The sequence below is a fragment of the Podarcis pityusensis genome (genome assembly GCF_964106645.2).
Source record: "Podarcis pityusensis genome assembly, chromosome: 14".
Classification (NCBI taxonomy): domain Eukaryota; kingdom Metazoa; phylum Chordata; class Lepidosauria; order Squamata; family Lacertidae; genus Podarcis; species Podarcis pityusensis.
Window position 1 is genome coordinate 46827246 of NC_138039.1, and position 71478 is coordinate 46898723.

The 71478-nt window shown below is 45.8% G+C and overlaps 1 protein-coding gene across 2 annotated transcripts; it reads left to right on the forward strand.

Annotated features, from left to right (window-relative positions):
• Positions 1-311: 311 nt before the first annotated feature.
• On the forward strand, positions 312-52959 carry LOC308462532 (dual oxidase 2-like). Of its 2 annotated transcripts, XM_080980254.1 has the most exons (33): positions 312-406; positions 3211-3294; positions 4695-4859; positions 8180-8367; positions 9710-9908; positions 10906-11072; positions 14975-15038; positions 16322-16418; positions 17757-17847; positions 18491-18593; positions 20536-20693; positions 21626-21792; positions 23844-23962; positions 24956-25093; positions 26295-26411; positions 27232-27434; positions 28367-28552; positions 30640-30865; positions 31714-31807; positions 32429-32604; positions 33407-33476; positions 35142-35237; positions 38716-38894; positions 39519-39749; positions 41593-41692; positions 43227-43276; positions 43873-44000; positions 44456-44609; positions 45385-45617; positions 46364-46522; positions 47307-47462; positions 49490-49618; positions 52439-52959. In XM_080980254.1, exons 1-33 carry the CDS (start codon positions 328-330, stop codon positions 52559-52561), a joined length of 4629 nt encoding a protein of 1542 aa, XP_080836380.1. In that variant the 5' UTR covers positions 312-327; the 3' UTR covers positions 52562-52959. The 2 variants fall into 2 exon arrangements, with proteins under 2 accessions (XP_080836380.1, XP_080836381.1); XM_080980255.1 differs by lacking the exons at positions 312-406; positions 3211-3294; positions 4695-4859 and adding an exon at positions 5497-6065.
• Positions 52960-71478: the final 18519 nt, after the last annotated feature.

Here is a 71478-nt window from a genome sequence, read left to right on the forward strand (position 1 = left end):
TGATGAGGTTCCACCTGAGTCATTTTATATGTTTATATGTTGCATTTATATCCCACTTTTTTCTATAAGGAACTAAAGGTTTTCCCTCTCCTTGTTTAGTCCCCACAACAGCCCTGTGAGGTAGGTTAGCCTAGAGGCAGGGCTCCCAATGAGCTTCAGGGCTAAGTGGGAATTTGATCCCTGGTCTCCAAGGTCCTAGTCCAACGCTTTAACCGCTGCACCACAAAATGGAAATATGTGTTTCCAGGCTTCCCAGGACTGTAAGATGCAACTACTTTTTTTTTTTTTTTTTTTTTTTGTCTTTCAGGGAAAAAGTCCCGCAAAGAAATGTGGACTGATCTCATGACGGGAACTAAAACTTTTATTTTGCTTTGGTTTGTCCTGGCAAGTTTATGGCACTCGACTGGTAAGTCTGTCCAACTTTTCCCTGTCCAGTTAACAATTGGTTTTCCTAAAATGGATTTCCTCTTAGAGCTGTTACTTGACTGATAAAAACTTTTTTTGTTTGAGGCAAGCCTACCCAGACGTGCAATTTTATTATGTCTATTTTGTTTCAGAAATTTGTCTCTATTGTGAGGCATTTCATGTCTACTTGTTTTTAATGTTTGATTTTATCTATATTTTCTTAAGTGTATTTCACATTGTTTTATGGAAACTGCTTAGGGTTTTTTGTTGATTTCACAGGGTATAACTCTTGTTAGAGTAACGCGGGTGGCGCTGTGGTCTAAACCACTGAGCCTAGGGCTTGCCGATCGGAAGGTCGGCGGTTCGAATCCCCATGACGGGGTGAGCTCCTGTTGCTGGGTCCCTGCTCCTGCCCACCTAGCAGTTTGAAAGCACATTAAAGTGCAAGTAGATAAATAGGAAAGGTAAACAGTGTTTCCATGTGTTGCTCTGGTTTCGCCAGTAGTGGCTTAGTCACGCTGGCCACATGACCCAGAAAAACTGACTGTGGACAAACGCCGGCTCCCTCGGCCAGTAAAGCGAGATGAGCGCCAGAACCCCAGAGTCGTTCACGACAACTTAACTGTCAGGGGTCTTTTAGCTTTACCTTTTTACTAACTCTTGTTAGGATGGTATTGTGAGTCTTGTGGTTCCATGTAGACTTTGCTGCAGACTAGATCCAAACAGTGATCTTGTTTTTGGTGCTTTCACAAACAGACAATGTGACCAAGTCTTCCATTTTCTTGGTCATTAACAGGTGCCCATAGCTATCAAATGATTTCCATTCCACTGGAATATAAGATGTGCACTTAAGAGTTATGGCTTCCCCCAAAGAATCCTGGGAAATGGAGCATGTCAGGAATGTCTAAAGTTGTAAGGAGATCATTAACAAAGTACAGTTCACAGAATTCTTGGGAAGTCAAGTCATGATTCTAACCCCGTGAGAAAAGGTTACAACATTTTGGGCTTTTCAGTTTAGAGAGGAATGGCAAGTTAGAAGTGACATGATAGAAGTCTATAAAATTATGCATGGTGAAGAGAGAGCCAATAGATAAGTTTTACTCCCTCTTTCATCATATGAGAATCCATGTGATATCCAGTGAAGCAGAATGCTGGAAGGCTCAGGAGAGGCAAAACAAAGGACTTCTTCATATGGCATAATATAGTTAAGCTATGGAATTGATTCCCACAATTGGCAATGATGGTCACCAACAGCCTAGGCCAGTTCATGGAGGAGAAGGCTATGTTCTAGAATGCTTCTGAAAACCAGCTGCTGGAAACCACAGGAGGAGATGGTGCTATGTCCCATGGACATCTGGTCAGTCACTGTGAGAACAGGATGCTGAACCACATGGATCACCAAACTAATCCAGCAGCCCTATGGGATGCGGGTGGCACTGTGGGTTAAACTACAGAGCCTAGGACTTGCCGATCAGAAGGTCGGCGGTTCTAATCCCCGCGACGGGATGAGCTCCCGTTCGGTCCCTGCTCCTGCCAACCTAGCAGTTCGAAAGCTCGTCAAAGTGCAAGTAGATAAATAGGTACCGCTCCGGCGGGAAGGTAAACGGCGTTTCTGTGCGCTGCTCTGGTTTGCCAGAAGCGGCTTACTCATGCTGCCCACATGACCTAGAAGCTGTACACCGGCTCCCTCGGCTAGTAAAGTGAGATGAGCGCCGCAACCCCAGAGTCGGCCATGACTGGACCTAATGGTCAGGGGTCCTTTTACCTTTACTATAGTAGCATAAAAGTAGTTTAAATGTATGGTGAGCTTAGTTAAGCCATTCATATATTTTCTCTTCTTTTTTAAAAAAAATATTTAGTTTTTCAGATTTTAAAAATGTACAGTTATCACACAACCAACATAAAAAGAGAATTCCAAAGAATCTCCTGGACTTCCCCCTTTGTGGGTCCTTATATTAACCTTTTCCTCCTGCATCTTGTCTATTAATCCAAATCTTTTAAATCTCTATCATACCCAAAATTCAACATTAGACTACAAGTGTCATTCCAATCCTACTAATAATTTTAATTGTTTACAAAGTTTTCTAAGGTAAATTATATATTCTCCCCATTCCTTATTAAAATTTTGGTCTTCCTGATTTCTTATTCTATTTTTGCCAATTCGGCATAGTTCATCAACTTAATCTGCCATTCTTCTGTGGTAGGGACAATGTCTTCTTTCCATCTGTGGGCTAGTAACATCCGAGCAGCAGTGGTATAACATAAATAGCAGCAGTGGTGTACATAAATAGTATTTTCTGATCCGTTGGAATTTTGGCACCTAGAATTCCTTCGGGTTTTTAAGAAAAGGTTATTTTGAACATATTTTTCAGTTCATTATATGTCATCTCCCAGAATTCTTGTACTACCTTACATGTCCACCACATATGATAAAAGTTGCCTTCATTTTCCTTACATTTCCAGCATGTATTTGACCTGGTTTTGTACATTTTAGCTAGTTTACTAGGACTTAAATACCAACGATACATCATTTTCATATAATTTTCTTTCAATGTATAACATGCTGTAAACTTCAAATCCCAGTTCCATAGCGTCTCCCATGGTTATCATACATATATTTGAACCAGAGGGGGCTGTTACAGAGTCCTGCCAGGTATGGCCACCATGAAGACACATTGCCAGTTCACCACATACGAAAATTTGAGCATCTTTCAAATGCCAACACCCTAATCGGCCCTGATTTTTCATGAAAAACTGGCTCTGCTTCCAATAACTTCATTTCCTTCATGTGTGGTTTACTCTCAGGCGCCCAAAAGAATATCCACTGGGAAATTCAGCGTTATGACGGCTGGTACAACAACCTCATGTACCACAGGCACAACTCAGCAGGTGAGAGCATCCCTGAGGTTTTCAGGCCTCCAATGCTTTTGCAAATGCCATTTCTGATGCCAAGCATTGGGTCCATGTGTACGGGGAATATTGGCAAATTCTGCAAAATGGTATTATGCCAGTTCACACGTCTTTCTGCAAACGAATGGAAAATCAGGCAGGCGATCGGCATTCTCTTTTTCATTCCTCCTCATAGTCCTAAATTCACACTTTCCCCCCTCCACCGGCACCACGCTTATTGATGACGTTTCCACCACACTCCTGTTTAAATAAATGGTGTGGAATAGCCACACGTCAATAAGAGAATTAATCATATAATTAAATTTGGCTACAGCAAACAGCGAGTCAAACAGTGTTGTTTTGGGTGGACTGGACTGGAAACAGCCCTGCATGCAATGGGTTGAGGTGGGATATATAAGAGCCCAGGCAATCCCTGAGTTAGGGTTCACAATGCTGCCTTAAAGAGCAGGGAAGTTGTGTTCCTCCACCTTGTGCATTTCACAACTTTTTCCTCCCAGCTGTTTACAGCAGCACATATGTGCATCAGAGTTTGGGGAGCCTGCTTCCACAGCAGGCTCACCACTGCATCCAAGCATGTCTTAAAGGAGCAGAATCCCAGTCTCAGTTGTGGCTTCACTTTCACAAAGGGTCCAGCCGTCCATCTCCTTCCTTGTTTCTCAGGACATACTTTGCACAGCACCTAAGACACACCCTAGGGACGTGGGTGGCTTGCCGATCAGAAGGTTGGTGGTTCAAATCCCCACGACGGGGTGAGCTCCCATTGCTCGGTCCCTGCTCCTGCCAACCTAGCAATTCGAAAGCGCGTCAAAGTGCAAGTAGATAAATAGGTACTGCTCCAGCGGGAAGGTAAATGGCGTTTCCGTGCGCTGCTCTGGTTTGCCAGAAGAGGCTTAGTCATTCTGGCCACATGACCTCAATAGGGTGTGTTGAATTTTTCAGCTTTCAGTTTCCAAAAATGACAGGTGCTAAAAGGGTCTAACATCACTTGGGGAATTCAAAATATATTTTGGTCAAATTAATATAATTTAGTTATACTTGGTAAGTAAAATGTCTGGAAATTCCATAGAAATACTTAGAAATGCTTTGCCCCAAGTACTTGCAGTTATATTATAATTATTTATTATTATTAATATTATTTAGCATTACTGACGTTTTCAGAAGGTAAAATTTAAATTCTTCAGTTTTCCGAAAGCAGTGTATGAGCTTCTTCATCTAACGTAGACTTACCAAGCTAAATGTTCTCCAGTCACAAAGATAACTGCAGATTCCTCACCCTCAGAGACATATTTTTAAGACCCCTTCACTGAAGAAATTTGCAAAAATTAAGTCTTGCCCGTGGCTGGCTACCTCAAGCTGACATGCTGATTTATCACCACTAGGATCGTGGTTGTCGCGGCTCCTTCCTGCGAGCTATGCGGACGGCGTGTACCAGGCCCCCCAGGAACCAAATGTCCCCAGTGCACGGAGACTCAGCCATGTGGTGGCACGAGGGGACTCTGGATCACCCTCTCAGAAGAACAGAACTGTGCTGGGCGTCGTCTTTGGTAAGCTGAGAACTCTTGAGTGATGGCCTCCATCAGCATCCATGCCACTGGGCTGCGTCTGAGGGAGGGGTGAGGCAGGAAGTCTCCCTCCATGTGTCCAATGAACCTTTGGCTCCTCCCTGATATCGTAGAATCCTAGAATTGTACAGTTGGAAGGGACTCTTCCAATTGAGTGCAACTCGCCCTACAATGGCCTTGGTCCTGTATACCTGAAGGAGCATCTCCACCCCCATCGTTCAGAGGTCCAGCTCTGAGGGCCTTCTGGTGGTTCCCTCCCTGCGAGAAGTGAGGTTACAGGGAACCAGGCAGAGGGCCTTTTCGCTAGTGGCACCCGACCTGTGAAACGCCCTCCCATCAGATGTCAAGGAAATAAACAACTATCCTACTTTTTAAAGACATCTGAAGGCAGCCCTGTTTAGGGAAGTTTTTAACGTTTAATGCTGTATTGTGTTTTTAATATTTGATTGGGAGCAGCCCAGAGTGGCTGGGGAAATGCAACTAGTTGGGCGGGGTATAAATAGTAAATTATTATTATATAATGCAGGAATACACAGCTGTCCGACACGGGGATCAAACCTGCAAAGCTAACCCTAACCCCACCCAGTTTTGCTGCTTGCATGACCATTGATGTAGAGGCTTCCAAGAGTGGGTTCCTGAGTTTGTGCGTGTCTTCTTTCTTCCTCCTCCTTTTGTGCCATGTTTCTTAAGATTCTAAACAGCAATCATAAAGCTCAAACTGCCGGGATGGTATAAGATGCAGTAAATAAACGTTTTGGCCCCTTCAGCAAATCTCCAGCAAAAGTCTTAAGAAGGAATTGGCATCATTATAGGGAACAGGACTGATTTATCTGGTTTGGCCCCTCTCCAACATAGAGCACCTTTCAATCATGGAAAAAACAAAATGGGTTCCTGATTTCACAACTGCCCCTAAATTCGCCTCCACTCTGGCAGTGTCTGCTCCAGACATTTACCAACCTTATGCCCTCCAGATGTTTTGGACTATAACTCCCATCAGCCCCATGCAGCATAGTGGCTGGAGCTGATGGGATATGTAGTTCAAGGCACCTGGAAGGCATCTAGTTGGGAAAGGCTGGCCTACCCTGCTTTTCACGACACTGACATTTTGGAGAAACGAGGCGCTTGATATAGTCAAGGCCCACTTTCTGCCACAAATCAGGCCTCAAATCGATGCCTGTAACTAATGGAGTAATGTGCCTAATTCCTTCAATTACGGGATTTGGGGAGGTTCTGGTCACAGAATTATAGTATTGGGGTAAGGGATTTGCCAAGGTTTCCAGGCCTTGTGACAGCAACGCAGAGACTGTAATTCAAACCACAGTGTGCCCCTTTTTCTCTTCCTCTGGCTCAAACCCTTAGATCATAGGATTACCTCCAAGAGGATTACTAGGCTCTTGCATGACTGGTTTTATGTCTTATTTTAGCAATGGTCACGTTTGCCCCTCCTTGCGGATTTCTGCTCCAAACCTCAGAATTATTTGGTCACTTAAACCTACTTCCCCCTGGGTTAGCTTTTGCCAGTGTGATCCGGGCATGTTTGGGAGCCTGGATGTTGCTAGGCATTTCTGCTGAAGGCTGAGTAATGCTTGGAGCTTAATCCCTTGGAATATGTTCAAACAAGACTGTGGATTTCTCAGAAGCCATGATGAGAGAGTAGGACGAAGAGGAAATGGGTTCTTTGGCACTTCTGAGCCCTTTAGCGGTTATGGGGGGTGGGAACCCAGGAGAAAGCATTCTTTCCGGCAAACCCCTAAATTGTAGAATTCCATCTCCTCAGAGTGGTGTTGTTACCTTCCTTTATGTAGTTCCTGTCATGCGCTGAAGAGAAACACCTATTTATCTGGGCTTTTGACATTTCTGACATATATATCCTAGGACCCACCCTATTCTTTTGACTAATTTGTTTTAAACCAATTTTAATATTGTATTTTTAAATTGCTGTCACTTCACTTATTGTGAAAGGTGGATAAGAAACCTAGTTTGTAATAACAACATTAGTCATAATTAATAATAATTTCACATGTTCTTACCACATTTGAACACATTTCTTATAAGCATCTCTTTTGTGTGGACACCTCTTTGGACAGTTGGATAGGTTATATTGATATTAAACATCCCTAGGTTGTTGTTTTCTTTTACTTTCTTCCATTTTCCTTTGTCAAATTTGTTATATTATTATTATTATTATTATTGTAGTGGTAGTAGTCGTTGTTGCTGCCGCCACCAGTTATTTCCTTCATAATTGGCACTGGCTGAAAGCTCTTTCCAGGTTTGTAATACTTTCTGCCTGCTCCCGTTTGGGGGAAATTGCCAAGCCTTAAAAACTGGGCTTAAAAGAGACTCAAAAAGTTTATGCACACATTATTGATCCACAGAATAGTATCCCTTGTTACTTATTGGATAGTCTATGGAATCATTGTCTGAGGAGATGAGATTTCTCAGGAGGCAATGAGATATGATGGCATGTGGCTGGATTACACTCTGTGAGCAGGGCTGGCTCAAGACTTTTTGCTGCCTGAGGCAAGAAGGACAGGATGATGATGATGATTTTATTATTATTTATACCTCACACATCTGGCTGGATTTCCCCAGCCACTCTGGGTGGTTTACAGCACATAAAAAATTGTAAAACATTAGACATTAAAATTTTCCCAATACAGGGTTGACTCCAGGTGACTTCTAGAAGTCAGATAGTTGTTTATTTCCTTGACATCTGATGGGAGGGCGTTCCACAAGGCGGGCGCCACTACCGAGAAGGCCCTCTGCCTGGTTCCCTTTAACCTCACTTCTTGCAGGGAGGGAACCACCAGAAGGCCCTCAGAACTGGACCTCACTGTCCAGGCTGAATGATGGGGGTGGAGATGCTCCTTCAGATATACAGGACCAAGGCAGTTTAGGGCTTTAAAGGTCAGTACCAACACTTTGAATTGTGCTCAGAAACGTACTGGGAACCAATGTAGGTCTTTCAGGAACATACTTTCTATCCAAATATGCATTCTAAAATATATTTTGATACTTTTTTGAGGTTAGTAGGGGAGAACTACATTGGCACATTTGGGGAACAGCACACTCCGGTGCAGCTTAGTCTGAGAGGTGCAGATCAGGTCAGCAAGTGTTGAAACTGGCAAATATTGACGCTTCTCTAGATGCAACACTCTTAAGAGAAGTTGCAGCAGGCTTTTCGTGGAGTGTGGTTTCAGGCCCTGTGAGTTCACGGAATTGAATTTCGTAGGTGTCATGGTTCACTAGATGTCATGTTTCATCCACCCTCTGCTAGTTCTGTCCCTTTTGGTGTCTGCCAGGTTTCCATGTGCTCTCGGAGATTCTGGAAGCCGACAAGCCCGGCTGCCCTGCCGAGTTCCTAAACATACAGATCCCTGAAGGAGATCCTGTGTTTGACCCTGCTGGCTCAGGTGATGTTGTCCTGCCATTCCAGCGAATGCAGTGGGCTCCAGGTACAGGAAAAAGCCCCAACAGGCCCCGGGATCAGGTAAAACCCAGCTGGCTGCAAATCAGCGTATATCCCTTTGCACGTGTTTGCACAGTACATTTCGCAGGGGAAAAGGGCAAATACAGGGCGTGTATCAGAGGATTCATGCAGTGGCAGCATTGCTGGGAGAGCAGTCAGATTCAGTCGCTAAGGGTGGTGTCTAGATGCAGAATGGAATGCTCTGCAATGGTTTGCTCAGTTTTCTGCCCGGGACGTTTTAAAAATAAAACAGTATGCCTTTGAAAAGGGAAATGTACTAAAATGAATAAACAGAATGGGCAAATTAGGGGATGGGTTTAATATGTCCTTTTTTTGCAGAGAGCAGTCCTCTGTTTGAAAGGCTATCAGCAGTGCTAGTGAGGAAGGATGGGGGAGAAATTAAGTTTAGTCCACATTCAAAGGTGAACCTGCCTTCCTTTCCTAAACTACGTGAGAACCGAAATTCCAGCCATCCTTCAAAATTTGCCCTCATCCAAATTTTGCAGCTCCCCAGCTAAATAATGTGTTCAGAAATGCTTGTATGGGGGCGATGGTTGGTTGGCAACCATCTGTCTTGAGAGACATTGAAGTGCACCTCTGGGGATTGAAGTCAAACTGCTGTGTTAGCAGCACCTCCCCGGGGCATAAGCCTGAGCAGTGTGTATGGAGATTCTGCGCTGCCCAGACGCAACCCCACCCCCTCTTGGCCTCACTGATGTAGTTCAAAGGAAAGCAAAGAGACACATGGGGGGGGGGTAAAGTGTGAATAAAAACCCATAGACTAGTGATAACACCATGCACAAATGCATTATATCAGGGTAAATTGCTCTCCAAAAATGTGTATGTCAGGCAAAATTGCATGCAAACAGTTGTATTAGGAGAAATTCACTCTAAATTGCTGGTGTGTGTTCACAAGGACCGACGCAAATTGATATGGAAATTTGGAGTACTGAACGTAAGAATGGATAAATGCCGGGATGGAACCAGGGATCTTATGCATGCAAAGCGGATGTTCACCACTGAGCTGTGACCTTTTCCCCGTTTGCTTGAATTAGCTTATTTAAAATTTTATTAAGCAGTCCATCCAAAATTTTTTTTTTTTAAAAAAGGTTGCATTTGAGGATCTTTCATCCCCTTTTGACTCCATTGACTCATTGCCTATGGAATAACCTGGCAGTATATCTATAGTACAGTCATTCTGGCAAGGGTATGATAAGCTAACTGTTCTGTCTGTTCACCACCCTGCACAAAGCTGCTTTCTTCAATGCCTCTGCGGTAGAGAATACTTGATGGCCCCCTGGCCAAAGATTTAGAAGGAACTAACCCACCTGCTCCCCCCCCTCTCCCTCCCCTCTTTCACCAGCTAAATGGGGTGACAGGATGGCTCGATGGGAGTGCCATCTATGGCTCATCCCATTCCTGGAGTGATTCTCTGAGAAGTTTCTCACGAGGGAAGCTGCTCTCTGGAGAAGATGGTTTCCCAAGGCAGACAAAGGCAAACAGCTTAATGTGGAAGGCTCTGGATCCGTCCACAGGACAAAGTGGACCACAGGGACTCTATGGTAAGGAAGGTTGCCCCTTTGGGACTGGTAGGGTGAAAGGCCAGGAGGACAACAGTAGGGGGCGCCAGAGGCAATGAGAGCAGATGGAGGTTGGTGGTCCAGAGCCCCGTTTGCTCTAATGAGTAATTTTGGATACAGTCTGAAATTGAGAGCCTGTGAGAAAACAGAAATAGGGAGGGGAGAGGGTTCATCTCTTCAGGCCCTCAGCCACAGTTTTCTGCACAGAATAAAAGAAAGTTCTGGCACCTCTCAGGTGGGAGCAATTGCCATTATAAGAGAAGAAGGAAGGCGTTCATGGAGAGTTCTGGCACCTCTTTTCTAGAACAATAGCACTTATTATATTATTATTTGTACCCTGCCCATCTGACTAGTTTGCCTCAGCCACTCTGGGCGGCTTCCAGCATATATAAAAACATAATAAAACATTAAACATTAAACACCTCCCTATAAGGGTTCCAGAATGTCAGTAGCAAAGAGCCCCAGTGCACAGACAGGTAGAAAATGTTGCACAGCTCTTAGGGTCCTATATCTTTTAAATGGGCATTGGCGAAACACTAGTTTGAAAGTGCCAGCATGGCAAATTCTGAAGGTCAAAACGGCACATCATCTGCAAAGGCAAATGTATATACCGTAAGTGATGTCTGATAGCACATTTGCTTGTTTTTTTAGAAACCAGTTTGAGAAGGGTCAATTAATAGCATACTAGTGGCAAGAGAGGGGCTTGTTCTTTCCTCCTCCAAGTCCTCCCCTTCCCCCATTTGAAATATACGTCTGTGACAACAAATGATATATGATATATGATATAAATCATTTGAAAGAAGGCTGGGTCATAAAATGTCCGTGTCTGATGTTTGTTTGACATCATTTCTATATTTACTATGAGATGGTACGCTCCTCTCATGAGGTCATACCAGCAAATCTGTACCTGTTCTTAGGATCTGGAAGTTTAGAATTGGCTCTTTTCTCTCTCTACCCCCCACCCAATCCCTTCTTCTAGACTTTGGAAATGCCAAAGGTAATGCAGACCTGTTCCTGCAAGCAATGGGCATTGTCTGGTTCCGCTACCACAACGTCCTGGCAGCAAAGCTTGCCCAACAGCACCCTGATTGGTCTGATGAAGATGTGTTTCAGCACGTGCGCAAGCGGGTTATTGCCACTTACCAGGTGAGCGAGGCATGGAAGAAAGACTGTGTGTGGCCGGGGAGCGGGGGGAGGCATCCAGCAAACCTCTCTGGGCACATAAACCCCTAGACTGTGTTTTGTTTCCTCGTTTCTCTAAGCAAGGGACCATAGCTCAGTGGCAGAGCATGTGTTTAATAATAATAATAATAATAATAAATTTTTATTTATACTCTGCCCTTCCCGGTTCAAAAACCGGGCTCAGGGTGGCTAACAACAAATTTAAAATTGTAAAAGCAGCATAAAATACAGTATAAAAACATGAATAACAATAAAATTCAAAAATAAAAAATCAATTAGATAATCCCCAGGGCTAGCTGGCTGAATTGGTCCTACTTGGGCCAGCGAGGATTCCAGGGGAGAATTAGCTGTGGGGTCTCAGAGTGGGTAATCTTCATAAAAGGGGAGGGGGAGGGAAGGGAAGGGAAGGGAAGGGAAGGGAAATAAAAGGTCAGACTGAATTCAAATGGAAGGCCAGGCGGAATAGCTCTGTCTTACAGGCCCGGCAAAAGGAGGTTAAATCCTGAAGGGCCCTAGTCTTATGGGACAAAGCATTCCACCAGGTCGGAGCCAACACTGAAAAGGCCCTGGCCCTGGTGGAGGATAGTCTGACTTCCTTAGGGCCCGGTACCTCTTGTCAGGGAACTGACATCGGAGCTAGAGGCGGAGGGAAGGCTCTCAAATGATGCTGGAGAAAGGCCCAGCAGGGAGAGAGGCAGCTCCGCAGATGGGGAAGCAAATCAGCGCAACACCAGGGATAAAGGGGGGCTGATGGGGGAATCGGCGAGAGGGCTCCAGGACTCTTCACTGGACACCAGCGGGGAGAGCACGGGTCCTCCTCTACCCACGCCCTCCCTGCGCAGAAGACTTCCACGCAGAGAGAGTAGGAGGAGACTGGGTGTCAAACAACTTTTATGTTGGAAGAGATTTAAGAAACGCCCACTGACGGATTCTGCTAGCGACTGAGGCAGCCACGAAGTGAAGGGCTGCCCAGACTGAAAGGTTTAGCAAGGCAACAAAGCCAGGAGAGGCGGCAACTTACGCACGAGCAACCCATACTCATTACACCTCTCAACTATGGTTATTCATGGACCTTAAGGCCCTCTGCAGGGCAGACCAGGAGAGGCGGTCCCATAAATACGAGGGCCCTAAGCCACATGTTTGACATGCTGGAGATCCCAGGTTTGATTCCTGGCATCTCCAGATAACACAATCAGGTTCCAGGTGATGGACAATACTTTCTCTTCCTAAGACCCTAGAGAAGAGGTGGATAGTCTTTTTTTCAGCCTGGGGGCTGCATTTCTTTCAGGGGCTACATGGCAGTTGTGGGTAAAGGCTGGAGCCAAAAGCAGGTAGAGCAATGCATGCAGATTTTACCTGTATACAGTAAGCAAATTTCTACACACCTTGAGCCAGACAAGCAAAGGCATTCTCAGAGTTTAAAGACACATTCCAGCCAGGCAAAAACACTCAAGTAGGGTGTGAAGCAAGGGCAGTGAGGGGTATGGTCTGTGGGTAAGAGGGTGTGGCTTGTGAGGTAGGTGTGGCCTGGGGAGAGTCCCAAGGGCCAGGTAGAGGCCTGGAGGGTTGCATTTTGTCCTGAGCTTTTCCAACCCTGCCCTAGAGAGAGAAGCCAATTACGGTAGACAAAACTAGGCTCAGCAGAGAACTAGAAAAAATTGGCGTATGGCAGCTTCCTAAGTAGAGAGATGTTGCGTGGCTAGACCCCTCCCCCATGAAAAGTAACGACACAGGACACATTATTTAAGGTTAATGGGCTTAAACAGGCCACAACTTTATTGAATACAGAATTGGAAGGTATTGGCCTTAGGCATTGGCTCCTATCGACTACCCGGCATGGAGACCGGGAAGGGTTAACCACAAACCGTGGGGGTCCTGTTGAAGTACGCCAACTAGGATCCCACGGGTGTCACCGCTCGGGGGCGTGCCGGGGGCCCTCACCTCCCTAGGTTTTGGACAAGGCAACGCCCCCTGGAGTCCTTTACCAGACTACCCTTTTCCTGGGGGAAGGTGATGGCTTTTCCTTCCCCCCCAACTCATTTGCATAACAATAAACCCCTGCCAATGCCTAACCGCCAAATACTGATGAAGTTGTGACGATTGCTACGAGGTAGGCGAAAAAACCAAAAGGCCACCAGAGAGCCAAATTGGAAAAATTCCTACCAAGCCCCTTACGGCGACCAACCGAGGTCCATAGCAAGGTCATAGCTAGCTAAAACCTAAGGGTGGGTGGGATGGGAAAACCTGCTCCAGCTGGCGAGGGGAAAGAGGGCGGTCCCCGAGCGTGCCTGGCCTTAAGTAGGCTAGGCCACGCCTCCCCAGCCCGCCGATTGGCGGGTCGGGTTGCAGGCACGCCCGGGGATTCCCCCTGATCTCGCGGTGGCAGAGACCAGCCCCGCGTGTGTGGGAGGGGGTCGCCCGCAACCCCCTCTCCTCGCTAGGTCGGAAATGGCTTTGTGGGAAATGGTATAATATAAGAGCTTAACATGGCAGCCTCCCAATCTCTAAGGAAAATACAAAAATGCAGGTAGTTGTATTGGTCCATTTTATAATATATGGACCATCAGCTGCTAGTCATAGAATTGGAAGCTCGTCTCAGTCTCTGACATAATTCATGCTCATATGTCAAAAGCAATAGCAAAACTTGAAAGCCTTGTTTTCACCTCATTCATTTGGCCAGAGCAAAGAGGGCCTCTCCATTACTTTGATGCTCTGGCAGATGAAAAAATGACTCCAGGTTTGGGGGGGGCGGGGAGAAACAAAACTCTTAGAGCTGAGATCCCATACATTTTCCTCACTCAACACCTCTGCCTATTAAGCTTTATGGAAGAGTCCACACCTCAGTGGTAGCTCATGCAGAAGGTCTTTCTAGTCCATGACATCTCCAAGTTCCTGTTTTTTCTAAAGAAAGAATGATGCCAGACTATTGGTACAGCTAACTCAGTTTTGTTCACCCTGAACCCTACCTGGAGGTGCCTGGAATTGAACCCGATACCTTCTGCATGCAAAGCCTGACCCTTCCCGAAGATCTAGGACCCATATACCAGGAAAGATCTCTGCCTGTTATTGGAAGCCTATTTTAGCATCAAGTGATCTAAATAAATAAGGCTTGCACAGAGGCTTCCGTGTATAAGATGTATAAGACGACCCCCTAATTTTTTTAACCCAAAATTAAGAAATTAAGTTGTTTAGCTTTTTTGGAGGGTGGAGGAGGTCACTTCCGCCAATCACTCACCCAACTGCCCTCCACTGCCAATCGCTTGCCACTGCCGATTGCACACCACGCCGCAGCCGCCAATTGTCTGCCCACTCGCCGCCAACAACAGCCCACCCGCCCACTTGCTGCAGTCGCCAATTACCTGCCTGCCTCGCCACAGCCGCCAATCGCCTGCCCCATTGCCACAGCCACAGCCACAGCCAATCACCAGCAGGCCTTGCCGCAGCCACCAATCACCCGCCCAATTGCCACTGTCCATCTCCTGCTTGCTGCTGCCATTAATCGCATGTCCCCCCTCTGCATCCACTATCCATGTATAAGACGACACCCAATTTTTGCCTATTTTTTAAAATCAAAAAGCATCATCTTATACACGGGAAAATAAAGGAACCAATCAGTGGATTGTGGTCCATTAGGGCAAAAGGGGTACTGTCCCATCAATCTCACCCAATCCCCATCTGAGTGCCCTTTGATTTACAACCAACCAGGGGGTGGCTCTTCCTGCCATTGCCTCTGGCTCCACCTGTTAGTCTTCCTGTCTTCTGCCCTACTTCTCACAGTGGGAACCAGCTACCGCAGCAGATAGTCTGACTGGGCGTTGAGCAACTTCCTGTGTGTCACAGCTGCCTCTTCCTCCTTGTTTCCCTAGAACATTGTGCTCTACGAATGGCTGCCAGCCTTCGTTGGGAATGACACCGCTGAACCTTACACAGGTGAGGAGAAGGAATCATGGCATGTGCAAGTGGGTACCGTTCAATGGGGGCCAGTGGACTGAGCTGATTTTGTTCTGCTGTTAGTGTGCAGGGTTTGGGGCATGCATATGCGTTTAAATAAATATAAATGCACTAGAGGTTTACCCGAGCCTCTCCCGTTACTTAAAACCACAATTCCTTTCAGTTTTCACCTTTACTCAAACTTTGGCTGTTGTTTTGAACCATCACTTTCCCCTTGGAGACCTTGGTAGCAAGGAGTTAACAAGTCAAACCAAATCCAATCCAATCCAATCCAATCAATAAGCAAGCATGTTAATAAACACCTTTTCTTCATTTTTCACATTACACATTTCCATTTTAAAATTAATGATACATCCCCTTTTGTGTGGGGTGCAGTTTAGAATAATAGGGTATGTAGATTAATGAATAAATATCGAGGAAAGGAATTGTAATATCAGGAATAATAAAAGATATAAGAAGGGCTTGCTTGCATGTACAAAACAGGTAAAGGACCCCTTAATGGTTAAGTCCAGTCAAAGGCGACTATGGGGTTGTGGTGCTCATCATGCTTTCAGGCTAAGGGATACGCCATTTGTCCACAGACAGCTTTCCGGTCATGTGGCCAGCATGACTAAACTGTTTCTGGCGCAATGGAACACTGTGACGGAAACCAGAGCACATGGAAATGCTGCTTATCTTCCCGCTACAGCGGTACCTATTTATCTACTTGCACTAGTGTGCTTTCGAACTGCTAGGTTGGCGGGAGCTGGGACAGAGCAACAGGAGCTCACCCTGTCACAGGGATTTGAACCGCTGATCGGCAAGCCCAAGAGGCTCAGTGGTTTAGGCCACAATAATCCAGTGACAAATAATATCTTTGTAATTAGCGAGAGAATCTGAAGCTACAATCCTATGCATTCTAACCTAGGACTTGGGAGTGCATCTCACTGAACTTAGTGGGGCTTTACTTCTGAGAAGACTGAGAATGGTTAGAAGACCACCTCACAGAGCTACAGTTCTTACAGGGGAAGTCATGAGTATTTAAAGTGGTAGAACAGCGTCTTAAATCTATAGTGCAGGCGGGGCCTGAATTGTATTTGGGGATTCTGCGTACCTTTGCACTATAAACTATAGATTTCATTAACCAAACATGCACACTTTGTCCAAAAAGTGTGTCTGCACTTGACTGATCATCCATGCAGCAATGGGGCCTCATCCTGCTGTAGTTGCCATCCCTGCCCTTCATTGAGTATTGTTATTCAGAGCTGTCACCTCTGTTTCAGGTTACAAGCAACATGTGGATGCTAGGATCTCACCTGAATTTGTTGTGACTACAGCGCTCTTTCTGGGCACCATGGTCCCTCCTGGCGTGTACATGAGGTAGGAATCTGCCTTACTTCTAGCCTTCTTATGGATTGGCTGATACATCAGTTGGATGAGCAAACCTCTGAGGCTTGGACCATGCATGTCAATTGGAGAATGGTAGCCTTGCCGGAAGACACATTTCACATGCGCAAGGTCCTAAGTTCAGTTCCTGACCACCTCCATCTCAAAGGATCTAGCAGCAGGTGGTGGGAGAGATTCTGTAGAGTCACCACTAATTTGAGTAGACTCCGGAGAACCACTGCCAATCATAACAGACGGCTCTGATCCAAATAGACTCGGTATAAGGCAGCTTTATATCTGCAAGGCCCTCTTATGTCCTAACCACCTGCCTTATCTCTGGCAGTGGAGGGACATTGTAAGCCCTGATATTGATGTCAGTGCATGTATAGGTTTGCATGAGAGGAGGAGGTCCTTGAGATATTCTGCTACCAGGTCATGTGGGGCCTTCAAAGGTAAATAAATAAATAAAAATAATAGTACTGTACCTTTTAATACCAAAAATGAGGTACCAGAGCTCATATATTTATAAAAATGTCATGGGTGCCAGCAAAAGTATTGGCATGGGCAGCTGGAAAATAGGAGACAACTGCCACTGAAAAAAGCCCTGAATTCTATATACAAATGGGTAGTCAATGCAGATGGAATGATGCTGGAGTTATGTGCTCCAAGTAGTATTTACTGGATGGCAATCTGCCTTGCTACGTTTGGAAGAGACTGCAATTGCTGAACGCTCTTTGAAAGGAGCATGAGTGACCCTGGACAGCCCTAGTTCAAACCTCTCACTACTGTTCTCTCTTGACCTACTCACACCGTGGTAATAAGGAGAGGATTTGCTGTCCTGCCTCACAGGGTTGTTATAAGCAATACTTAGCACGAAACCCTTTTAGCTCTTAAGAAGCAATGCAATGCAATGAGCATATGCTTATTAAAAAGTTCCCCCATCCGTCTGCTTTTGCTGGTGCAGCAAGGTAATCTTAGACTCAACTTAATGGTCTTACAGAGGGCTCACTTTAGATGTTGACATGATAAGGCTGCTGTGTTCTCTTCCTCACTCTGTTCAGTGGAGCCCTGTTTGGTTATCCCTCTTCCCCTTCTGGCTTCCCTAGGGCCCCTCCAAACATCTTTTGTTGTGCATTCACGATGTTTTGAGCTCATCATGCTATTGGGGGAGTTGTATGTGACACTACTTTCAATACGGTTTGCACCGATGCACTATAGCTGTGTCAATAACATGTTGTAGAATACACCTGGAGGGGCTCTTATTTTCATGGGTTTGGATATCATTCCTTTCCTGCTTAGAGCATCGTTTCACTTCTTTTGCTTTTCTTTCAGGAACTCAAGTTGTCACTTCCGAGAAGTGATTAACAGAGATGGCACCCGCTCCCCGGTACTCCGGTTGTGCAACAGTTATTGGAGCAGAGAGGTAGGGGGCTTGCAACGAAGCATAAATTTCTAACCAAAGGCACGTGTTACACCACTCAATGGTGTAAATTGGTTTCTGTCGTTGGTACAGATACGCCATTGGTCACTGGTAGAACACATGCTCTGCATGCAGAAAGTTCCAGGTTTAATTCCTGGCACCTCCAAGTTGAGGTGAGACTCCTGTCTAAAACCTTGGAGTGTCACTGCCAACCGGTAATGACCAGGGATGGAGAACCTGTGGCCCTCCTGCGGTTAATAGACACAACTCCCATCATTCCTGACAACTGTCCATGTTGGCTAGGGTTGATGGGAGTCCAACAGCATTCGCAGGACCACAATTCCCTCATCTTTGGTGCAGACAATACTGAACTAGGTGGACCAACAGTCTGCCTTGGTGCCTGGCAGCTTCCTATATCACGGGTTAAGCAGGTAACCTCAGCAAGGCATGTAGCAACTCTGGACCCAAATAATGTTTTCAGTAAGGTTGTGTTGGTCTCTATTAGCTGTGGGCCAGGCTACTGATCTAAAGATCTGAACTGGCGGCTTCCCTGCTGTGCTGCTAATCCTAGCTCAGAACTGGCAATGGGTGTAGCTTTGTGGTGTGCTAATGCTGTACCCTGAGTCTTTTTATCTATCCTGTTCAGAATCCCAATATCAAAACGGATAAGGATGTTTCTGATCTGCTGCTGGGGATGGCTTCTCAAATTGCTGAGAAGGAAGACAACATAGTGGTTGAAGATCTCCAAGGTGGATTTTTCCTTCTTCCTTTATTCCTGCCAGTTTTTAATCCTTCTCCCTCTCCTCTCCTCTCCTCTTCTCTCTCTCTCTCTCTCTCTCTCTCTCTGTGTGTGTGTGTTTTAATTGCAAAACAATTTGATCCCTTCTACAAACCGAGAAAGGCAATAAAAAGCAAGGAATCTTTTGACCAGAATCAGTCTAGGAATAGTTACTTTTTGGGCTCAGCAAATGTGGGTTGTCATCCCAGCGCTGTCCAGATGCTGCCAGGGCTCATTTATTCCACCTTTCCGCCCCCGGAGAAAATATAAAGAATGGAAGACCAGGACAATCCAAACTGGTGTAGATCCCTTTGCACTCCTGTCCATTCCTCCATTATAATTACAGCCCAGGTTTTGCCTCGCTCTGCTTCCTTGTTGCAATGAAATGCAAGCAATGCATGTTATCAATTCTCTCTACATCCTTAGGCTGAAACTGGAGAGCGTGGGGACTTGGTATTGCGCTGAACTGCGCGGGATTTGCAAAACAGTGAAAGATTTCTGTGTGTTGCAAATCTCTCTGAGGCTCAGTGAAAGTGAAGGGATTTTCCACACGCAAACTTCTCTGAAAACATATGGAGCTTTGACGTCTCCCTCCTTACATAGGCGCCATGTGTGTGGTGCTGTGGGTGCTCCAGCCCCCACAACATTCCCCATGAAGGAACAGGGCACCCACATTTTTTTTGCCCCGGGGGCATCTGGGCCCGACGTCGTCATGCCCAGTGGCAGAGCCTATGCGCTTGCCAAGTGCACCCCTGAGAAGCCCAGCCCGGCCAGGCATGCTGCCCAGCTGATGAGAGGAGTGGCCAACTCCAGGGGTGATGGGCCTCGTCAGGTCTTCCTGAAGCTGCAATGGGCCCCATTGAGCCTTCCTGTGGCCGCAGTGGGCCCCATCGGGCCCTCCAGAGGCCACAACAGGCCCCGTTGAACCCTGTTAGGCCTTCTGGAGGCCGCAACAGGCCTCTACCCACATGATGTCACATGTGCCATCACAGGCCCTCTCCAGGCACCCACAAAGTGGGGCAGGACCGGGAGCCTGTGCCTCCTTAAATTGGGTTAGTTTGGAAAACCACAGGACTGACCTCACTGCAAGTCACAGAAGGGAGGTGGGAATCCTTCTTCCTTGCAGTGAGCCTTAGGTTGCTTTGCAAAATATTGAGACATTTCACCCTTTTTGCAAAGTTTTGGTACAACAGGGAAGTGGGGTGGAGGAACAGTTTAACTCTTTCTGCTGCTGTTCTTCTCAAATGTCCCCTCAGATCAGGTGCCCCTTGCTATCAGATAGGGATGGGAGAGGAATTTGATTAAATTAAAATGTAAAGTTGAATTTACCTAATTCTCACATTGCAGAACAAAAAACCAGCTGGAACCTGGCCAGGTCCATTAATTCACCATGAACTTAGGTCCATTAGTTTCAGTGGGTCTATTATGAGTAAGGATGGCAGAGAAACTTGATTCAGTTCACATTTTGATGTATTTTTAATCTTTGTTGGAAGCCACCCAGAGTGGCTGGGGAAACCCAGCCAGATGGGTGGGGTACAAATAAATAATAATAATTATTATTATTTTAAAGCCAAGCGAACTTGATTTGCCCTTTTTTAAAAAAAAGCAAACTAAAATTTAGCCATCCTCTAAAATTTGCTCTGCTCTGAATTTTGCAATGGAGAGGAGGCTCAACATTAACCGTGGAACCACTTTTACATTTCCACTTACAGCTTAAAGCTGAACAGGGATGCCTTAGCACTAACACTAAGGAGTTCTAATGTGGAAGCAGGCTGGGTCCTTCCGGGTTCCTTCTAGAACAGATGCTTGTCTGAGCGCTCAGAGGTGCCTTGCCAAGGCCGCCATTCTGCTCTCTGCAGGGATTCTTCTGTGTTGCAGTGCCCTGATGGTCCTGTGTTGCACTTGTTCTCCAGATTACTGGTATGGGACCCTGAAGTACTCCCGCATGGACTTCGTAGCCAGCTGGATTCATCGTGGGCGGGACCTTGGATTAACTACCTATAATAGAGCCAGGGAGTTCTTCAACCACTCCATTGCTACTAAATGGCAGGACATCCACCCAAATGAAACGGTACTCTGTCAGAGGTCTTGCAGGGGGTGGGGGCATAGATAAGCCAGGCATGAAACAGGGTGCAGTTCAAACAGGGATAGGGAACCTGTAACCCTCCATATGTTATTGGGCTACAGCTACCATCACTCCTAACCATACTGGCGGGGGCTATTGGAAGTTGGTGTCTAAAAACATTTGGAGATCCATGTCTTCCCTATCCTTGTCTTAAAAGGATGTATGGCCACCATGAAAAAAGGTGATTATCAGTGACTACCATTGCATGATTGGGTGTTGCTTTGTGACATATAAAAACAGATTCAGTATGCCATTTTGTTTCCAGTATCAGATGAGAGGAAAGTTGCCTCATTGAGTCGCTGGGGATCTGTTGCTACTCAGAGCAGACATTGCTAGATATAAATCATCTGACCTACTATAAGGCAGCTTCCATGGTCCTCTTGTCACATCACTGCTCCACAGCTTTCAGGCCTGCCCATTGCCGTCTTTAAGACAGCCTTCCCTAGTCTCCAGTCCCCAGGTGTTGTTGAACTACAATTCCTATCCCCGCCCATTAGCCCTGCTATAGCCCAGCATCTGAGGGCCCAAAGTTAAGAAAGGCGGCATTAAGGTGTGCAAGCTCAAAAAAGCCACAGAGAAAAATGTTTTGAAGGCTTTTGTTCTTTTACTGTATGATCAGAGTGAAGCTGCTTTGGCTGACAGATTCAAAGCAGCCTCTCTCTTTCTGTGTATATGCCATACATATACACAATTGCTTCCACCAAAGGATCCTGGGGACTGTAATTTAGCCTTCATAAAGTCCCCAGGATTTATTTGAGGGAAGTCATGTGCTTTAAATGTGCGGTGTCGATGCAGCCTGCCCCTCTAACTAACCAAGCAGCCTGGAAAGCCTCCCACTCGTCTTGACGCAGCAACCTAACCTTGCGGCTTGTTCCCAGCTTTGCAGAGAACTTGCAGAGATGTACAGCAATGACACAGACCGCCTGGAACTGCTGCTTGGGGGCCTGTTGGAAGCTGATAGAAAGCTCTTCCACAGCATCATTCAGGACCAGTTTCTTCGCTTACGGGATGGAGACCGGTTCTGGTTTGAAAACACCAAGAATGGGTAACAGCTAACCAACTTTTTGAAAGCATTCATAAGCATGGGGCGCATGAACAATGGGAAGGCCAGCTTGCAGAAAGAGGGAGGAAATTTCTTGCCATTGCCACCAAGTACCAGAAACTCTAGACAGATTCACACTACAATTTTACATTATATTCGTGACTCCTGGGAGCTGTAATTTCCTCCTCACAGAGCTACAGTGTGCAGCACCTTTATAACAAACCACAGTTTCCCAGGCTCTCCGGGGGAAGTCATGTGCATTTAATATTCTTTAACCATATCATGTGTATCCATACTCTGTGACAGAGGTTGGAAAGATGTGACCCCCCCCCCCAGGTGTCATTGGATTTGAACTCTCATCATCCCCTGTCAGCAAGACCAAAAGTCAGGGATGATGGGAGTTGTAGTACAGCAATCTGGAGGACCACAGTTTCTCTCCCTACCCTGCTCTATAATGTCTCAAATACAGCCCCCCCAGGAGCACCACAGATTCCCCATCCCTGGCTTTCAGATTTTGAGAGAGCCCTTCAGCAAGGGCTTGAGTACAGCCACTTCCCTCTCCTCCTTTCCCTCCTATTCTTGCCTCATTCTGCAAATTCACTTGCCTTGTGTCTGGGCCAAACCTGCCCCCCCCCCACAGGATGAGTGCAAACAAAATGTGTTGCGGTTACTGCTGTTCCTCCTCCTCCTTGCTCCTCCAGCAGTAGCAGGGCCAGGAGGCTCCAGGGATTGGCAGTGGGCCTGTTAGTAGGATATGAGCCTTTGGAAATGCTTGAAAATGCCAAGCCCCGAAGCTGTACCTGTCTAAGTCAGGGATGGGGAACTTTGTTCAGCCTGAGGGCCACATTGCCTCACGGGCAACCTTCTAGGGGCCACGTACCAGTAGTGGGCAGGGCCAGATGCAAAAGTGGGTGGAGCTTTATACCCACCATGCAGAGGTCAGAGGTTTCTGTGCCCACAGACACACTTTGACGTATCCAGGCAAATGAGGCATTATCACAGTTCAAAGACACAGACCAGCCAGGCAAAATCACTCCTGGAGGGTGTGGCTTTTGGAAGTGGGTGTGGTCTGTGGAGACAGACAGGGCTGTAGGACCAATATTGGTCCTCCGGCACTGAGGTTCCCAACCCTGGTCTAAAGGAATGGGCAGCCCTAGAAGTTGTTGTTAAACAATGATAAATCTTCTCAGTGCAGAGGGGGCAGTGGGGCAAGCTACTCTAAAAGGAAAGGGGAAAAAGACACTGGGGCTGTAGATATGAGAGTGTTGGAAGTTCAGTGCTAATTGCTGTTTGGGAAGAATCACATTTTCACAGCAGCAGCAAATTGCAGGCTGAGTGATGGGAAAACGTATTTCTCTTGAAAGTGAGGCACTAGCTTGTGGAAAGACCGAACTCTCCTGACTACGTAACTGCACTGTCCCTGTGCAATATCTTTTTTAAAAAAAGAAGCCAACATAGATAAGTCAATTTTCTTAAAAGTCATATATACCCAGGTGGTGCACATTGTATGATAAATTCTCCATCTCCTGTGCTGGTACAAGGATTAGTTCAATGGGGCATGGCAAGATTGTGTGCATGTTGCAAATCTGTACAGGCTCAACATTTTGAATATTAGATGTAACTTGCAGACACCTGAACATTTAACCCTCGAAAGCTGCCCAAGGTTCTAGACCTTATGGGTATAAAGGCACACTTGAAAATGCAGAGCAGTGCTGACTGAAATCTCCAAAGCCATAAGATTCCTTAATAGGATCTCCACTGGTTCAGGCCAGGGCTTCCATGCCCTGCATAATAGTGTGATGCCCCCTACATATTGCAGAGCTTCACAAAAATTCCATGCATGCACAAACATGTTTAATTTACACAGTGTACATACATTGCATAATTCATATCTGTTGGCACAGAAATTGGATCTGAAGCTTGGGGCCGTAGGGAAGGGGGAAATGGGTCACCAGTTAAAAGGGATCATGTATCAAGTGGGCTTCTGCCCAAGACCCCACAGACGGCAACAGGCTGTCGCTTCACTTAACCCTTTTGCTGACTCCCTTTCTCAGGTTATTCTCCTCTGACGAGATTAAAGAAATTAAAAATACCACATTCCACGACATCCTGGAAGCGGTCACCGATGCAGAGTCAAAAGACATCCAGGCAGAAGTGTTTTTCTTGCATGATGGTGGGTTTTCTGTTCTGGGCTGTTGACCAGTCAGTAGAGCAACCCCACAGGATCTGTTCCATAACCCTTGTCCACTTCTCCAAATAGACCAGGACCAGAAACCATGGCTTGGTGTTGCTTGTTCAGATAATTTGGAATCAAAACTAACCACAGTTTGTCATGATTTGGAAACAAAACAGCAAACTGTGTTGAAACAGAAAGTGAATATTTCTATTCTGTTCCCTGCAGCTGTGTTAGAGAAGGGGAGATGGGAGCATATAAGCCCAAGGTTTTTTTTATTATTATTTAAAAAATTACATTAAGCTATGGTTGTTAGGGTTATGTCTGAATTCAACCAGAGTTTATAACCAGACTGAATATGATTGAATATGATCCAGATTGAAAACGATCCGCTCCCATTCAAAAGGCTTGAAGCAATTGAAATATATCAAAATTTCAATTGAAAAAAGGAATAATGTTCCAGGAGGAGATTTTGGATGGAAACCATGGTAGGGTGGGGCTTTTTGGGTTTTTTTTGCACCTTGTGATATTTACAGTGGGAGCATTTTTATGACATTCCTTCCATCTTGCTGCAAGAGCGGCTTTATTTATTTTTATGTTAGGTGCCACAATCGCTTCAGTCCATTGTTGCAGTATGGAGTAATTTCCAGAATTTCAACACACAACCCACTCAGCTTACCCACACCTGTAAACCCAGATCACCTGAGATGCTTTCTGTCTGCTAGAGAGATAGAGAAGCAGTGAAAATGCCATTGCCAAAGCAAGTTCCATCCCTTTTGGCCAGAGAACTTGGAGCAATTTGGCACTTGGCCTGGATGGGAGTTGACATCAGATCAAAGCGTTGCTGGAGTGGGGTGGGTCTGTGTACAAATTGCAACTACGGGGGAGGGAAATACTTGCTGCATTTATGCAATCTTCAGGAACTCTTGGGTGGCTGAGGGCACAAGTGATCAGTTTGGTCTAATGCCCAGGCAACTTTGTCTGTCTTCCCAGGTGCGCCATGTTCTCAGCCCCAGCAAGTGACTTCACAACAGCTGCCTGTCTGTGTCAAGCTAACCGTACTGGATTACTTTGCAGGGAGTGTACCTGGATTTGTGATCACCATCATTGCTCTCTGTTGCTTCCCTCTGGGTTTGTTTCAGACCAAGTTTTGCTTACTTTACATCCCAAGGAGGGGTTGGATTGGGGCCATGTCCTTAGGGGTGCCGCATTGCTATCAAAAGTTTCTGCAAAGTATGACCATGTTTATATGATGATGAGTCTTCCATGAGTCATTGGTACTGAGTCTAAGCTGATCTAATCAGTGGGCGACCCCAAACACTGCCAGATGATGCAGCTGTTAACCTGTACTATTTGGAGGAGAGACATGTGTTCTTGCTGAAACTGATGCCACACCTTTTGTGTTGCTTCTTCCAAGCACAGGTCCCCACTTTAAAGCGCTCTCTCTCTCTCTCTCTCTCTCTCTCTCTCTCTCTCTCTCTCTCTCTTTGCTCTGGAACTTTCCCCATGAAAACCCACTCTTTGAAGCTGAATTGGAGCAAACGGCCATTGGGGTTTTCATTCAGTTCATTAGGCATTAAAAGGCAAATTTACCAAATTCACAGTTTCCAAAACAATATTTGAACCGACGCAGTCGTCCTCTGAAATTCACACTTCTCCAAATTTTGCTGTGTGGTTTTTCCAACCAAGTAACATGTGCAAACATGAACATGCTAGGATGAAAAGTGCATGTAATAAAAGCATATATTGCTGAACATAACCTATAGAAGTTCCTTATATTGGGGAAAATTGCTTTGCAAAAATGTAGGATATTAGGAAAAGCTGCCTCTCAAAATGTGTATATTTGGGGAATTTCACACTAAAATGCTGATGAATTTTCACAAGAGCTTTTTTAAAAAGATATATAATTAAATTGCAAATGTGGAGAACCAATTTTAAGATTGGAAAACTGAGAGAAACTGAAATTGGCATGTTCACTTATCTCTAGGACCAACCACCACTTAAAAAAGCACCCATGGTTTGTTTATTTATTATTTATTTCATAAAACGTATGGTTTGATCAGGAATGGGGAATATGTGTCTCCAGATGTTACTGGACCGCAACGCTCATCCTCCCTGCTGTCTGTGGCTGATGAGAGTTGTGGCCCAAAATACCAGGCGGGCACCAAGTTGGAGAAGGCTGCTTCAGGAGTTGTCAGTGGGTCCCTTGCAGGGTGCGGGCTGTGGCAGGTGCCCAACAATGCCAACCCCCAGCACGGTCATTAGCTGCAAGCAACCCTGGCAGCGAGGGCTTAGCTTTGTATCAAGGCCTGTCCCATTGGTGTCTCTGCAGTGAGTCTGTTTGTCGCCTGGATCGTTGCTGCCTTTCGGAGGAGAGCGTTCAAGAAGCTGCAGAAGAAGAAGCAAAGCCCCTCGGTACAGGCAGAAATATCTGCAGATTCTATCCACGGTGAGGCATTTCCCAAAGCATCTGGAACCAAATTCTCCTGCAGATGCAGGAGTAGTGGGGAAAGTCTCCTTGAATATCTTTTGTTCCTTGCTCAGCAAACAATATTATTACTTCCTCTCTACATCTGTGCTAGGGATGTATGGGGTGTTCGGGGAGGGCTGGTACTTCTGCTGGAGGACATGCCATGCTCCTTCTGGGGTAGTTTGTCCACCTGTGGTCCCCCACCTTTGGTCTCCTGCATTTAGCCCTCCCCTGTGGCTCCTGTCAGCATGTGACAGAGGCCACACCCTGGGAATGACTTTGACTGGCCAGCTAAACCAGGTGCGGGTAGCTGATGGATCTCAAACCATGTGAGTTAAGGACTTTCTACTGTCCACTGTACTTCAGACCTTGGGGGGGGGGGCTATATTTTTTTTGGGGGGGGATGAATTCCTATGCCCCACAAATAACCCAGAGATGCATTTTAAATAAAAGCACACATTCTACTCATGTAAAAACACACTGATTGACTGTCCGTGGGCCGGATTTAGAAGGCGATTGGGCCGGATCCGGCCCCTGGGCCTTAGTTTGCCTACCCATGCAATAATTGGTCCAACGGTCAAGAAGGCGGTTTCTGCACCTGCCTCAGAGGGAGGTGAGGGGCAGATGGAGCTTGCCAACCTGGGAAGGTGGCCCATCTAGAAGAAGGAAAGCTCTGATGCTAAAATTATTATTAAAATTATTGTGCGTTTTTGGTTGTATCTGTTTTAATTTATCCCACTTGCCTCCTTGGGTCCTGCACCCAAGGCAAGATATCAATAAATCTTTTCATTTCTCCCAGCATTTGAATGGCAAGACCCCAAGACAGACAGCTCTCTAGTCTACCTTCAGCTGCAGGAAGACAAGGGGATCAGAGTTCTGGACAGCAAGTTGGCCGTGCTGCGGAGCATCTTTCTGAAAAGCCAGCAAAAGGTGGAGACCGTCCTTTCCAACAACAAGGGCAACAAAACCTTGCTGTTGAAGATCCCCAAAGAATATGACCTGGTATGCAACTTGTACGGTGTCTGTCTGCTTGTTTACTCCTTCATTAACTATATTGAAAACATTAGATGTGTTCACATGCTGCTATCTGTACCCATGGGCAAGTGTTGTACAGCTCAAATGTTGTGTACACAGACTGTACGCTCCTTGGACGTTGTATGTGAATAACTTTAAGAGTGTGCACAGGCCCAGATTAAGACATGCTGAAGCCCTGAGCCAGGTGTGGGGAACCTTTGGCCCTCCAAATAGTGCTGAATTCCCACTTCCATCAGGCCCAACAAGCATGCCAACGGCCCCAGGGATTATGGGAGTTGTAGTTCCGCAGCATCTGGAGGGTCAAAGGTTCCCAGCACCTGCTCTAAGCTGTGTCAAGTTTAAGAGTCCCTGTTCAATTACATTACCAAAAATATGCAGCATTCTAACAGAAATGGAAATAGAAATAATAAAAATTTATATTTGCCTTTGTATACATAGATGAGGATGCAGCTAAAAAACTAAAACATTTGTCTTCCAGTAAGCATATCTGCATCTGAAATGCTTTCAAACAGAAATGCCTTCTGATTTCTTACTTAGCATATATGAAAACTGTTGACATACAGAAAGACAATTATGCTAAACTTTAAATATAGTTTAAAGATGTATTTTGAGGTCCTTTGAAATATTTAAGCTTCAGCTTCAATCCAGCACTGATTGTGCAGCTCAGATATTAGTGTAAAAACATTGAACACTCATTGAATGTCATGTCTGTTGAAATCCTGACTTCCTATCAGCCAAAATCCCTTATTAAGCCTCAGTTTAAAACAAATCAATTAACAGCAGCTGAAGCAACATTGTCCATCCATTGTTTTTAGTTGCTATGTAGAAAGATTAAAAAAGGAGATATTCCTGAGAAGGGATTTCCACGATCAGAACTTCTCCATCTCATTTATTCATAGGTGTTGCAGTTTGATGGAGAGGCAGAGCGAAAGGAGTTTCTTAATCGTCTGAAGGTCTACCTTGAAAGAAGTGGACTCTCTCTCCACATATCCGACATGAAGGAACAGCAGCTGCTGAAGAAGGCTGTTACCAAGGAGCAGAGAAAGGACATCCTAGATATTTTCTTCAGGCATATATTTGCCCAGGTACTCTCATAACACTAGAACTCAGGACAGACAAAAGAACACTGACTTCAGCTGGCGTACCAGGTTAATTGAATCTGGTACCTTGGGTTGTATTCAACTAAATCCTATTCAGAGTAAACCCACTAAAAGGAATGAACCTAAGTTAGCCACGGCCATTAACTGCAATAGGTCTACTCAGAGTAGGACTAGCATTGAATACCACCCACAGTGTTCACAAACCTGGCAGCAAGGCCCTCTGAACATGATGGGACTTGTTTCAAAGAAAGCCGTGCATCAAATAACCACATGCAAACTTTGTTTTTTGGCCCTTCTTCCCTACTAAGATATAAATAGCTGCAAATGTAAACATCTGTCTCTGAGAACATGTAGAGGGCAAACAAGATAAGCGGACAGCACATACATAGTGATGATGTTATTGTGTATAATCAAGGTAATTTGCCATGTGTACGTGAAAAAGAGCCTCAATGTTGCACTGTGTTGCTCAGGCAAATGTTTCCAACTCTTTCCTTAAATAGCCCTTCTCGGGGATAGATCTGTGCATGTGCTTACCTATTTGACAAAAACTTTTCAGTGTAGGACAGCCACTTTCAGAGTCCAACAGGGGATGTGTCCCCATCATGACTTCCTCCTCTTCCTCCTTGAAAAATGCTCATCTCACCAAGAGGAGTGCATGTCAGTGACGCTGTCGGTGGTATCCAATGCTAGTCCTACTTAGAGTAGATTCACTGAAATTAATGAAGGACTCGTGTTCACTCACTTCAATGGGTGCATTCTGTGTAGGGCTAGCACTGGGTACAATCCTATGCAAATTTGGCGTAATTCTTTTTTTTTTTAAGCCCCCCTCAAAAATGCAGAGCCTGATGAGCATGGCAAGAAGGAGCATGGTAGTTTCTTTCATTACTTTCATTTTTTTTATCCCGCCCTTCCTCCAAGGAGTTCAGAATTATGTACATCCTCCATTTTTATCCTTACAGATATACCCTGGGTGCTCAGTGAGAGTTGGAGACAGTGGCAGGCCTCAGATCTCCCCAGTGAGATTCAAACCTGCTGTCCTTTGTCTATTCCCAGCATTCTAACCCCACCTCCAAATACTGCCCCTCAAATATTGCAGTCAGCAAAAGGCTGGTGAAAAGATGGCTAAGGCCAGCACTTCTTTTTATATAGATAATTTTAATTAAATTTTCTGTTTTACAATTTAAAATACACATTTTACATCCTCAATGACTTCCCATCTTCTCTTTCCATGGTTCATTTTATATATCTTATATCCCTGCATATTTTACAAAAACTATATCATTCAGTATTCCATTATTGTATCCATCAAAACTTATTTACACTGTTGAATTTATCTTAATGCTGCCAGTGTTTTCAGCTGTACACAGTTATTTCCCATCTATTCAATAAACATTTCCCACTCTTCTTTAAACATAGGTTCTTCTTGTTCTCTTATTCTATATGTTAAGTCTGCAAGTTGTACATATTCTGTCAACTTAAGTTGCCATTCTTCTTTGGTTGGGACCTCACTTGTTTTCCATTTCAGGGCTAACAAAACACGGGCCGCAGTAGTAGCATACATAAATAACCTTTTTTGACACCTGGGTATTTGAGTTTGAATTACCCCCAACAGGAAGGACTCTGGGTTTTTTGGAAAGTACTTTTAAACATTTTTTTCAATTCATTATGGATCATTTCCCAATACTCTTCTATCCTTTTACAAGATAACCACATATGAAAGAACGTTCCCTTGCACTTCTTGCTAGAAACCTTTGCGCAAGCGTGGCATGAATAAGTCATTTCTCCTTCTTCCTTACAGCAGCTTGTCCCCCAATGTGGAACTGTGTCCTTTTAATTGTCGGGGATTTCCTGCATTCTTTTTTTGTTAAACATCAAATAGAGGCACTTACATAATGCTTAGATGATCCGATCGATGTTCTGAACTATGGAGATAGAAATCAAACCTTGGTTGATAAGTTATTTTAAACTAATATTTGCAGAGCAGACAGAAAGGTTTGTTGCAGTTCTCTTATTCCTGGGGAGCCTGAGAAGTGTTATTCCAGGAACCTCACCATGTGCTTTGTCCTTTCCAGGTTCTAGACATTGACAGATTAGACGCTGGGGAGCTCAGCTTGGAAACTTCCCAGAAAGCCAAGGAAGCGTTGAAGTGTGAGCTGAGCAGGGAGGAGTTTGCAGATGCGCTGGGGCTCAAGCCCCAGTCTGTGTTTGTGGACTCCATGTTCTCACTCGCTGACAAAGACGGCAATGGATATCTCTCCTTCCGGGAGTTCCTAGACATCTTCGTGGTCTTTATGAAAGGTGAAATTGGATATCAGCGAAAAAGTATGGGAGGGAATGGAGCCTAATCAGGGCATTCAGAATTCTACATGGGAAAACATTCCAGGTGTTTATCATGTGTACATCAAGGAACATCTCTAGCAGCAGAGACCAGCGGCCAGATGGTCAATGGGGAATCATGTTGGTTCAGCAGGAAGTGAGTCCTGCTCAGCCAACCTGAGAAGCTACTGATCAGGATAATTATGGGAAGGCCATTCCCAATAAAGGTGGGAGAGAAATTTGATTCAGTTCACATTTAACAACCAGTTCCAAACAGTATGCCAACCAAAACATAGCCGTTTCTTCAAAATTCACACCTAGCCAAAATTTGCAGTTTGGTCCTCCAACCAAATAATGTGTGGAAAAACCAACAGGGTAAAAGTGTGCCTAGAAATGCATATTTTAGTGAAAATAACATACAAAAATGCATTGTATCAGAGGAACTTGCTTTCTAGGAATGTATAGATTAAGTGAAATTGCATTTCAAAATTGTATTCTGCACCAAAGTGCAGATAGATTTTTATGAGGATTTTAAATAAAATTGCCAGCTGATGTTGGGATGTGAAGACCTGAATCTAAAGAGTGAAAACAAGGAAAACTGAGAGATCTGCGTCATCCTCATGTGTCAGGCTGCAACAATAGTCTCTCCCACATCCTCTCACCCACCAGTTTCCTGGAACACAAATCCCCTCCCTTCAGTTATCAGTGCCTCTGAAGTTGTTGTGGGGCTGGAGAATTGGGCTCTCATAAAAATTCCTTATCAAATGGACTTTATGATAAGCATTTTTATGGTATTTTTGATGTTACTCATCTTACTCGTCCTCCACCAGGATCTCCCCAAGAGAAGTCAAAACTGATGTTCACCATGTATGATATAGATGGAAATGGCTTTCTTTCAAAGGAAGAATTCTTCAGGATGTTGAGGTACTGGATAGTGCCGGGGAAGGAAGTCTTTTTCAGCTAGAGGGCCACATTTTATTCTCCCAAGGGCCGCATATCAGTGGTGGGCAGGGCAGACAGGTCAAGAAATGTAAACAGTAATGTAAACAGGCCGGTTTCTCTTTACCCTCCATCCAGCCAAGCAAAGTGTGTTATCCGAATGCAAGGACACATTCCTTCTAGGCAAAAGCCCTACAGGGTGAGGAACAAGGCCAGTGACAGAGAGTGGATTCTCTAACCCCAGTTTTGAAATTGAAATTCACACGAAGTGACAGTTTCTCCCTAGTGGATTCTGATATTCTTTTTTTTAAAAAAAAAATAATAATAATCAATGCTCAGTACACATATGACATCTAATACCATAAACTCTTGCAATTGAGAACAGAATGCATAATGTAAGGAAAAATTAAGCAGGTAGAGGTTATGTTGTTAGTGACCAGAAATGCTTAGGGTGGGCATCTGACTGCAAGGGTCTTAGTGAAGACTCAGATGTTCTGGGCCCCTTTTCTGAACATAATTTGACTCAGCCCACAGCCCTTTGATTCATGGCAGCTTTTGCAACAGGCTCCTTGTTTGCTGACCGCATTGTCTTCTGTTGCCTTTTAGGTCTTTCATTGAGATCTACAACAACTGCCTCTCGCGAGATCAGACTGAGAAGGTCATAGAGTCCTTGTTCAAGGAGTCAGGGTTCGAAGACAAACAGGAGCTCACCTGGGAAGATTTTAACTACATGCTGCGGGACCACGACCAGGAGTTCCGCTTCACTCACCTCTGCGTTAAAGGTAATGGAAAAGAGAGAGCTCAGGCCTGAGCTGGGGGGTGGGGGGCATGGAAAGGCAAAATTAAGCAGCTGAATTGTTAGGAAAATTGGAATTTCCAACCCTCACAATACTGGGGGAGCGTGGTTGGACTTGCAATGGAGAATCGGCCTTCCTTCTACTCCTCCACCTGTGGGGAATCTTTTTGGCTCCACATCTCTTCCTGAAGCCAACTTTGACAGGTGGGCAGGACAAACCACCTTCCGATCCCATGGCATCAATCATAACGCCCTTGTGTGGGATTGCCAAGTGCTCAACAGCCAGGTAGGTGGCTGTCTGCTGGGCCGTAGCTAGGGAGTGGTGAGGTGGGCTCCCTCCAGGGGCGTAGGCAAGGGGGGCACAAAATCGGCTTTAAAATATGTCCATAAATATAAATATTGATTATTGCCTTATAGGAAAAGGTTTTAAATAGAGGGTGAATTAAATGAGGGGAGGGGTTTGGAGAAGAGGCGGAAAGAATAGCTTATTTGTCAGTGGCTGAGGGGGCACAATCTGGACAGTTCTGCCAGGGGCGTAAGATCACCCAGCTATGGCTCTGGCTGTCTGGCACTTGGGTTAAGCATCTCTTTCCACCACCAATTTCCTGCTAGAAAAGCCTCTGTGTTTACAATCCATCTATATTTACAATGCCACTGTCAGAAACAGACTATATGGACCTCTGGTCTGAGACACAACCCTAAGAAGTTAGTGAGCTCTTTCTCTTCCCCTTATTCTGCAAAATCCTTCGTATGAACAGACATGACTTTCCTTATTCTGTCTCTCAAAGGAATTCCTGACAGATTCAGACAAAATGTGAGCAATCGAGCCTCCGTCATCGACAAGGACAGAAGCAACAAGTAAGCTCTCTGCTCAGCCACTGATCCTCTGTGAGCCGGGCTCCTCTCAAGCGCGTCCGGCACTCGCTCCACAGATACACAGCATACATTTAAAGCACATTTCCTCCTCTAAAGTATCCCAGGGACAATTACCACCACCCTTAACAAACTACAGTTACAAGGATTCTATTTTGGGGTGTGTGTGTCAGGGATGTGCCTTAAATGTGTTATCCGTTTCTCTGCTAAGCTTTTTGCTGTGGTTATAGTTCTGTTAATCAATCCATTCCTTACAGTTAAGTGAAAGAGTAAATTCACCTACTGGTTTTGAAAGAAATTCCCACACATTGATGCTGGACAGTGAAACTTAGCGTTGTTTATAGGGTATTCTCGTTCATGAAACATAGCTCCGGAGGGTCTTTTAACCATTTCCTCACTCTCCATTTTCCAGCTGAAATCCTTGCCCTGCCGAAACAAAAAACAAAAATAACCTGCCACTTCCCCTGGTTTTTAAATGGTTGCTATGTAAGGTGTTTAAATTGGTTTGGAGGAGGAACGAAAGGTTGCGAGATGAACATGTTTCTGCATATTTAAGGTAGTGTGGAGAGACAGGAGGAAGAGCCACGTTAAGGTTCTTTAAACGGCACTGAGTGAATTTCCACTGTGTGTTTCCTGGAGAGAGTGCTGAGGCCATTATGCCCTCTGGGCTACCACTGTGCCAAAGATATGTCTAACTGCAACCTGCTCATTCCTCTGAACAGTGTGCCCCACCCCCAGTATTATTGCATGGGCTATGCAGCAGTTAACCAGAGATCTTTGTTTCCAAAGAGTAAACGACGCTAGGCCTAAGGGCACTTCCAGACACAATGCCAATGAAAGTGCCGGGTGCTGTAAAAGGGTGTCACCCAGCACGCGATGTTATTGTGGTGCTAGCAGCAGCCAGCCCAGACTACCAGTCACGTAGAAAAACAACCTGATCCGTAGGTCACTTATGCAAAATGACTCGGCTCCACTTGCTAGCATCTCCTTGCTGAAACCCTGGAGAGCTGCTGCCGGTCAGTGTCGAACCAATGTGGTCTGGCTTGGTATAAGGCAGCCGTCCTATGTCTCTATTTGTTTTATTATATTTACACATAAAATTGCATGCTGAGGAATCGAGGAAAAAAATATGCTCAAGAGTGGAAAAAATGGCATAAAACTCGCTCACATGACAGGGTAAATAAAATCATTTTAAGGCAGCATATAGAACAAAACACAGATGACCCCTGTCTAATAATTGATTCCCCAGTGTAGGTGCTGCTATGTTAAACACAACCTTATGGCTGCAAAACAGATGTCATAAGAAAAATCCCTAGAAACACCCTAAGAGGAATGCCTGTTCTGTTTTCCATGCAACTAGATTTTCAGCATTTTCCGATTATCAAACCCACTTTCTCTAGAAGAGCTACAGCTGTTATTCAGAAAACAAAATGCTAAAGAAGATGAGTTGTTTCTTCTGCCAGAAATGTGGCAGAACAAATAAGCTGGGCATGGGAAATATTTAGGAAGGCTGGTGTTATTCACTTGCAGTGGGCAAACTTTTTCCTTCTAAGCAACCATAAAATCAAAGGGCCTGGGTCAGCTTTCTTGGTTCCAAGTCGTGTAATAGATAAGACTGTTCTCTGAAAGGCTATTATCTGCTTCCTTAAGCATCATCCTAAATCGGGAACAGCCCCTGATTCTGGAAGGAGATGCAACCTCTGGGGGAATGCCAGGGCAAAACCTGAGGAGGAGGCCAGGAAAAAAGTAAGTGTCTGATTGTATTTCTTAATAGCCTTCCAACGTGACATCTATTTAGATTAGAATTTATCATGGTGATCCCAAAACATGCATTTTCTGCTGCTGTAACTGCATTATGGAACTCCCTTCCCTCTGCCATATGTGAAGCAGAAACCATCAGTTACATCAGATCTCATGTAGAGTCATATTTTTGTCCAGGGCCCTATTTTTGTTTCTCTCCACTTTCTGAATTCTTGCTCTCCATATGCCTTTGAAGTGCTGTTTTATTCTGGATTTTTGTTTTAATAACATTGAGTTGTAGCCAAGTTGTACTCTGAGTAGGCGCAAGGGCACAAATTGACCTAAATTGGTCATATCCATCAATTTCAATGGGTCTAATCTGACTAGGAGTAGTATTGCATATAGCCCATTCATTTCAATAGATCTATTCCTTAGAAATTAAAAAGTAAAGGTAAAGGTAAAGGACCCCTGACAGTTAAGTCCAGTCGCGAATGACTCTGGGGTTGCGGCGCTCATCTCGCTCTATAGGCCGAGGGAGCCGACGTTTGTCCGCAGTTTTTCCGGGTCATGTGGCCAGCATGACTAAGCCGCTTCTGGAGAAGCCAGAGCAGTGCATGGAAACGCCGTTTATCTTCCCACTGGAGTGGTACCTATTTATCTACTTGCACTTTGATGTGCTTTCGAACTGCTAGGTTGGCAGGAGCAGGGACCGAGCAACGGGAACTTACCCCGTCGCGGGTATTCGAACCGCCGACCTTCCGATCGGCAAGCCCTAGGCTCAATGGTTTAGACCACAGCGCCACCCGCATCCTTAGAACTTAGTTGGGTTTATTTACTTATTTTATCAACATTTCTATACCGCCTGTGTGTAAAAAAAATTAAAATCAAAGCAGTTTACAAAAAGAATAAAATTATCAGTGAAAACAGTTGAAAACAACAATTTAAAACATTTTTTTTTTTAAGTCCATGATTAAGCTAAAAACCAGATTAAAGGGCATGTCATCATTCTCCGTATCTGGATAGGCTTCCCTGAATAAAAATGTTTTTTACAGGCACTGAAAAGAGTACGCTGAAGGTGCATGCCTGATCAAATGGGAATCTCTTGGGTCAAATGGGCACCTATTGGGTCAGGTGATCTTACAGCTTCAGCCCATTGTTTATTTTTGTTGTTGCTGTACACCACTTACATATATTTTTAATCATTAAGCAGTTTATAAAGGCTTGTAGTTAATTAATTTAAAACAGTGCTACCCTGAGAGCCAGTATAAAGTAATGGTTAGTGTTGGGCAGGAAGAGCCAGATTTAAATCTCCACCAAGCATGTTTTATAACCTTGAGTGATGGCACTTCCAGACTGTTGCTGCTTTTGAATGGAATCAATTGCATACCGGCAAATTCAAGTCAGGCAGTAAGAAAAGCAGGCGGAAAATGCAGCGGAAGAGGTGGAATAACACTTGTTTGGCGCAGCATCCCATCACCCCCCACCCCTTGCAATCATATTGGAACGAAGGCTCAACAAATAGCCAGCATTGCCTAACCTTTCCCTCAACCCTTTTGCAGACAGTTTGGGGTGAATGCTTCACAAACAACTGGTTGCTGTCCTTTCCTCATAACAAGTCAGGGTGAAATGGAATTGTTAAAGCGAGCGAGAACCATGTTTACTGCTCTCAGCTCCTTGGGGGGAATTGTTAAATTAGAAGGCAATGCAGAAGCACCATTCTTAAAGGGGGGTGGACATCCTTCCATGCCAATTCTCTGCTTTGTCTGAGGTTTGGCAAGGGATGCTCCTAGAAGTGCCAAACGTCAAATAATGGCTGTTGCCATTGGCACGTATCCATTTTGCATGCTATCCCAGATGCCCCAAAGTTAAGATTAGGACTGCAGCCCTGTACACATTTACCTGGAAGTGAACCCCATTGTACTCCATTGGGCTTACTTCTGAGTAGATGTAGGCTTCTTCTCTGGGACCTTATGACACACTTTTATGTTTTTATACGTGGGAGAGGAAACTTATAAAATGGCATCATTTCTTCTGAAGTTGCTACTTCATTCTGCTATAGTACATAAGGGAAATAAAACAGTCCCTGGGGGGTGGCAGATGTAAACATTCAGATAGCATCACAGCTGATTTGCATTTTATGATTGTTCTCTGAAATGCCCAGCCTTTGTGTGCCTATAGCGTCATAATATTTCCATATGCCTGGAAATGTCTTTCACCTTATCACCTCTGCCTGTGATGCAGTGCTTTGATGAGAATTGTTGTCCATTTCTGACGGACTCTCCCTTAGGCAAACACACAATGCTCATTTTATACACTGTTGAGTTTTGTTGATATCAATGCCTTGTTTGCCTTGTGGTCAGCTTTTAGGCCACAGAGCAAAATCAATCCCTGGAAGGTATCCAAATATATCATTGTCTCGTCTGTGACAAAGCCTTGGCACTAACCTCAGAGGAAAGTAGTTAATGGACTTTATATCGTTGTGGTCTGAGGGCCAATGTACGTGTTGCATCAAGGCTCAGGTTGGCTTTGTGTACTTAATTAAAGGACTGCAACTCCCCACATGAGCCAACCTGTACCTGGCGTTTGCCATCTGAGGTGGCAGCATGAGAATGGGCCTTTTTGGTGCTGCTTTGACATTTTGCTGTGTTCCTAACACAGCAACAAAGTCCTGTGACTCACCCTACCGTGACCAAAATTAGTTTATATATTTCAGCTGTGCTCAAGAACTATTTCTGCAATGTAATTGAGTTGGCAAATAAACATTTAATAATGGGGCATAATCAGTTTCTGGATTTGCTCCTTCTTGCAAACATCTTACACTGGGATTTCTGTACAATACAGTACTGTACAGTACATTATTCTGGCACTACAGTCAAATGCACTGGCAAATAATTAGCGTAGATTTTATTGCTGAGGAATGCTGTGTGCGTTACTAGCTGTTCTGGGATTCCTAGTTGGGTTAGGTTGTCCTGATATCTTAAATCAGTGCCTTCTAAACAACACATTAGTAAATATTTTTTCAGTTCCTCAGAAGAAGGTTTACATTTTCTTATGAGACATTCTGAAGGTGTATTAAAGTTAGGCAATTCATTTTTCTGAGGTCAGTGGTCCATGTATGTAAATAATGTCTGCTATAGATAAAACCTTCATCTGCTCTGTAGATCTTCTTTCAGCTTTTGGTTATATACATGAACTTCATAATCTTTGACAAGCTCCAAGATACTTTAAGAACAAACTTATTGCCCATGAATATATCAGCTTGCCTGGTTCTTTCTCTGAGGACCGACTTTGTGTCCTCCTGCCGTCTCAGGTGTGATGGTGAGCCAAATGAGATGGGTTTTGTGGTGTTGGTGGTCAAAGATGATGGGTGTTGTGTCCCAACATCTGGAGGGCACTGGCCCCAGGATGGGTGGGGCTCTCCTAGTCAATTCATATCTTGGCAGCCTTGCAAACCCTCATATGGACTTTCACTCCCTTGTTGCAGGCTGTCCTTTCCCCAGCCATATCTCTACACGGAGGCACGGAGGGAGAAGTACCAGAGGAGCAAAATTCACCAGAAAGTCCAGCAGTTCAAGCGCTTCATTGAGAATTACCGTCGCCACATCATCTGCGTGGTGATATTCTCAGCCATCACGGTTGGGGTCTTTGTGGAGAGGGCATACTGTGAGTTACCAGCCTATTTAGCTCCACCAAGCCAACTGCTGCGCCCAGGACCTAGCGTGGCCAGCCAGGGCCGGAACTCCACATCCTCATTCATTGAGGAAGGAGAAATGTCTGTCTCCAGAGGAGGCAGTGAGTGGCAGCCCCAGCTAAGGATGCCACCACGTACGTATCTGCTTGCAGCACAAACTAACGCCAGACTCAAAAAAAGCGAGACCCAAGACTGCTGCAAGTAGAGCTTGTTAATTGCTAATGAGGGAAGTTTGTTGCTAAACTTCCCGGTCCTGCTTTTTAGTGGCTGCTTTGGAAACCCAGACCTATAGGGTCACAACTTTAGTTGCAGTGCTGTTGCTGTAAAATGAAGCTGAATAGCTCCACTATAACCCAGACCCCACCCCACTGAGCACGCAGTAAGAAGCAGGAGGGAAGTTCTTTCAGGGTGTGAGCATATATAGTAACAAAACATGTTATTTAGAATGGCTTTGCATTGCCTTGCTTTTCCCCAGGAAGTAGTAAAGGGCTTGTAAGCCATGCCAGCATGTTTATAACCCCAGCCTGCTGAGAGGGGAGAATGGGAGCATGTGAGGTCCTCGTTCCTGCAGCAAACCATTTCTCCTCTGTCTCTAGATTATGGATTTGCATCGCCACCCACAGGAATTGCAGATACCACCTTTGTGGGCATCCTCATCTCTCGGGGAGCAGGAGCCAGCATCTCCTTCATGTACTCATTTATCCTGCTCACCATGTGTCGAAACCTCATCACTTTTCTGCGGGAGACCTTTTTCAATCGCTACATCCCTTTTGATTCTGCTGTAGACTTCCACCGCTGGATTGCAACTGGAGCCCTGATCTTTTCAGGTAGATTCTGAGAGGTCCTGCACACGTCTTCAAATGCCTATGCACGTCTTGCTTGGGTCGGCAGTGCACCTTGTAAAATAAAATTTCCAGGGAAAATAAATTATAACGATTAAATAATGATATGAGGAAAGTGCGTATCTACGGGACCACCTCTCTCAGTATGCCCCGCAGAGGACCCTAAGGTCCATAAATAGCAACACCCTAGAGGTCCCGGGCCCTAAGGAAGTCATATTAGCCTCAACCAGAGCCAGGGCCTTTTCAACACTGGCTCCGACCTGGTGGAATGCTCTGTCTCATGAGACCAGGGCCCTGCAGGATCTGATTTCTTTCCTCAGGGCCTGTAAGACAGAGTTGTTCTGCCTGGCCTTTGGCTTGGAATCAACTTGATCCCCTTCCCCGCTTACTTTTTCCTTTCTCCTTCTGTGATGGAGCTCCTATTTGGGGACTTACCTGGCTTTTTTCTGGCCCATGTAGGACCAGTCTGGATAGTTGGCCTTGGTGAAGACTTGACTTTTCATCCCCAAAAAGTTTTTGATTTGAGTTTCTACTGAAATGAGGCTGCATTTTAATGTTGTATTTTAATCTTGTTTTTAAATTGTATTTTAATCAATTGTTTTATACCTGGTGTTAGCCACCCTGAGCCCGGTTGTGGCTGGAGAGGGCGGGGTATAAATAAAATTTATTATCATCATCATCATCATCCACCTAAGAGCAAAATGTTGCCACGATAAAATACAATAAAAAGTGCAATAGTTAAGATCACCATCAAATACAGGAGCTGAAGACCAGCAGCCGAAACACATAGACTGACAAACGACACCTTAAAAGACCTAAGAGAAGTCCACTTACCTCCTTAGGTGGGTGGCTTTGCGGCCAGGCCTCAGGCCCCCACGGTGATCCAGCCAGGGGGCAGAGGCTGGCATCCTGCTTGCTGGTGCTTGGCCACACCAATGGAGCTGGGTGGGGCTGCGCTCGGGGAGCGGGTTCAGCTGGGCAGCTCCGCGGGAAATTTAAAGCACAGCGCAGCAGGGAATCGCCCTCTCTTGCCCCTCGCCGGATCACTGTGGGTCATGGGGCCTTGGCACGCAACGGAAAAGTATTTGCTGAGTACCAATAGGAGAGCGATGTAGGTGCCAAGTGAGGAACCTGGGAAGCTGCTTTATAGTAAGTCAGTGTTGTCTACTCTTGCTGGCATCAGCTATCTCATGATCAATGCTGTTTTGTAACAACAAAACAAATGCTTGCAAAGTGGGACTTTCCCCACATTTCATTTCTACTACAGCCCCTTCCACCTGCCAGAAAAGCCACTTCTGAGGGTTGCGGGTTCCAAACGGCATGCAGTTTATGTAGGGATGGGTGAATTTCTTAATTTCCGTTTCTTAAGTTTCTCATTTTTCCCGTCTAAAATTCAGTTTTTCACATTTCCACGGCCATCTGCAATCTCAATTTTTTAAAAAAATAAATCCTGAAAATTCTTCATTTAGCTCTTCATTTATTTCTCCTAATGAACACATCTTGCCTGCAGTTTTGATTAATGCACGCATTTTTGCAAGGAACTTATATTAATAGAATGCATTTTATGTTATTTTCACGGTTATTTTTTTATGCATGTTCCCTCCTAATATATTCATTTAATTCATAGACATTGTTTGGAGGGAAAACTGCACAATGAAATTCAGAGAAGTGCAACTTTCAAAGAGTTAGCTGTGCTTCAGTTCAAGGACTGTGAATTTGCTTTTTTAAAAAAGGGGAAAAAAGAATGCAAACAGCCCGGAACAGATTTGAAATTGCTTTTATAGTTGTTGCTGTGGATGCATTCTCTCACTACTTTTGCACCCTGCAGTTCTGCACACCCTGGGCCATATTGTGAATGTCTACATCTTCTCAGTCACCCCTCTCAGCGTCCTGTCCTGCCTCTTCTCCAACACCTTTACAAACGATGGGTAAGTTGGGAGTGCCTTCTCCCCCTTCATACATACCGTATTTTTCGCTCTATAAGATGCACCCAACCATAAGACACACCTAGGTTTTAGAGGAGGAAAACAAGAAACAAGAAAGCAATGCAAAGCCTCTTGAGCGAAGAGGCAGGAGCGCTCCCGCTGCACACAAGAGGCTTTGCGTCGCTATCCCTGAAGCCAGGAGAGCAAGAGGGATCACTGCGCACCGATCCCTCTTGCTCTTCTGGCTTCTGGGATAGCTGCGCAGCCTGCATTCGCTTCATAAGACGCACACACATTTCCCCTTACTTTTTAGAAGGGGAAAAGTGCGTCTTATAGAGCGAAAAATACGGTAATAGCTGAAGAACGCAAAGGAGAGCTGGGCAACCAAGATGGCTAGAGAAAGAACAGAAGCCATGATCTTTGAGCATTTTGTGCAGTACTTTGAGCTTTTTCTTACCACTGTTTTAGCATGGGAATCCCAATACTTCTTTGGTGGATTTTGAAATATTGAACCAGTCTTGTGAATACTCCAAAAATCCTGTCTAGGCAACATTCTAAACCATGGGTAGGCAAACTAAGGCCCGGGGGCAGGATCCAGCCCAATCAAATTCTAAATCCAGCCCTTGGACGGTCTGGGAATCAGCATGTTTTTACATGAGCAGAATGTGTGCTTTTATTTAAAATGCACCTCTGGGTTATTTGTGGGGCATAGGAATTCATTCATTCCCCTCCCCCCCAAAAAATATAGTCCGGCCCCCCACAAGGTCTGAGGGACAGTGGACTGGCCCCCTGCTGAAAAAAGTTTGCTGACCCCTGTAACAGAGGCATTGAAACCAGCTGCATTGAATCGCAGTCTGCACATGCCCTATTTTCACAAGATTTCTTCAACTTGGCCCCAAAGGAGAGGTCAAGATTCCTTGCTTTAAAATAATAGTACAGTGGTACCTCGGGTTACATACGCTTCAGGTTACAGACGTTTCAGGTTACAGACTCCACTAACCCAGAAATAGTACCTCGGGTTAAGAACTTTGCTTCAGGATGAGAACAGAAATCATGCTCTGGCGGTGCGGCAGCAGAGGGAGGCCCCATTAGCTAAAGTGGTGCTTCAGGTTAAGAACAGTTTCAGGTTAAGAACAGATCTCCGGAACAAATTAAGTACTTAACCAGAGCTACCACTGTAATGATGACTCATACATGACTTCTTTCAAGATCAAGGAGTGACGGTGGTATTCAGCCTTTCCTCTGTATCCCCAGTCTGTATCACTGCACCTTCAAAACTTTTATGTTTTTCCTCTGTATAGTAAGCAATGACTTTGGGGGGAAACCGCACAGGTCAAGGCAAGGGTTCGCCTTCTCTCCTGCAGTTCCCCTCTTTTCAATGCCATCACGTGGAGCTGCTTATTTCCAAAAACAGCAGTTAAGACAAATAAATAACACTTGGGCTGCACTCCTAATTGTCCATAGCACTTTCGTTCCAGTCTGCCTTGCTTGTGCTTATCAAGGCTTTACATTGTGCCATCATTTCTTTTCTTACCAGGTCACAGTTTCCTCGCAAATATTACTGGTGGTTTTTTGAGACTGTCCCAGGTAAAGGCAGGTGGAGGTGTGGGCTCTTGGAGGGTGGGTGGGTTGCAGCAGCAGGACCATAGCTGTTAACCGTCCCTTATTTGGTGGGAAACTCCCTTATCCCAGCGCTGTGTCCCGCTGCTGTCCCTTATTGATGATGTCCCTTAAATTTCCCGGGTTTCAAAGGAAGCAGCTCCTCTCCCTCCCTCCCTGCTGGCCAGGGAGGAGGGAGGCTCCAACTGTGTTGCTTGGCTGCGTTGCTCACCCAATAAGGAGTCTAAGAACGACTGGGGGGTGGAGCTTGCATGCCTTGTGCCAATCAAATCGGCCACAGTGGTTTTCCTTGCTGCATCCCCTTTGCCGGGTTGCTGCGCTGTGGGAACCACCACTTGAGGCTTCGTTTGGCTGCTGGCTGGGCTTTCTGCCTTTGGCTCAGAGGGCCTCAGAAGTTGAACATACTTGTGCCTTGAAAATCCCTTATTTTGGCTGCTGATCCCTTATTTTTGAGGCTGCTAGTCCCTTATTTTCAAATCTGTAAGTTGACAGCTATGAGCAGGACCACACATGGCGGCTGTCTATTTTAACACGTGTTCCTCTTTTTTTCCTTTCTCTCTCAGGCATGACTGGGGTGCTTCTTCTAGTTGTCCTCGCCATTATGTATGTCTTTGCAACTCACTATTTCCGGCGAATCAGCTTCCAGGGGTTCTGGATCACTCACCATCTCTACGTGCTTCTCTATATCCTGGTAATTCACTCTGGAGCCCTGCCTCTACCCTAGTGCCATTGTAACAAAAGGCACACCCACACACCATCCATTTAAAGCACGCACAAAGCTGCAGTTCCCAGCACCCTTAATAAACTACAGTTCCCAGGATTCTTTGGAGGGAACTGTGTGCTTTAAATGCATCGTGTGGATGTGACCAAATGTAAACAAGACACAATGTGTCAGGATTTGGGGGAGATTGGCATTTGCAGTTTCTGCAATGAGGTGTGCTGTGCTGGATAGATCAATGTTCTGGCTCTCCATGAGGCAGGTTTGGATGTTCATGGAGGCTTCTGGGTAGGAATATATAGCTCTTTGCTTGTGCAAGATCCTTTGGTGCTCTGCCTGCCCACTTGAGCACAGTTGTGGAAGAAGAGGTTTTTCTTTTCTTCTCAATGCAATATAACTGAAGTGTTGGGTTGTGATGTGTCCTCCAGGTTATCATCCACGGCAGCTATGCTCTGATCCAGCAGCCCCGCTTCCACATTTATTTCATTGTCCCAGCCCTTATCTATGGGGCAGACAAACTCATCAGCCTGAGCAGGAAGAAGGTGGAAATTGCTGTTGTGAAGGCTGAACTTCTCCCATCAGGTACAACTTAGAAGTCTTCTGGTGCTGGTCCTCTCTATGTTTAAAATACGGTGGAAGGAACTTCCTGTCCTTGATCTATCACTAGTAACATCTAAGACAAGTGAGGAGCAATTTCCAGCCCAGGGACCACATTCTGGGCAACCTTCCAAGAGTCACAGGCCAGTGGTGGGTGGGGCCAGATGCAGAAGTGGGTGGAGCAAGGAATGTAAAGTAGGGTGTGTTCTTCCACAGACCCCTCACAGTCCTTCATCGGGACAAGCAAGAAGCCCTGTCAGAGTTCACAGACACATTCCAGCCACTCCTGATTTGAAGCAGGGCCAATGAGGGGGTGTGGCCTGGAGAGGGGCGTGGCCTGCAGAACTTCTGAAGGCTAGAGAGCTGCATTTGGCCATGGGACCTGAGGTTCCACACCCCTGATCTAAGATGACCCTACCCTCCCTCCCTGGTGCTAGGCTGCCATCCTTGTCAGTGGCAGGAGCTGTTCTTCAAGGCAGCAGGGCTGTCTTGAAGAGAGCTTTCTCAGGGGAGGGACAGGGAGGAAGGAAACACTCCTTCTGGGCAGGAACAACTTTGACAACAGGAGCAGCTTAGGGCTCTTACTGGGCCCAGACAGGGGCTGCTCAGCCTGCTTAGCTGGGATTTGAGTGGACGGTATTGGGACTGGATATCATTAGCTGAGATTCCAGATGACTAGATGACCCTTGGAGTCGGTCCAGTTCTATGATTCGTGCCTTAATGGCAAACATGCTCGGGCCTCTCCTTTTTCTTGGCTCAGGAGTCACTCGCCTCCAGTTCCAGAGGCCCCAGGACTTTGACTACAGGTCTGGGCAATGGGTGCGGATTGCCTGCTTATCTCTGGGGACCACTGAGTACCACCCCTTCACGTTGACCTCTGCCCCCCATGAGGACACATTGAGCCTGCACATTCGAGCAGCTGGGCCTTGGACAACTCGGCTGCGAGAGCTTTACTCCCCGGAAAGCATAGCAGAAATTGGCAAATATCCCAAGGTAAGGCTATAATGTCTTCGTTCTCTCCACCTCACCCACCCTAGCATAGATTTAAAGAACCGCGGTACAGAAATGTCTTCAATAGATACTTAAAAGCACTTGTGCTTTCTGGTTCCAACCACAGAATTGCTTCCTCTGCTACCAATTCAGAAAACTAAACAGGGAAGAGGAATCTGTGGCCCACCAGACGTTGCTAGACTACAACTCCCATCATCCCTGACCATTGGCTACCATGGCTGGGGCTGATGGGAGTTGGAGTTCAGCGACACCTAGAGAGCCACAGGTTCCCCATTCCCGGCAAAAAGCCATCCCTCCAATACCTACCCCAAACTATTAGTTGTAGGCAGAAGTCAGCTCTTGCTAACTAGACTTAGTGGGAGTCATCCTACTTTGTCATCTGAGCAAAGGAGCAAGCCGTGCTGGCCCTCAGGCTCCCTCTTCCTCATGTCTCATGAAATGCTTATTCTGTTCCCCTCTCTTTCTGCAACCGCTGCCTTAAGAGACCAGTCTGCAGCTATGCTGTTTTTTCTCTCTTGACCATGCCACTCTTTGAATGCTAAGGCAGGGCAGGGCAGCAGGCAGTGACACCAGGGAGGAAAAGGAGATGATCCAGCGGGCACCCTTCTGGGGTGTGGGCTCAGCAGGGGCTCAATAGTGCCAAGCTCTGGCACCAGCCCTGGAAGCAAGTGAAGTTTTGTTTTCATATCTCTCTCTCCCTCACTCCCTCTCTCTCTCTCTCTCTCCAGCTCTACCTGGATGGACCTTTTGGAGAGGGGCACCAGGAATGGAACAAGTTTGAAGTGTCTGTGCTGGTGGGAGGAGGCATCGGCGTGACGCCCTTTGCTTCCATCCTCAAAGATCTTGTTTTCAAGTCATCAGTTGGGTCCAGGATCTTGTGCAAGAAGGTGAGGTTGAAGGAATGGAGAAATGGCTGGGTTCTTGTCCTTGCTAGCCACTGAGTCAGTGTTAAGAACATATGCCACCATCCTGTTCCCATGGAGATTTTGTGAACTATATAAGTAACAGAAAATGAGCAATCATATTTCTTTCATAGTTTTCCCTGACTTTACAGTCTCTCCTTTGGAAGTCTTAAACCAACCTCCCCCAAGCTGGTGCCGACCAGATATTGTAGGACCCCATTTCCCAGTAGCTCCAACCAGCATGACCAATGGTCAGAGATGATGGGAGTTGTAGACCAGCAACATCTGGAGGACACCACATTTGCTACCCCAGCCATAGAAGCTTCAGCATGCTTTCCCCTAACACGGGGATGCTTAATATTCCCATGAGAAGAACTTGTGGTATATAATCACTTGGAATTAGACCTTGAAAATTGCAGGAGTTGCAACTCTACTAAGCTTAGCTTGGTATGCACAAGCAATCACTGGGCTTGGATGAGAAGACCCAAAAGGATCACAGCAAGTGATGGTGAAATGATAATGGACGTGGAGGTCAAAGCATGAAGTTCTGACATGGGCCAGTGTGGTTTCCTGGTGCAATTTAGAAGACCAAAGGAGGTCAATGACAGGCCTCTAGATTCAGCCCATGGAGCTGAAAGGATGAGAGGGGTCCAGGTGAGCGGAGAGGTTTTGATGCAAGAGCTTGGAAGGAGGAGCCCATATAGCAGGTGCAGGTGTAATTTTAGGGGATTTCTGATAACAGCCTTGTTCACTTTCCTCTTGTTCCCAGATCTATTTCATTTGGGTGACGCGGACCCAGCGGCAGTTTGAGTGGATGGCTGACATCATCCGAGAGGTAGAGGAGAACGATCAGTGCGATCTGGTCTCCGTGCACATCTACATCACACAGCTGGCGGAGAAGTTTGACCTGCGCACCACCATGCTGGTGAGCCCCACATGCCAAAACTGCAGAGCAGCCAGACACATATGTGCAGAAAACCTGAACTGACGTTGGTTCTGATTCCGCTTTAAAGAGCAGGTTTTCACAGGGAAAGCTCAGGGCAAAATAGAAAAAAATGCTTGGACACAGTGTGTTAAAGTGGAGACATCTGCCTGGAAGGAGCAAGGCAAAAGGTTAAGTCTAGATAAGCCCTAAGTTTTTTACATATGAAGATAAAAGCAAAAGCACAACACCAGTGACCTTCCCAGTCGCTCCTGCTGTTTCTTCTGCCAGACGAGAAAAAAGGTGCTGTGCACGACTGACAAATACTAGAGCTGGTGTAGCATAGTGTATACGAGACTGGCTACAATTCAGGAAATCCCTGGTTTGAATTTCTCCTTTGGCATGAATGCTATCTCAGCCTCAGTCCCCACATTTGCAAGATAGGGAGCCGAATAATAATAATGCCCACCTTAAAAGGCAGTTGTAAGGCTTGCAGTTGTGTGCAAAGTGCTTTGAACATGTGAAAGTGATGTTCTCTACAAGTGTTAAGTATTATTAATTAGTAGGACCTTCGTTTATGTATAAAATTCAATATTACTTTATTTATATTTAATAACTTTAGACATATTACCTGAGCTGTTCTGGTTGGTTGGTCCCACCAACCCACATGCATATTTTTTTTTAAAAAAAATCATTAGTTTATGCATGAATTTATATATCACTTTTCACTTCCACATAGTTTCCCTCCCTGAAGCAGTTCATAAGGATAATAAAATAGTGAGAAGAAAATAAATTTAAAACCCATAAAATTAACACTAAAAATAGCAGTGTCATCAGCCTCCGAGCATGAAGAAGTATGGAAAGTGTGTCTAAACAAAACGGTTTTAATGATCTTTCTGAAAATGGGAGAGGAGGGGATTAAAGAAGCCTTCCGGAAGAGGGAGTTTCCAAACCTAGGTGCAGCCACCAAGAAGGCCCTGTCCTGCATTTCCACCAAGCCCACGTGAGACATTGGTGGGATTGTGCAGCAGAGCCTCCCCAAAGCTCTTAACAGGCAGGCAGAGTTGTGCCGAAGCTGGTGGTCCTTCAGATATTCTAGACACAAATCTTCCCACCTTGGATCAAATCTATGTTTCCAGGTGCTATAAGAAAGCTGCAGAGATAGTGCAGGATAGTGCACACCCCGGAAATGATCTCTTTCAGGTTCTGCCTTCTGGAAGAAGGTACAGGGTTATAAAGACTAGGACTAGCCTCCTGAGAAACAGTTTCTATCCAAATGCTATTTTGGTTTTTAATGCAGTGTAAGGAGTCGCTATGGGAGTGTATTGTATTTTAAAAATGGGGTATCACAGTTTTTAGGGTGCTAACCAGGCTGGGATAGCAGGCTTGTTGGTTTTGATTGTCTTATGTAGACCCCCCCCCCAATTTCATTCTGTATGGGACAATGACAATAAAGATTATAGTATTGTACAGTGGTACCTCGCAAGACGAATGCCTCCCAAGACAAAAAACTCGCTAGACGAAAGGGTTTTTTGTTTTTTGAGCTGCTTCGCAAGACGATTTTCCCTATGGGCTTGCTTCGCAAGACGGAAACGTCTTGCAAGTTTGTTTCCTTTTTCTTAACACCGTTAATACAGTTGTGACTTGACTTCGAGGAGCAACTCATAGAACGCGGTGTGGTAGCCTTTTTTGAGGTTTTTAAAGACTTTGGTGATTTTTGAAGCTTTTCCAAAACTTTCCCGACATCGTGCTTCGCAAGACGAAAAAAATCGCAAGACGACAAAACTCGCGGAACGAATTAATTTCGTCTTGCGAAGCACCACTGTATATTAAATTAAACTAGTATACCCGTAGATCTCCACATCATGTTCCTGGCTACATGCCTGGACCAGAACATTGCTTGTTCTAACAAGACCTGCTTCTACGTTGGGGAATCTAGAACAACAAGGTGGTGATAATGGTAGCTGTGAACAGCGGGTTCCTTCCCCCGACGCAAGCCATACTCTGACCGTCACCGTCTCTCTTTCTAGTACATCTGCGAGCGGCACTTCCAGAAGGTCCTCAACCAGAGCTTGTTCACTGGCCTGCGCTCTGTCACCCACTTTGGTCGACCGCCATTTGTCCCTTTCTTCTGCTCACTGCAAGAGGTCCACCCTGAGGTCAGTGCTGGCAATGGGCAGAGGGCTCCTGTGGGCAGTTGTGGGATTCAGTTTTGTGAATTGCATATTAACAGGCTTCATGCGACAGAGGGCATCTTAGGCTAGCCAAGCGTGCTTGCTAAATGGAACACAGGAAGCTGCCGCCTCCGAGCTCAGATGTTTGCTCACTGAGATGTTTTCCCCATCATCTGCTCCCTGAGATCATTTTAAATTGGGATCCTAGGGAATGAACCGGGGGCTTTTCTGCAAGCAAAGCAGGCCAGCAGCCACAGAGCTATGGCCCCTTCCTGAAAGGATGAGGAGAGCTACCACAACAAGCTTCCTAAAGAGTAATTAGCAGTGCTGCCTATGATGTTTCATCACTTAGCATCCCTCTGGTGCAGGGGAGAGAATTTGATCCAGCCACTGGGTCAGATTCCTATCTCTCCTGCTGTTGGGATAAAAAGCAACAATGCATTTTAGACAGTTACCTGTACCAGGGACGGCTGACGATAGACAGAAAGGGGACCTATTTTTACTCCTGTTGGTTCCTTCTTGTTGGCATATAGATCACTTCCTTCCATGCTTTGACTTCTTCCTTCTTCTTCAGCCAGTCTTCCTTCCTTTGTCCTCGTGTTAGGACCCCTTTCCTTTAACCTCATGACTCCAAAGCGGGTGCCTGTGAGCTTGTGCTCTGAAGTTTGCCTGAAGTTAACTTTGTTTTATTCTTTCAAGGCCCCCGTAGGGAATTCAGTTGTGCTGTTGATCAAGCCACAACTTTCTTTGCCCCTAACCTGACCTCATGTACATGGATGTAAGCAGGCAGCAATTTCCACCCTTTCCTACATTTGTCACAATCAGCATTTTCCCCCTTCCACTACACTCCGGCTTCTGCTAAAACCTGCTATTCTTCTCGCTATCCGCTATGCCTGAAACTAACTCAGGGAATTACGTAATTAATAAATAAATAAATAAATAAATGAAAACATAACTAGACGGGTGAGAGACCATTGAACTTGTGCCAGGATTTTTTATTTTTTTTAACAGCACTCTCAGGTCGGATTGACCTTTACCACATAAAAAGTATGCCATGAGTTAGTTCCTTTCCTCATTGCAGTGCTCCATTTGTATGTTGTGTAAAGAAAGAACAGCTGATGCAATGGAGGTTTTACAGCACAATGTATGTCACACAGTAGCAATCGTCGGTTGAAAAGTCGGTTATGTGAAATCTATAAATCAGCTGCCTGCCTAGATGGCAAACATTGTGGGTCCTCCCTTATGTGTGTCTATCCCTGATTGAGGAAGGGATTTGCTCTTAAGGCACAGAAGCAGGGCCAGGAAAACCAGGCAGTGTGTGTGTGTGTGTGTGTGTGTGTGTGTGTGTGTGTGTGGAGTTGCAGCCCTTACTCTGCAATTGTAGCGGACGCACATCAAGCGGGTGGTTGGGTATTTATAGAAATCTGCATTTAGGAAAGCCTTCCTCTACACATGCTTCAGAATGAGATGGTAGAAACTTGACGTGGTAGAATAACTAAAAAAAAAAAGTAATGGAAGTAGAAAAGGAGGGATCCCTCTGGACTTTCATTTCATTCCACATTTGTGATTATTTGTGCTCATGATGCTATTGGGACCACCACACACAATCCCATTTCCATTTTTTGCATCTGCAGAAGTTTTGGGGCTGTCACACTGATTCACTTCCAATCAGTGCATATCCTGTAACTTCCTGCAAAGATTCTGTAACTTTTTATACCACAAATGTTCTGGAGCGTGTCCTTCGTTATGGCCTTTCTGGACAGCAGTAATGGGATATGGTTGGGGAAGGATTGCAGGAGAAACAAAAGCAGAATAAATCACCCACTGATGCACTGTTGTTGTATCAAGAACGGGCTGCGGGATACATCCGCAATAAAACACTCGTCTGAAGAGGGGCCCTAGGGTTTAAAAATGTCCTCTCTGCCGTTCAAATGTTGGGAGAGCTGTAGCTCAGTGGTAGAGCCCATGTTTTATATGCAAAAGGAGCAAGGTTCAATCCTCCTGTATCAGCAGTTAAAACTTGAAAGGATCAGGCAACAGATGACAAGGAAAGACATTCACATTGGCGGCTGGCCTGCAGTATGTGCAGAGAATGCCAGGCTACGTATTGAAATAATCCAACTTCTTATAAGGCGGCTTCCTATGATTTCTTTTGTTTTAGAACATGGGGGAGCATTTCAAACTGGCGTGCCCCACGTGTGACCTCAAATGATCCAGCTCGTGTCTGCAATTTCTTCTGCTTCTCCTTCTCCTTCTCCTTCTAGAGCAGGCCTCTGCCATGGATGCACTTAGGCATCACCTGGAGCTTAGAGCCTGACCCAAGAAAGCAGGACTTGGCGCTCTCCTTTTTGCTGTTCACTTATTTTGAGACATTCATTTATTTAAAGAATGCCTATTGAGATCAAGCAGGTGCCTTCCCTGTATTCTCTTTGGCACCTGCTGAAAACATTCTTGTCTAGACAAACCTACCAAGACGCTTAGAAAGTTGATGTGAATTTTAACCTATTTTACTATTTCAACTTTTTGTATGTTTTTAACTATTGCTGTCAGATTTTCTCGTTTTAGCTTTAAGTCTTTTGAATATTGTTGTTGTTATTATTATGACAATCAAGTGGTGTATAAATTTCATGAAATAAATACATAAAATGCTCTTATAATGACCCGCTAGAGTGGAAAATTTTAAGAAGGGGCCCAAAGCTGCTGGTCCCTCGGCTGTGTCTGTTTCCTTTCTCCCCTCTCTTCTGCTACTGCCCAATGTGTTGGGTATTGCCTGGTGACCAAGTTCTTTTGGTTTGTTGTTTCCAGGTGAGGAAGATTGGTGTGTTCAGCTGTGGCCCTCCAGGCATGACCAAGAATGTGGAGAAAGCATGTCAGAAGATCAACAAGCGCGATCAAGCCTATTTTGTCCATCACTATGAGAACTTTTAGCCCTTTAGCAGACTCTGCTGGGCTTCCGGGGGGCGAATGCCCATCTCCCCAACCAGCTATCTTCTTTCCAGTGTGCATTGTTGGACAGTGGTTTACATTGGATTCTTACTTTTAGCACCATAAGGACAGCTGTACTTTTTATCCCTGCGTAGAATTTTAATGCCTCTGATGCCTGAGAAGTTACTGCTGCATGGACTGGAAACATAGCTCTAGCACTCGCTTGTTTGAATGTAGATGGAAAGTGATGTGACATCCTATTCATGGAGCATTAGTGCAATGGTAAACCAGTGTGAAATTGGTTTAAGGGTCGAATTTATCTTAATGCTGCCAGCTTTTTTAAGTGTACATAATTTCCCCTCGTATATTCAATAAACATTTTCCAATCTTCTCTAAACGTATGTTCTTCTTGTTCTGTTATTCTATATGTTAAGTCTGCAAGCTGCGCATAATTTCATCATCTTAAGTTGCCATTCTTCATTAGTTGGGACCTCATTTGTTTTCCATTTTGGGGGCTAACAAAACACGGGCCGCAGCAGTGGCGTACATAAATAACCTTTTATGATGGATATAATAATGGAATACTGAATGGTTTAGTTTATGTAAAATATGCAGGGATTTATGATATGCAAAATGAACCATGGAAAGAGAAGAAGGGAAGTCAATGATATTTTAAGAATGTTTAAATGAGTATTCAAAATTGTAAAACAGAAAATCATATATATATTGTGATGGGACGATGAGCTGCTTGTGTATAAAATCCTAGTCCCTCAGAGTTTGGTCAAGTTTGCAAACCTCTGTCTGTAACGGAGCCCCTTAAACATGGCTCCGTCAGTCGCTGGCAGATTCCGACAGTGGTTGCTTTCGGAATCGCTTCCAACATAAAAGCTCCTTAACGGAAACACGTCTTCTGGACTCTCTGCGTGACAGTTTCCGGCGAGGAGTGGGTGTCCCTACAGGAGGTCCTGAAACCTCCCCACTGTTTTCGCTGGAAGTGTCTCTGAGCCATCCCTCCAGCTCCCTTTCCCTCAGCCCAGCTCCTCTCCCCCTACTGGTTCCCTCTTCAGCTGCTGAGTCTCTCCCAACCTGTGTGAGCCCTTTCACTTCCCTTCCTTCCGATGGCAGTTCCCTGACATCCACCTCCCCTCCAGGGCCCCCTTCATCCCCTCTCGCCCCCTCCTCTACGGGCGGTGAGGAGGCAAAACCCCGGAATGAACTTCCTTCATCTTCCGATGTCCCGAACACTTCTCTCCACCTGTTGCGGTTCCTGGTCTCGAAGTACTCCTCCTCCTCAGAGTCCATCTCCCCTTCCCCTTCCGATTCCGAGAATCCTTCCAACTCCTCCTCCTCATCGGTGGTCCCAAAGTATTCCCTCCGGAACCTCTCCACAGGCTGAGGTTTCCTTGGGAACCTTTGATGGAACGTTTCTATCAATACCTCGTCATTGATATCTTCTGCCATTACCCAAGTGTTTTCTGACTCCGGTTCTCCTTCCCACGCTACCAAATACTCCACCTGATCCCCCTTCCATCTGGCGTCGAGGATTTCTGCCACATGGCTGCTGCATTCCCTTTCTTCTATGACCGGTCCCCGAGTGGCCATCCCTTCTCGTCCCCCCTCATACGGTGACAGTAACGACCTGTGAAATACTGGGTGCAGTTTCATGTGGTTGGGTAACCGGAGCCTGAAAGCCACTGGGTTGACCTGTTGAATGACCTCAAAGGGACCCAATCTCCTGGGTCTTAATTTCTTACAACCTCCTTTGAACGGCAACCCTTGGGTTGACAGCCACACCCTATCTCCCACCCTTATGGTTTCACCTTCCCTTCGGTTCTTGTCTGCCTGCCTCTTGTATTCTTCCTTCGCCCTTTCTAAGTTGAGTTGGAGCTGACGATGGATTGCTTCCATTTCTTCTACAAAATGCTCGGCTGCCGGGACACCCCATCTCTCCCCTTCTCCCCCTGGGAAAGCCCTGGGATGACACCCATAATTAGCCAAGAAGGGGCTCATCCCTGTGGACACATTCTCGGCATTGTTGTAGGCAAATTCCGCCAGCGCCAACTTTTCTACCCAGTCATTCTCTCTGTCATTGACATAACACCTCAGGTATTGCTGGAGGACCCCGTTTGCTCTTTCCGCCTGCCCGTTGGTTTCAGGGTGCCGGGCAGTCGAAAAGTTGACCTCCACCTGCAGTAAGCTCATGAGCTTCCTCCAGAACCTGGAAGTAAATTGTTTTCCTCGGTCTGAGACCACCCTCAATGGCACCCCGTGCAACCTAAAAATGTGTTCTACAAATAACTTCGCTGTCTCTTCCGCCGTGACTGCATGCGAGCAGGCTACAAAGTGGCACATCTTTGTTAGTAGGTCTACCACCACCATGATGGCTGTTTTCCCCTTGGACTTCGGCAGATCAGTCATAAAATCTATCGACACTGCCTCCCAAGGTCGTTCTGGGGTTGGTAAGGGTTCTAATAGCCCCGCCGGTGCCCGCCTCTCCCCTTTGGCTCGCTGGCATTGCTCACACCCTCTTACATACTCCCGTACATCTTCCCTCACCTTAGGCCACCAAAATTCCCTGGTGACCAACCACATGGTTTTGTGTTGTCCAAAATGCCCCGCCGTGGGGCTGTCGTGCAACTGCTTGAGTACCCTCCCCCTTAAGTCTCCTTCAGGGATATACAGTGCCCCTTTGTAATACAAAGCTCCATTTCTTTCCTCGAAACCCCCTGGTTCCTCTCCCTCACCCCTAAGACCTCTGAGCTTATTCTGGGCGTATTCATCATTCTCTGTTTCCTCTACCAGTTCTCTTTGTCCCACCAATGCCGCCCCACACACCCAGCGGTCCTCTGGAATGACATGTCTCTCTTCGGGTGCTCCCTCCCCCTCCAAATATTCAGGTTTGCGTGAGAGAGCGTCCGCCCTAATGTTCTCTGGGCCTGGCACGTAACAAATCTCAAAGTTAAATTTGGAGAACTCCTGGGCCCATCTCACTTGCCGTTGGTTGAGCACTCGTGCCGTCCTCCAATACTCTAGGTTCTTGTGGTCAGTGCACACTTGCACCTTATGTTGTGCGCCAATTAGCAGGTGCCTCCATCTCCGGAACGCCTCATGAATGGCTAGTAGTTCTCGGTCATACACCGTGTAGTTCCTCTCGGATTTGTTCAGCTTTCGCGAAAAAAAGGCACACGGTCTCCACTCTGACTCCTCCTTCCCTGGCTGCAGAAGCACCGCCCCAATAGCTCTGTCTGATGCGTCAGTTTCCACTCTCATCGGTTTTTGTAAATCCACATGCAGGAGTTGTTGTTCCGAGGCGAAGGCCCTTTTTAGTTCCTCAAATGCTCGCTCCGCCTCCTCAGTCCAAACGAACTTCTTCTTACTGCTGAGACAGTCCGTAATGGGCGCCGTCAGGTGGGCAAAGTTTCGGATGAACTTACGATAGAAGTTCCCAAATCCTAGGAACCTCTGCACATCCTTCCTTGTTTTGGGTGTTTTCCATTCCAGCACCGCCTGGACCTTGCCGGGATCCATGGCCAATCCCTTGTCTGACAGGCGATACCCCAGGAATTCCACCTCCTTGGTATGAAACTGACACTTCTCCAGTTTCACCCACAGCTGGTTGGCTTGCAGCCTGCTCAACACTTCTCTGACGTCTCTCACATGCTGCTCCTCATTCTCAGAATACACCAACACGTCGTCTAAGAAGGCCACACAATTCTTGTAAAGCAAAGGCCCCAGGACGTGGTTCATAAACGATTGAAAGCACGCGGAGCCTCCTTGTAGGCCGAAGGGCATAACTAAATATTCAAATGCCCCCAAAGGGGTGAACATGGTGGTTTTCCATTCATCCCCCTTCCTTATTCGTATCAGGTTGTACGCCCCCCTTAGGTCCAGTTTAGTAAAAATCTTTCCCTTCCTGACCCTTGTCAAAATGTCGTCAATCCTGGGCATAGGGAAAGCCACTGGTTCTGACACTGCATTTAAGGCCCTGAAGTCACACACAAGCCTCGGCTTGTTCGTGTTTTTTTTATCCACAAAAAACACTGGGCTGCCCCCCACCGCCCTGGACTCTCTGATGAACCCTCTCTTCAGGTTCTTGTCAATGAACTCTCTTAGCTCCTGCATCTCTCTGTCTGACATGGCGTACAGCTTGCCTACAGGGAGCTGTGCCCCAGGGAGTAAATTGATTTGACAGTCAAAGGGTCTATGCGGGGGTAATTGGTCAGCTTCCCTTTCGCTGAAGACGTCGCGGAGATCTGCGTATTGTCGTGGTACCTTCACGTTCTCCGTTACTTCAGTCCCTGCTAGGGTGGCTTGGGCCCCTGCCAAACCCTTTCCCTCTTTGCAGTGTTCTAAGCAATGTGCTGAACCAAAAGAAACCACTCTCTGATGCCAGCCCACCAGCGGATCATGTAACGCTAGCCAGCTCATCCCCAATATAATGGGAGCTCCTCCCAAGGTGGCCACATTAAACGCTATCAGTTCGGTGTGCCTTGCCACCTTCATTATCATTGGGACGGTCTGCCAGCTGACTTCTCCTCCCAACAGCTCCCTGCCATCGATCGTGGTCACCTGCAGGGGGTTGCTTAAAGGGATCGTCTGTATCTGGTGTTCAGCTGCAAACTCTTTGCTCATGAAATTGCAGGAGCTGCCTGAGTCCAACAGCACCTTTATCTTTAGAGGGTGTCCGTTTGGCAGCTCTAGCGCCACTTCTATCACTAGGGCGGGTTTAGGAGGTTCTGGCGTGGGCACTTTCACTGCTCTTTGGCCTGGCTGCTGTGCCCCGACGGTGGCAGCCAGGCGTTGGCTTTTACTTGCTTCGGTATTTCTTCCTCTCTTCCCTCCACAGCTCCTACCATCCCTTGCCATTCCTTCCTCTGGGGGCAGACTCTGGCAAAGTGACCTGGCTGTTGGCAGAGATAGCATTTCCGGGCGCCTTTTCCCTCCTTCTTTCCCCCCTCACTGGGCTTTGAAACTGCGCGCGCGCGCGCTGTTCCGATTTCCATCGGCTCTGCCGGCGGGAAAGTTGGCTCTGGAATGTCTGGAATGCGGAACTCCTTCCAACGTTCCCCCTTCCCTTCCCGCCTCTCCAATGCTCTCGCCTCCTGGCGCGCTCCTATGGTCAGCGCTGATTTGGTCAGCTGGTCCATAGACTCCGCCCTGGGCGCCCGGGAAAGTTCGTCTTTCACAGCCGAAGAAAGCCCTTCTTCAAAGAGCATTTGAATGGGTTCCGCCGATAGATCCCACCCCAATTTATGGATCAACATGGTGAACTCAGTCCAGTACTCACGGACAGATCGGCTCCCCTGTTTGCAAGCCATTAACTGTCTGCGGACCACTCCCTGTTCAATATCGCTGGAAAACATCAGATCCATGGCGCGAAAGAACTTCATCGTGTCCTTTAGGACGTCACTATTCGCTGCCATCAGGGGTCTAACCCAGTCTCTCGCCCCCTTTTCAAGATGCCCAATCACGAAAGCCACTCGTGATTCCTCGTCAGGGAATTCATCAAACTGCAGATTGAGGGCATATTGCATCTCTGTCCGAAAGCCATGATAGTCTTTGGGCTCCCCCCCAAACTTCTGCACCAATCCTGGTACCTTTCTGACGAGCTGGGTGTCTTTCCCCTTTTTGTCTGCATCCTGAGCCCTCCTCTCCTCAAGCCTCGCCGTCTGCAGCGCTAGCTGGACCTCCAACACCCGGTACCTTTCTTCCAGGCTTGGACCCGCTCCAGCTCCTGCTTCTCCGGTTCCGGCTGGGTTGCTCATGATGCCTTCTCCTGCACAAGCTGCTCACGAAGACTGTCGGAATGCTGTGATGGGACGATGAGCTGCTTGTGTATAAAATCCTAGTCCCTCAGAGTTTGGTCAAGTTTGCAAACCTCTGTCTGTAACGGAGCCCCTTAAACATGGCTCCGTCAGTCGCTGGCAGATTCCGACAGTGGTTGCTTTCGGAATCGCTTCCAACATAAAAGCTCCTTAACGGAAACACGTCTTCTGGACTCTCTGCGTGACAGTTTCCGGCGAGGAGTGGGTGTCCCTACAGGAGGTCCTGAAACCTCCCCACTGTTTTCGCTGGAAGTGTCTCTGAGCCATCCCTCCAGCTCCCTTTCCCTCAGCCCAGCTCCTCTCCCCCTACTGGTTCCCTCTTCAGCTGCTGAGTCTCTCCCAACCTGTGTGAGCCCTTTCACTTCCCTTCCTTCCGATGGCAGTTCCCTGACATATATATATATGTATGTGTATATATATATATATATATATATATATATATATATATATATATAATTTAATAAAAATTACACACACACACAGGTTTAAGAGTCTAGGGTTTCTGGAAAGAACCCTAGATATTGTAACTTTGTCAGGGTGTTAGATGACTCATTTAGGAAAACTCTTCACAGGGATAGGGAATCTGTGTTGTTGTTGGACTCCAACTCCTATCAGCCCCAACCACCATTCCCTTCGTACAACTACAGTTCCTAAGGTGAGAACTGAAATGGTTACGTAGCTTTTACCAGCTTAGGTGTCTGAACATCACCTAACTTCTTTGTTATCGCTTGTGTTTGTTTGCCTTTGTCGTGTTTAGCTGATGGCTTTCACCTTTAGAAGGAGACTTGTGGTGGATAACTCAGTCAATAACTACTACAGAAACAGTTTAACTCTGAGGACCAGATACTGGAGTCAAACAGCCAGTGATGTAGTAGAGTAGGAACTTGGGGGAACACAACTTTGGCACAGTTCTTTCTTTTTTCTTTTTGCAGAAAGGTCAATGTTATGATCAGGAATACAGTGCTACCTTGGTTTACAACAACAATCCATTCCAGAGGCCCGGTTGTAAACCAAAACAGGTTGTAACCCAAGGCACACTTTTGCCAATGGGGCCTCCAAAAAAAGGGTGGGTTGTAATCCAAAAAAAGGGACACACACTTCCGGGTTTGACATGGTTGTAATCCAAAGCGGTTGCAAACCAAGGCACCACTGTAGTATCTGCCAGTGTTGTGAAGTGGAGGGGTTATTGCATGGCGAGTGTCCCCCCCCCCCCCGCCAGTGGAAATAATGACACGTGACACAATTATTAAGGTTAATGGGCTAAATAAGGCCACAACTTTATTGGTTACAGGTGATGAGCAGTATTGGCTTAGGCATTGGTCCTAACTGACTATATCCGACTTCAGCCCGTCCGCTTGAAGTCCAGGAAGGGTTAACCACCAGTGGGGGGAGTCCTGCTGGTGGGCGGCAAAGAGGGAAATCCCTGGCTGCATCCTGCCTTAAATAGTGCAGGCCATGGCCCTTGAGCCAGCCGATTGGCTGACCAGGGGGTGACAGGGCCGGGAATCCCCCCTATCGTGCGGAAGTGGCTTAATTAGAGGTGCATGAATCTGCCAGTTTGGGTTTTTCTCAATTTCCCATTTCCCCCCCAGTCTTAAATTCAGTTCACATTTCTGCACCCATTTGCAATTTCTTTTTAAAGTCCTCGTGAAAATTTCTCCCAACACACACACTTTTCTCTGTAATTTTGCCTGATTATACATTTTCTGCAAGCAATTTCCCCTAATGTACTGCATTTTCATAACTTATTTTCACTAATATGTGCATTTCTATGCACACTTCCCCCTGATACAGCTTTTCATACCCATTTTTTGTTTGGAAAACTGCATCACAAAATTCAAGGAAGTGCAAATTTCGAAGGATAGCTGTATTTAGGTTCACATATTGCTTAGGTAAGCGCTAATTCCATAGGTCCACATTAAAAGTCAAATGGAACTGAGTTTCTACCCCATCCCTAGTTACAATATAGGGCACGGCATATTCATTAATCAACCTGACAATAGCCTTTCCTATTAAAATACACAAACATTCTTCACATTAAACAAATATTGGGGGGGGAACACGGTTGTCTTACTTTCTGTTATATGAACAATTCATAAGGAGCCTCAACAGCATATGAAATGCCAGGCTGTGTACTCTACATAGTACCTTATGTTTGTAGTTCTATTTCCATCCTTCCTCCATTGAACTCAGGGTGGCACACATGGGAATGACTGGGTGCAGCTCCAATAAGCTTCCAGTGACTTTACAAAATAAACCCAACCTGGATAAAATAAACCCAACCTGCACGCCTAGAACTCCTTGCCATTCAGACAAGTGTCATGGGCAGAATATGGTCCTGAGAACACACCATCCCTCAAAGAGGACAACCAGCAGCACGTTCTGTACCTGACCTACAATTCCTCCTTAAAACTCAAGTTTGCATCCTCTTGAAACTCAAGTTTGCATGAGAGCTTGTGGACACAGCTTTGGGAGTCCAGATCCAGCCTCTGCAATGATTCTTCCATTGAGGAACCTCTGTGGCCCATCCTTTATTTCAATGAGCAAGAGCAGGCTTCCTCAACCTCAGCCCTCCAGATGTTTTGAGACTACAGTTCCCAGCATCCCTGACCACTGGTCCTGCTAGCTAGGGATCATGGGAGTTGTAAGCCAAAAACATCTGGAGGGCCGAGGTTGAGGAAGCCTGAGCAAGAGCAATGCCAAGCAAGACTCGCTCCAAAATGCTGCTCTTCTCCAACTTGCCCTTAGCTGGCCTCTTCCTTGGTAAGGCCATCTGCAGAGCTGTTTCCATTGATGGATTCTTGCTGGGAGCAGCTGCTATCCTTGCCAGCTCACGGGACGGCTGTTGAATGGTGTATTCTTCCTCCTGGGCTGAAGCCACATTCGTAAGCCCTGGGGCTCTCTGCTGTAAGGAAGGGTTATAATTTTCTAGACCAAAGGGCAGCTGGGCAAGTTTAGTCAGGATTCACTGAACGCTTAGTTCAGAGCAGCTCAGGGTTTAGTGACTATTTCCACAGAGCTGAACATCCTAATCCCCTCAAATCCATGGGGCTTAGATGGTTGAGGTGAGGGTGCTGGGTGCCTTTACCAATGTGGCTTAAAACATTTTGCCCTAATTGTTTTGTTCTGCTCCAACTGGTTGGCCATGCAAGCAAAAAGATCATGTTGTCAGACGCTTCCTCTGCATGGCAAATGCCTCTCTTCTACTCTCTCGGCATGTGGCTTCGGGGGTCTGCAATATGAGTTTACAGGGCCGGCCCTGCCAATAAGGCAGAGTGAAGCCACTGCCTCAGGTCGCATCCATACCATACTTTAAAAGCACATGTCTTCCCCCCAAGAATCCTGGGAACTGTCATTTGCCCCTCACAGAGCTCCAGTTCCCAGCACCCTTAACAAAGCTCTGGTTACCTGGATTAAATGTATGGTGTGGATGGTGACCAAATCTGAGCAATTTGTGTTAGGATTTGCATTAGGATTTCTGGAAGAGGTATATCCAGATTCTGCACATTCTTCAACTGGAAAACGAGTCCACTGTGAATAGCTGCTCAATTTGTTCTGGTTTGCAAAGTGTTTTGAAGAGGAGGGTTATATAACATCTGACACTTGTCCAAGTTTTTCTTGTCAGGCACTGGGCAAAGGAATGGGCCCCTCACTGGACATCACAGTGACATCAGGGCACCTTTTGAAAGAAAACGTTTTTGGCTGCAGAGCAAAAGCTTTGGAAGCTCCTTTCAAAGAGCTGTTTCATATGGCACCTGAAAGCAGCTTTGCCGGCCAAGGTTGGCAGTGCCTGCAAACACCCTTTCAGCAGAGCCAGATTTTTTTTAACCTGCACCACACCTGGATGAAAAGGTTGGTAGAGGTGCAGAGACAGCTTGTAACTGTACTCCGTGTAACATAAGAATAACCCTTTGGCCTGTTATTGTGAGGTAATCTCAGTTTGTCTGATTAACACGGAAAACACATTTATCGGTGTCACTGTACACTTTATGACACCTCCCTTAATGAGAAAAGAACAGACTACTCACTTATTGACTTGTCTGTTAAAAAGGCTACGCTGGGCTACCCATGCTCCACATTTCTGGTTTGTAACCTAACAAAATTTGAAAACCTGTGTCAGTGAGCCTCAGTTTCTGCCTCGGGCAGCTTTAGAAATACCCTCACTTTGGATTTTCAGCTGTCTTTTGAAAATCTTTTTGTGCCCTCAGGCCTATCTAGTAGCTATTCGTTTTAGTGATTGTTTTGTCCTGTTTTAAAAGGTTTATGACGTTGCTCTGAAATACCCTCACTTTGGATTTTCAGCTGTCTTTTGAAAATCTTTTTGTGCCCTCAGGCCTATCTAGTAGCTATTCGTTTTAGTGATTGTTTTGTCCTGTTTTAAAAGGTTTATGGCGTTGTGAGCGGATGCCATATAACTACTTTTATGAATGACCAAGGCTTTGTCACCATTATAAATATAATTATAGTTGGCACTGATCGGCTCACCCTGACACTCTTTAACACAGAACATGAGATAAGGCATCTGCTTTGCATACAAATGGTCCCTGTTTTGATCCCTGGCATTTCCCTGAAACGCTAGAGAGCTTCTTCCAGTCAGTCCAGACCAGTAGCCTTTGACTTTCTCAGACCCAGGACCCACCTTCAACCCAAACAGGCATATGGGAGCCCTCGTACCTACGGGACCGCCTCTCCTGGTATGCCCCATGGAGAGCCTCAAGGTCCATAAATAGCAACACCCTAGTGGTCCCGGGCCCTAAGGAAGTTAGATTAGCTTCAACCAGAGCCAGGGCCTTTTCAACACTGGCCTCGGCTTGGTGGAACGCTCGGCCTCCTGAGACCAGGGCCCTGCAGGATCTGATTTCTTTCTGCAGGGCCTGTAAGACAGAGTTGTTCCACCTGGCCTTTGGCTTGGAATGAATTTGATTTCTTTCTTTTTTCCTTTCTCCTCCTGTGAAGAGGCTGCATCTTAATGTTTTAATGTTGTATTTTAATCTTGTTTTTTAAGTTGTATTTTAATCAACTTGTTTTTATTATTGGTTGTTAGCCGCCCTGAGCCCGCTCTTGGCTGGGGAGGGCGGGGTATAAATAAATTTTGTTGTTGTTGTTGTTGTTGTTGTTGTTGTTGTTGTTGTTGTTGTTGTTGCTGTTGTTGTTTCTTAATCTTTTACCATATATTGAAATGATGTTAAATGCTCCTGGTGCAACCCACCTCAGATTAGACCACCAGTGGTCTAGACCAAGATGGCCCAACTTTTCATACCAAGTGGGCCACAAGAGTTCTTCAACACAGAACCCGCGAGCCACACAGTGCCTTGGGGGGGGGAGCAAGGCCCAAATTTGAAACCCTCACGCTGCCTTCCCAAAGCTGGGCAAGTGAGGCACTGGGCGAAAGGGGATGGGCAGCAGCCTGTGTGCGTCTCTTCCCCACCCCGACCACATGATCCTGCCTTTCCTGCATTGCTTTTGGGCCCAGATCAGGGTCAGGTTGGTCCCACATCATCCTGCATTAGTTCAGAGCCACTCTGAAGTAAGTGCTGGATCAGGCCCAGAATTGGATTGTAGGGTACCCAACCCAATTACAGCACCCATCACCACTGATTATTGGCTTCTGTGTGTGTGCATGATCAAACAAAGATTCGGACTGCTTAGTTAAACATTTTAGCTTCTTCCTTCTCAGAAATACAGCTGAGGGTTCAAAATCAACACTGGGAGGCAAGGGTGTGTGTGTGTGTGTGTGTACGTGTGTCAACACTGAATCATATACACAGTACGTGAATTTTCTATTTGGAGATCATACCTGCGTACGGAAAATATTTTATGAAACAGCCCTAAATGTCATGATGAAGATTTTTGAATAAACATTCACAAACTTTTTATTGTTAATAATCAGCTAAATTGTTTGAGGATCTATACAACTTTGTAACATGCAGAAAACAACAGTCTCAGAGAAACCAAAGACTGGAACTGAGGGAAGTCGGGTGGGGTGGGGGGGTTTCGGAGGGGAGGGGGGGAAAAGGGGGGGAACAAGGATGATATGTTTTTGGATAATATGTCTTGTTTTAATTTTGAATAAAAAAACTAAAAAAAAAAATCATGATGAAGATTATTCACTCTCTCTCACACACACAATCACAAGAAAGCTACAAAAGCGTCACACACCTTTAAGTTGCCAAGAAAGATAAACAAGAGAACAAGTATGAGTGAATTTAGAACAGAAATCTATTGAGTATTAAAGCTATCAAAGTTCAAAGCAGAAAACCGTAGAAGAAAACAATTAAACTAGGAAAATGAGAAATACAAAAGTTTCAGAAATCATGCAAAACTCAGAGTACAGTCATACCTTGGAAGTGGAACGGCTTAGTTCCCAAACGTTTTGGCTCTCGAGCGTAGCAAACCCAGAAGCGACTGGGTTCCAGTTTGCGATTTATTTTTGGAAGCTGAACTTCTGACGGGGCTTCCACAGCTTCCGATTGGCTTCAGGAACTTCCTGCAGAAGCAGCGCTTTGGTTTTCAAATGTTTTGGAAGTCAAATGGACTTCTGGAATGGATTCTGTTCGACTTCCAAGGTACGAGTGTACTTGAGTTCCCTAGGCTCCTTTGGGAGAAAGGGTAGGATACGAATGTAATAAATAAATGTGAGGAAGACCATAATAATATATTCTCATAAGATAGAAAAAGAAATGTAGTGTATTTATTATTCCAAGATTAAGATCCATTCATTTTGATGAGTCTACTCTCAGTAACAGTTAGCTGAATACAACCCCATACATTCAAAGTATGACTCCTGAAGAATCCTGGGGACAGTAGTTTATTAAGGGTGCCGAGAATTGTGGCTCTATGAAGGGCAAACTGTAGTTCCCGTGACTTTTGGGGTGGGTGGGGAAATACAGTGGTACCTCAGGTTACAGACGCTTCAGGTTACAGACGCTTCAGGTTACAGACTCCACTAACCCAGAAATAGTACATTGGGTTAAGAACTTTGCTTCAGGATGAGAACAGTAATCGTGCTCTGGTGGTGCGGCGGCAGCAGCAGCGGGAGGCCCCATTAGCTAAAGTGGTGCTTCAGGTTAAGAACAGTTTCAGGTTAAGAATGGATCTCCAGAATGAATTAAGTTCTTAACCCAAGGTACCAGTGTATGCTCTAACTGTATGGTGTGTATGGAAACCCAGCCAGAGATGGGTTGGGATATAAATAATAAATTATTGTTGTTATTATTATTATTATTATTATTATTATTATTATTATTGCCGAGGGTTGGTGTAGAAGCTACCATATGAGTATAGTTGGGCTTGTGTTCCTGACACACTCCATTTCCTCTACTTGTCTTGCCAACACCTAGCTCTGATGACCCTGTACCACTTATAGCAGGGGTCAACAAAAATTTTAAGCAGTGGGCTTGTCCACTGTCCCTCAGACCTTGTGGCGGGTCAGAGAAGCAGCGCCGAGGGAGGGGGGAGCTGGAAGAAGAGGTGAGGGGAGCAAGTAGTCCTCCTCTCCAGCCCCAGCCCCAGCTGATGCACTTACCTTCCCAGGGGCTGCTGCTGCCACCACCACCACCACCACCATCACTGCTACTGCTTCTCATGGGTAGGCAGAGTGAGCTCATCTGCTCTGCTCTCTGGCCCACAGGAGCACCAGGGCGGCAACAGCGATGGGAGGAAGAGGCTGCGCCGCAAATCTGGAACCCACTGCAAAGCCAAGACTCCCAGTGATGTGTGCCAGGTTTACCTCAGCGCAACGAGGGGGCATCTCTGCCAATCAAACGCCACTGAGGTAAACCAGGCGTTTGAGTGGCAGAGCCACCACCGCTCAGCCTCTTCCTCCCATCGCCATCGCCGGGAGTCTCAGCTTCGCAGCGGGTTCCAGCTTCGTGACGCGGGCCGGATTTATGAGCCTGGGGGGCCACATTCGGCCCCTGGGCCTTAGTTTGCTGACCCCTGACTTATAGGGTTTGCTAGCAAATGTACATGTGCCATTGAATCCAAGCGCACCTTAATTTTCGCAAAGTAATTTGGCCAAAAAAGAGGTGAGCATTAGATTCAAGTAAATACTGTATATAGCAAATCAGTGCTAAAAATAGACTGGGAATCATGGCTGGGGAGAATTAATGAGCCCCACCAAGAGCACAGTTGTGATTTTACCCCATATTACTCAATTCCACAAGGGGTGGAATTCCCCAGGCACATTTTATAGCCCTCTTCCCGCTTGATTGTGGACGGAAAGGAAACACAGAGGTCATTGCTTTACAAGAAATCATCTGTGTCTAAGACTGAAGCAGTGGTGAGTCTTGCATACATTGGGTGTGTCCCTTCCCAGGGTGAACGCTGTGCTGTGCCTGGGGCAAGAGGAAAGGTTCCTGCGGGGCTAGATTTTGAAGGAGAAATGCCCTCGGAAGGGGGGCAGCAAAGCGCTTTCAGCGGAAGGGGCTGGCGTTTAACTCCTGCTCTTGTTTTCACCTGCAGAGCTCAGTCTGGGACCATGCGATTAACTTGTCCCCAGGAATTCTATGAAAACTTCAACCTACAAACCCAGTTTTCATTTTCGTATACATTGTTCGATATCATTTGGAAGATAATTTCCCAAAGTTTCATTATCTGGCAACAGTTTTTTCAAAATGGCAGAAGCGTGACATGCAAGATGATTTAGGATTTCTCTGTTTCCTCCAAATTTCAGTTAAAGGCCTCTCCAAGAAAATAGGCAATAGGTTAATGACCCTTTATTGTAACAAACAAACTCAGATGAGCTCAGGACAATAAAACATACGTTGCTTGAGTGTGTTACGTTGGTCACAAAAACATACTTCTTCCTCAATCAGTGATTTAAAGCTGTTATAGAAGCGAATCACTGAATATCACACTGTTCATAGTATTAGTTAAAAGATGCCTAGAAGATCTTCTTGGGTAGAAGATTCGATCCCCTCCCGATTTTGCCTTTGAAAGTACAGTATAGAAAATATATTATCAGCAAATGCTGATAAAACGGAGGTCTCTTCCTCATTACATTCATAATTTGCATGAATAACAGTAAGGAAGATTTTTATTGTTTGCATAGGGTGAATCACTGGTGTCTAACCCAGGTAGTTTACCATAATTGTCAAAAGCAAAGTGTGATAAGGAAGGAACACATTTTCCCTCTATTCATCAGTCTTCTTTAGTTAATAGCAAAATAAATATTAGGTTGCGTTTCAGAGGCTCCCTATTCAGAGTAGACTCATTGAAACAAATTGACATAACTAATGTACATTAATTTCAATGAGTCTAACTCCGAGCAGAACCTAGTTGGATACAGCCCATGATGACACATTTGTGCTATGTAAGTTGCTCATTGTGGTGTTACGTTGGTCGCAAGAAATGTTGCATGCAAAACACATTTCAGGTATGTTATCCTCACATTTCCTTAAAGGAAAGAGGGTTTTTCGTAATAAAAATGTTATATATAGCAAATATTTCTCTTCCTTTTACTTATTCATAATCAATATTTGGATGTGATTCTGCTACCTGCTTCTTCCCCATGCCATTTTCCTGGTCTTTTATCCATAGCGCATGCCATATAAATGAGTGGGATCTGCCACAAAAAACCACACCCCGCTACTGTTCAGTTTTTTCATCCAACTCTGCTTTTTTCCAGGATATTCCATCCCCTCCAATATTCAATCAGCATCCTTTGCCAATTAAGCCTGTCAGGTCATCACAGAACTGTTTCTTCTAATTTTTCTGTATTCTGCAAAACTTGGGAGTTCCTCTAAGCTTGCTGACACACCCCACCCCCATCTACGGATGGTCAATAGGCCTTGCGGTTTTGCCTACCTCATAGCAATTGTCACAAACCTTTGGCGGTTTAGGATTGGGCAAGCCTTAGTATTGGTTTTCAGGGGAGGTTGTCACCTCTGCCTGCCCCTCCGAGTGAAAGGGTACCCTGTTAAAGGAATCCAGGGGAGCTGCTTCTGTCCAGACCCCCAGGCTAGGACTAGGGCTAGGGCCATCGCACTCCTCCAGACAGCATCCCCTCAGGTGAGGTTCCTATTTAAGATAGGTCATAGGACTCTCCCACCTCTGAATTGACCCTGCAGGTGATACTTCTGGCAGGCAGGCAGGCAGGCAGGCTGGAAGTCACTGGTTGTACCCAATGCCTACGCCGAACCTCTTACATCTGGAATCAAGAAAGTTGTGGCCTTATTTGACCCAAATACATTGTCTTGCCTCAGTGGCGTAGCGTGGGGGGTGCCAGGGGGGCCGGCCGCACCGGGCGCAACATGGGCGGGGGGCGCGCTCGCACTAGCAGCTCTCTGCCCCTATTAAAATACACGGGTTAGGGAGCCCGCGCTCGCTCGACTTGGCGAGGAGGTCGCGGAAGGGGGAGAGCGAAGCCTTCTGCCGCGGGCAAAAAAAGGAGAGGAAGCCAGGTGGGCGGGCGGGCGGGCTGGCTGGCGGGGGTCTGGCTGCGCCTGCTGCTGCCGGTGCAGGGCAAGGCAAGCAGAGCGAGGAGGAGAGAGAGGGGAAGGGGGGGGGAAGCAGCTAGGAAACGCTGCGGTGTGGAGGAGGAATCAATTAAGGAGAGAAAGCGAAAAGCCTTGGAGAAAGGGAAAAAAGGAAAGAAAAGAGGCAGCTCCAGGTGAGCGCGGGGGAAAGAGAAGCCTCGCTGCTGCTGCTGCTGCTTGGGAGAGTAAATTACTGTACTTGCCTTGCCCCGGGTTAGGGGGCGCAAATTATTTGCCTTGCCCCGGGTTAGGGGCCGCAAATTACTTGCCTTGCCCCGGGTGCTGATAACCCACGCTACGCCGCTGTCTTGCCTGGCTATTACTTGAGATATGGCTTGAGTTGGTGCCTATGGTTCCAGTGGATTGTGGGGAGGTGAAATGTGAGAACCTGAGGAGGGGGGCCAGTGAGCTAGAAAGTGTGCAGCTTGTCAGAAGTCTTTTTTATTTAAGTGTTTATTAATTAGGAAGATTAAGGTGGTTTTTTATGTACGTAAATTTGCTTTTTCTTCTTCCTGTATTTTCTTCTTTTCTTTTTTCTTAATTGTTTTTTCTTTAATTTTCTTTTTGTAGCATGAGATTGTAAATTCTTTGTATAAGTGTGTAATTTAAATTAATAAAGATTATTTAAAAAAGGAAAGAAAGAAACTGTGCAGCTGCATCCAGGGGAGCGATCTGGCAGGTTGATAGAAAAGTGTGCATAAAACCAGCAATTTTAATACAAATACGCATCATAAGATGATGTTTTGTTGTCAATTCTGTTAAGTGGGCTGCATGGGATGTAACATAAGCAGTCAAATACAACACTTCCTGTTTGCCCAGAGTGGACACGCAGGGGGTGTTACTCCACAGCCAGGAGGACTTCCTGTCACACCTGGTCTGGAGCTCCCCCCCCCCCGCGTGTGACAAGGTAGGTGGGCGTGACCCTGGGAGACCCCATCAGAGGAGCCATCTTCCCTTCTTTCGCCTCTTCTTCCTCCTGATGCCATGCTCTCCTGATACTGATGTATTTTGCTGGCTGCTGGCTCTCAGCCGCCAGGACATGGGCTCATTCCCATATGGGATGGTCTCAAACCCTCTTCTGTAACTCAAAGTTAAAGCCTGCCTTCAGGGATCCAGCTGTGAACTGAATGTGAGTAAACTTCTATTACTTTTAAAAGAAGCTTCTTGTGTCTTTAATCTGAACAAAGCCAAATTAGATAGCTTAAGTAAATAATAATAATAATAATAATAATAATAATAATAATAATTTTTTATTTATACCCCGCCTTTCCCGGTTAAGAAAACCGGGCTCAGGGCGGCGAACAACAAATTTAAAACACTTAATTGATGCTACAAAAACAACAACACCACAGCATAAAATACTGTATAAAACGTGAATAACAATAAAATCAAAAATCAATTTAGGGGGAAACTACATCCAATAAACATTAGATGATCACCAGGGCTAGCTGGCTAAATTAGTCCTACTTGGGCCAGCAAGGAGGCTAGGGGAGAATTAGCTGTGGGATCCCAGAGTGGGTAATCTTCATAAAAAGGGGAGGGGGAGGGAAGGAAGGGGAATAAAAGATCAGGCTAAGTTCAAATTGAAAGCCAGGTGGAATAGTTCTGTCTTACAGGCCCTGCGGAAGGAAGTTAAATCCTGTAGGGCCCTGGTCTCATGGGACAGAGTGTTCTGCCAGGTCGGAGCCATCACTGAGAAGGCCCTGGCCTTGGTGGAGGATAATCTAACTTCCTTAGGGCTCGGGACCTCTAAACTATGGTTATTCATGGACCTTAAGGTCCTCTGTGGGGCAGACCAAGGAAAGAGATTCAAATGAATCTACCAACTAGCTTCCTGCTATATATTGGGGAATGCATTCTGCTGCTGAGTCGCAAGCGTAAGTTAGGAAGCATAATATTAAATCAATATATCCTCTCCTAGTATCCACAACATTCCCACAGGATGTGTCTGCACAGTGCTCTTGTCAACCACTCATGTCTTCTTTTGGGATATTCGATTCCGTTCCCACTCACTTCACCCCCCCCCCCACAGTTTCCATTCCTTCCATCCCAATAGTCTATCACGGAACATTAGTATGTGGCTGGAGCAGAACAGGATTCTTGAGGCACTCCAGTACATAGCTAAGAACTATTACTTGTCGCAACTGCCTGAAACAGCCAGGGCAAAATTTGGAATGATGCCACAAAAATAACACTTATCTTAATCCCACCTGGCTTCTGGCTTAGTTCCCACACTGCATCCTTAAGATCATCAAAAGGAACACCTGCAATTACCTGAAAACATTGTATTACTTACAGTGCTGCAAAACTGCTTGAAGCTGGTGGTGCTGGAAGGAACCATTGTGCCATAAAGTAAACCAACCAATAAACAGATCCATCAATGATAGCTACATAGGAATTGTTAGCGTTGGGTTGGATCCAAAGCTTCCCTTCCTCTGTTGGAAGGAACCTGGCAGAATTCTAGGACTGATGCCTTGTCCACCCTCAACCTGCCATGCCCACTGCCACTTGGGACCCTCTGCTGGTGGCACTGCTGCAACCCTAGCCTACCCCTTGTGCTCATGGGGGCCCAGATGTGTTGAGATGGGCAGTGAGATAGGGTATGATTCTAATAAAC

Coding starts and splice junctions, on each gene's coding strand:
- LOC308462532 (XM_080980254.1), top strand. CDS start 328: ATGTGGACTGATCTCATGACGGGAACTAAAACTTTTATTTTGCTTTGG. Junction 11,073..14,974: donor GGGTTATTGCCACTTACCAG/GTGAGCGAGGCA, acceptor TTGTTTCCCTAG/AACATTGTGCTCTACGAATG. Junction 44,610..45,384: donor GGCTGAACTTCTCCCATCAG/GTACAACTTAGA, acceptor TTCTTGGCTCAG/GAGTCACTCGCCTCCAGTTC.